The 69,232-nt window shown below is 48.9% G+C and overlaps 3 protein-coding genes, 1 non-coding gene and 1 pseudogene across 14 annotated transcripts; 2 read left to right on the top strand and 3 right to left on the bottom strand.

Annotated features, from left to right (window-relative positions):
- Window positions 1-18,195: 18,195 nt before the first annotated feature.
- RESP18 (regulated endocrine specific protein 18) lies at window positions 18,196-23,797 on the top strand. Its single transcript, XM_069579481.1, has 6 exons — window positions 18,196-18,426; window positions 20,337-20,441; window positions 21,470-21,602; window positions 21,831-21,870; window positions 21,992-22,081; window positions 23,644-23,797. Exons 1-6 carry the CDS (start codon window positions 18,321-18,323, stop codon window positions 23,692-23,694), a joined length of 525 nt encoding a protein of 174 aa, XP_069435582.1. The 5' UTR covers window positions 18,196-18,320; the 3' UTR covers window positions 23,695-23,797.
- A 3,404-nt stretch (window positions 23,798-27,201) lies between these two features.
- LOC138432456 (small ribosomal subunit protein eS8-like) lies at window positions 27,202-28,903 on the bottom strand (annotated as a pseudogene).
- LOC138434878 (small nucleolar RNA SNORD55/SNORD39) lies at window positions 27,953-28,032 on the bottom strand. The gene has a single exon (XR_011254937.1). It is a non-coding gene; the product is annotated as a small nucleolar RNA SNORD55/SNORD39 (small nucleolar RNA).
- Window positions 28,904-37,173: 8,270 nt separating the features above from the next.
- On the top strand, window positions 37,174-56,371 carry PTPRN (protein tyrosine phosphatase receptor type N). 2 transcript variants are annotated; one of them, XM_069579480.1, is made up of 23 exons: window positions 37,174-37,297; window positions 38,736-38,786; window positions 39,052-39,165; window positions 41,839-41,935; window positions 42,936-43,197; window positions 43,280-43,634; window positions 44,059-44,190; window positions 45,402-45,436; window positions 46,112-46,386; window positions 46,601-46,687; window positions 46,998-47,077; window positions 47,273-47,337; window positions 47,990-48,208; window positions 48,622-48,822; window positions 48,923-49,070; window positions 49,222-49,295; window positions 49,504-49,581; window positions 49,704-49,823; window positions 51,041-51,207; window positions 54,421-54,474; window positions 55,152-55,216; window positions 55,429-55,502; window positions 55,712-56,371. In XM_069579480.1, the coding sequence occupies exons 1-23, from the start codon at window positions 37,183-37,185 to the stop codon at window positions 55,781-55,783; spliced, it is 2,940 nt and encodes a 979-aa protein (XP_069435581.1). In that variant the 5' UTR covers window positions 37,174-37,182; the 3' UTR covers window positions 55,784-56,371. The 2 variants fall into 2 exon arrangements, with proteins under 2 accessions (XP_069435581.1, XP_069435580.1); XM_069579479.1 differs by lacking the exon at window positions 46,601-46,687 and having other exon boundaries at window positions 37,183-37,297.
- Window positions 56,372-58,245: 1,874 nt separating this feature from the next.
- Window positions 58,246-65,824, bottom strand: DNAJB2 (DnaJ heat shock protein family (Hsp40) member B2). Of its 10 annotated transcripts, none has more exons than XR_011254044.1 (10): window positions 65,597-65,797; window positions 65,246-65,347; window positions 64,446-64,555; window positions 63,323-63,376; window positions 63,018-63,140; window positions 61,904-61,996; window positions 61,595-61,697; window positions 61,333-61,403; window positions 59,387-60,487; window positions 58,246-59,178 (listed from the first exon to the last, which is right to left on the bottom strand). XR_011254044.1 is itself a non-coding variant. In XM_069574604.1 (10 exons), exons 2-10 carry the CDS (start codon window positions 65,308-65,310, stop codon window positions 59,168-59,170), a joined length of 837 nt encoding a protein of 278 aa, XP_069430705.1. In that variant the 5' UTR covers window positions 65,311-65,347; window positions 65,667-65,809; the 3' UTR covers window positions 58,246-59,167. The 10 variants fall into 10 exon arrangements, 5 of the variants coding, with proteins under 5 accessions (XP_069430705.1, XP_069430704.1, XP_069430708.1 ...); XR_011254045.1 differs by having other exon boundaries at window positions 65,667-65,797; XM_069574604.1 differs by having other exon boundaries at window positions 60,281-60,487; window positions 65,667-65,809.
- Window positions 65,825-69,232: the final 3,408 nt, after the last annotated feature.

Here is a 69,232-nt window from a genome sequence, read left to right as displayed (position 1 = left end):
TGACGTGGTTATTCACACTCTAATAATCTGTTGAGCCTCACGTTTATATTTTACCCATTTTTCTTTATACGTACTTTCACAATCAAAAAGTAAAATACTTACTTAAAAAGGGGGAAAATGCATAACGCCCTCTAAACACCAAAGTTAGCATCAGAAACATTCTAAATTGAAAGAGAAGAGGAGTTGCTTCTAAGAAGTGAAGTGAAAGTCGCTCAGTCGTGTCCGACTCTTTGTGACCCCATGGATTCCATGGAATTCTCCAGGCCAGAACACTGGAAGAGGTAGCCTTTCCCTTCTCCTGGTGGCTCAGACGGTAAAGCGTCTGCCTACAATGCGGGAGACGCGGGTTCGATTCCTGGGTCGGGAAGTTCGCCTGGAGAAGGAAATGGCAATCCACTCCAGCACTCTTGCCTGGAAAATCCTATGGACAGAGGAGCCTGATAGGCTACAGTGCATGGGGTCGCAAAGAGTCGGACATGACTGAGCGACTTCACTTCCCTTCTCCAGGGGATCTCCCCAACCCAGGGATCTTGAACCCAGGTCTTCTGCGTTGTAGGCGATTCTTTACCAACTGAGTTATCAGGGAAGCCTGGATTATTAGAAGTAATGAAACGCCCTCTTTTTCCCTAATAAACCCGCGAAGCTCAAGATCAGCCCTGGACAGAGACGAGAGGAGCCGGGCAATTAGGGTCAGGAAAACCTCCTTCGCCGGCCCTTCTCTCTTGGCTTCCCCCAGGGGGCGCTGCTCTCCACTAAAGTCAGCTTCCAGGGACGAGAGCCAGCCCTTACTTTGTTTCCCTGCTGCTGCTGCTGCTAAGTCGCTTCAGTCGTGTCCGACTCCGTGCGACCCCATAGACGGCAGCCCACCAGGCTCCCCCGTCCCTCGGATTCTCCAGGCAAGAACACTGGAGTGGGTTGCCATTTCCTTCTCCAATGCATGAAAGTGAAAAATGAAAGTGAGGTTGCTCAGTTTTGCTTCCCTAGGGCACCGCTAAAGGAAGACTGAAATATTCTAACAAAAATGAACCAGAAAGCAAGCCTTGGCAGAAGGATCCAAAGGCAGAGAGGACAGTGAATCTGCACACTCTGGAAGCAAGTGAGAGCCTGCTCTCCAGGCTCTGGATGCCTTCAGTCCATGTACTGCCTCAGCAGTAAAAGGCACTCCTCCCCTAGAGCCCCCACTCCTGGCTCCTGCTTTCCTCCACAAGGGTGACATTTCTCAGTTTGCACATGCGTGCCAGCACACCTTTATACACACAAGTGCAACATGTACATGTTTATGCACACCTTCAGACACCTACACATGTACAAACCTCACACACGTACATGAACATAACACACGCACAAGTATACACATACACTGACATGTACACATACCAATGCACATACACAGCCATATGCACACAGAGGCACAACGAATACTCATAGGCACACACATACACATACACAAATGAATACACATACCGTTGTTGTCATCAGTCCCTAGGTCTTGTCTGACTCTTTGCAACTCCATGAACCACAGCATGCTAAGCCCCTCTGTCCTTCACTATCTCCTGGAGTTGGCTCAAACTCATGTCCGTTGAGTTGGTGATACCATCCAACCATCTCATCCTCTGTCACCTCCTTATCCTCTTGACCTCAATCTTTCCCAGCATCAGGGTCTTTTATAATGAGTCAACTCTTTTCATCTTGTGGCCAAAGTATTGCAGCTTCATTCAGCATTAGCATCAGTCCTTCCAATGGATATTCAGGGTTTATTTCCTTTAGGATTGACAGGTTTGATGTCCTTGCTGTCCAAGGGACTCTCAAGAGTCTTCTCCAGCACCACAGTTTGAAAACATCAGTTCTTCGGTGCTCAGTCTTCTTTATGATCCAACTCTCACATATGTACATGACTACTGGAAAAATCATAGCCTTGACTATACGGACCTTTGTCAGCAAAGTAATGTCTCTGCCTTTTAATATGCTGTCTAGGTTTGTCATAGCTTTTCTTCCAAGGAGTAAGTAAGTGTCTCTTCGTGGCGGCAGTCACTGTCCACAGTGATTTTCGAATCAATGAAAATAAAATCTATCACTGTTTCCACTTTTCCCCCATCTATTTGCCATAAAACATGTCTAAATATACTCATCCATCCACATACACATGAAACTTATATACATATATATACAAATCCGCATATATACACAAACACACACAACCCTGTACACAATCCTGCATGCATACACTGCACTTGGTACCCATCTTCCAAGGATCCTACTTCCTATTATTTGGGCCATTGTGCCTTCCTCTTCCACAATGTATTGGGGTTGGTCTGTGTGGCCAATAGTATGCGACAGAATGATAGTATGTGACTTCTGAGGCTAGGTTATAAAAGCATAGTGGCTTCTGCCTGTTCCCTCTTTCTTGGGTCACTCCTAGAGGAAGGCAACTGCTGTGTTGTAAAAATACTCAAGCAGGCAGATGAAGAGGCTGACATGGCTAGAAAGTGAGGCCGCCTGCCAACAGCCAGCACCAAGTTGCCAGCTGGTGAGTGAGCCCCATTGAGAGGGGATCAGGCCCAGTCAGGCCTTCAGGTGAATATAGCCCCGGCTGACATTTGACTATACTTTCATGAGAGACTCTGAGCCAGAAATACCCAGCTAATCTCCTGTCAGATTCTCAGTTCACAGAAACTGTGTGAGACAGGTGTTTATTGTCATAAACTACTAAACTTTGAGGTGATTTTGTTACACAGTAATAGAGCGATAAATAGTGAATGCAGATAAATACACTACACATACACATATATTGGCATATTGTTGTTGCTCTTGTTCAGTCGCCCAGTTGTGTCCAACTCTGTGACTCCATGGACTGCAGCCTGCCAGACTTCCCTGTCCCTCACCAACTCCTGAAGTTTGTCCAAGTTCACGTTCATTGCATCAGTGATGCCGTCCAGCCATCTCATCCTCTGATGCCCTCTTCTCCTTCTGCCTTTGCTCGTTCCCAGCATTAGTGACTTTTCCAATGAATCACCTGTTCGCATCAGATGAGCAAAATACTGGAGCTTCAGCTTCAGTTCTTCCAGTGAATATTCAGAGTTGATCTCCCTTAAGATTGACTGCTTTGATCTCCCTGATGTCCAAGGGACTTTCAGGAGTCTTCTCCAGCATCACAATTCGAAGGCATCAATTCTTTGGCGTTCTCCCTTCTTTATGGTCCAGCTCTCACAACCATACATGACCACTGGGAAGATCATAGCCTTGAATATAAGGACCTTTGTCAGCAGAGTAATGTCTCTGCTTTTCAACTGTCTAGGTTTGTCTTTGCTTTCCTGCCAAGAAGCAATCGTCTTCCGATTTCATGGCTGCAGTCACCATATGCAGGGATTTTAGAGCCCGAGAAGAGGAAATCTGTCACTGCTTCCACCTTTTCTCCTCTGTTTGCCATGCAGCAATGGGGGTGGATGCCATGATCTTGTTTTTTTTAATATTTAGTCTTAAGCCGGCTCTTTCACTCTCCTTCAGCCTCATCAAGAGGCTCTTTGGTTCCTCTTGCTTTCTGCCATTGGAGGGGTGTCATCTGCGTATCTGAGGTGGTTGATGTTTCTCCCACCTATCTTGACTCCAGCTTGGAACTCATCCAGACGGGCATTTCTCATAATGTGTTCAGCATGTAGGTTAAACAAACAGGATGACGGCGGACAGCCCTGACATACTCCTTTCTCGATCTTGAACCAATCAGTTGTTCCATACAAAGTTCTAACTCTTGCTTCTTGACCTGCAAACAGATTTCTCAGGAGACAGGTAAGATGGTCTTTCCTAGAGAGATGGGAATACCAGACCATGTTGGCACATATACATACAGATAAACACAAATATCTCCTCCCACATGCACACAGGTCTCCATATACATGAAAACATGTGTATGGTACACATTTATACACACACACGTGCTCTGAGAAGCCCTTCTTCTTTTGGGGGGGCCTGCGCCGTGTCTTCGTTGCTTTCCGGGGGCTATTCTGTGTTGTAGTGCTCAGGCTTCTCATCTCAGTGGCTTCTCTTGTTGCAGAGCATGCGCTCTAGACATGCAGGCTTCAGTAGTTGTGACTCGCAGGCTCTAGAGCACAGGCTCAGTAGTTGTGATGCATGGGCTTAATTGCTCCGTGGTATGTGGGATCTTCCTTGACCAGGGATCAAACTAGTGTCCCCTACATTGGCAGGCAGATTCTAAACCACTGCACTGCTAGGGGAGTTTCTGAGAAGCCCCTCTTAAAGGGTCTTTGGGCTATTCATCATCCAGATACCCTCCTAATTCTGATCCAACTCTGAGGATCTGCCTCTTTTTCAGGAGATCCCCATCAGATACGATCATGTCCTTGAAGGAAGACCCTGTTCCCTGATGAAGGGGATGGCTTGGGTCTTGCAGACCTCAACACAATGGTAGTATCTCCTGCTGGGATATCCAAGAGGATATCAGTGGCCCATGTGTCACTCACCGCCTCTCAGCCAAACTGACCCACCGACGGGAAGCTCCTAGGAGCCTCCAAAGCTGAGGCCAGCTTCAGTCTAGCTTTAGTGCAGCTCATTCAGGGGCTCCTCTCCCCATCAGCATGAAAGTGAAAGTGTTAGTCACTCAGTTGGGTCTGACTCTTTGTGAGTCCCACGGACTGTAGCCCACCAGACTCCTCTGTTCACAGAATTCTCCAGGCAGGAGTACTGAGTGGATAGCCATTTCCTTCTCCAGGGGATCTTCCCCACCCAGGGATTGAACCCAAGTCTCCTGTGTTGCAGGCAGATACTTTACCATCTGAGCTACCAGGGAAGGAGGCAGTGTCTTCTCCTGGATGAGCTTGGGTCTCTCACTGCTTCTCCCTGATGAGCTGTGAAGCCGAACTCCTGAGTTCTGCTCCTGATTCTCTACCACACCAGGCCTGCCCTTCTTGGTTTCCAGTTTGTTCACCCACTAATGGGACTTGGGATAAGGCCTGAGAATCCCAGCGAGGGTGAAGCTGAAGTGAAGCAGAAATCGACTCACCATGTATTCTTACAAGAGGCTGTTTTCACAGGGTCATTTCAATTCATGTTCACAGTCACCGCCATGAGGTACCCAGTGAACAGATGAGAACACTGAGGCAGAGAAGTTTCATAGGGGTCTCTGGAACCAAAGTCCATTTCATTTATTCAACAAATATTATTGAACATTCATTCACTCAGGTAGGTAGACATTGTGGATGTACCAATGAAACAAACATGTCCTCTGCCCTCTTGGGACTTTCACTCCAATGGAGACATAGAAAAAAACAAACAAGTAAACAGGAATTAGTCATTATAAACAGTGACTCGTGTCTAAGGAAATGAAATAATATTGGATTATAGGGAGAAGAAATATTCAAGGGCTTCTCTGAGAAGGTGTGCTCTACACGGAAACAAAGAGGATGGAAGATGGGGAGGTCACTTTTGAGAAGAGCTCAGGTGTTCAAAGAATGGAGAGGAGGCTGCTGAGGCTGGAACACAGAGTAGGAGAAAAAAGAACTGTCTGGAGAGGAAAGCCAGACTAGACACTGCCGGCCTTGCAGGGTTTAGTGTTTATTGGAAAGTGTAATGGAGAGCCATGGAGGAATAGTAAACCCAGGAGTGACGAGCTTCAGGTTGAATTTTAGAAAGCTCCCCTGGGGCTTATTAAGAGCTTTTAAGGAAGTAAGAGTATACTCACTGAGAACCTACAGTATATCACACCCTATTCTAGGCTCTCGCACCACACTGCAAGTTGTCAGCTACTCCAAGGAACCAGCTAAGACGCAAGTTCAATAACAGGTTTTTAAAAATTAATTAATTTGCTTGTTTATTTATTTGCTCCGGTTCTTAGCAGCAGCACTTCCTGCAGTGAAGATGTTCCTTCTTCACTGCCGCGTGTGGGATCCTTAGTTGCTTCATGGGAACTCTGTTTCCCGCACATAGGATCTAGTTCCCAACTGGGAGCCACCTCCAGACCAACCCCCGCCACGCCTGGCCCAGGGTTTCAGTACTGGGGACAGCAGGGACTGCCCCAGGTTGCCTGCTTTACCTGTAAGCCCTGGGACCTCCACCTCAAAGGCCCAACTCCCCTCCCCAAGCCCCTCCTGTTGCCACCACTTGCATTTTTAATTTTTTCTTTTTTTTTGTAATTACTTTCAATCTATGTCATTGGGCACTGGTTTTCCATTTACAGTGGCAAGGTTTCTTTTTAAAATCATTTTACTTAGATAAAAAACGTGAATCGACTTAAAAGAGAAAGCCAAGAAGATAAGTTTGGGAAAAGTTGTCTTAAGCTATAATGCTTCCTTTTTGTTAAACTAAATTTAAGGGTGACATGTAAATAATAACTTTATGGAGATATAATCTACCCATTTAAATAGTTTTACTATATTCATGGAGTTGTGCAACCATCACTACAATCAATTTTGTAACATCGTCGTCATCCTTTTCTTGAAGGAACCCTTAACTTTTAGCAGTTACTCTCCGTTCTCGTCTCTCAGCCCCCATCCTCCAGCCCTACGCAACTACCAACTGACTTTCTGTCTATTTGGATTTGTTTGGAAATTTGTTTGTTTATGCTGGACATTTCATGTAAACGGAATCCCACAGTATGCAACCTTTTGTGACTGGCTTTTTTTTTTTTTTAAACTTAGCATAATGGTTTCAAGGTTCATCCACGTTGTAGCATGTGTCAGAACTTCATTTCTTTTTATTAATGAATAATATTCCATTATGTGGATATACCACATTTTACTTGTCCATTCATCAGTTGATGGACACTTAGGTTTCCATTTTGGGGCCATGATGAGTAATGCTGCTGTGAACATTCATGTAGAGGTTTCTGTGTGGACATAATGCTCTCATTTCTCCTGTGGGTGTACTTAGGAGGGGGATTGCTGGATAATACAGTAACTCTTTGTGTTTAATCTTTTGATGAAGTACCAGACTGTTTTCCACAGCAGCTGCACCCCTTTACATTCCCACCAGCAATGTATAAAGCTTCCAATTTCTCTATATCCTCACTGGCACTTGTTATTATCTGTCTTTTTGCTTCTTGCCACCTGTTTGGGTGTGAAGTGGTATGTCATCATGGGTATGATTTGCAGTTCCCTGATGGTTAATGATATTAGCATCTTTTCATGAGCATATTAGCCATTTGAATATTTTCTTTGGAGAGATGTCTGTTCAGCTTCTCTCCCTGTTTTAAAACTGGATTGTCTTTTTATTGAGTCTTCACCTTTCTGTATCAGTGTTAGGATCTGCTTGTGAACTGGAGAAGGAGAGAGAGTCAGGAGAGAAAGAAATTTTAAAAATGGCTTCTCCTCTACCCCACATCATCTGCCTGGACTGAAGAGGGTCTGTGTAGTAGAAAGTTCATGCCACACATTGTGTAGTTGGATGTACTGTGGCTTTGAGGAAAAGAACCTGGACTTGCCAGTCCTACCTGTATGAAACCAAGTTCTATGTCTTTATTCTTCCAAGGATTCCAGAACTCTTTCCATCTCTCCTCCCAGGGAGCAGCTTAGTTTCTCCCCCTATCCCTACCCTGTTGTTGTTGTTTTTTCTTGTCTGTCTATTCAGTTTTTGTAGCCATCTGGGGCTCTGCTCATCTGTCCATCCACAGGTGTACAGGCAGTTTGTCCAAAGACTGCTCTTACCTGCAAGTCTGTGCCAAGGGTGAGTGAGACCCAGAGGATGAAGAGACAAAGGATGGATGTGAAGGGAAAGCACAGATGGGGGGAGGGGGAGGCGATCTGGGAGTGACAGTGGAGAATGTGCTTCTCCTGTGCAACCTGGACCTTTGGGAAGGCTTTGGACCACTGTCTCTGCTGATGTCATTCTTGTCCCCTTACAGCGACAGAGCCAGGTGGAAGTGCAGCTGGCCAGACCCCAACAAGAGGTCATCAACCTGACCATCTAATACTGGCACGGTATGCCCCAGTATCTGGTGCCTTAAAGAGAGACCAAAAGAGCTAGAGGAAGGAGGCTGGACCTGTTAGCTACAGAGGTAGGGAGGGAACTGCAAACTTAAGAGTAAAAGCTCCTTTCCTAGGTTTCTCATCATACCCATCCCTGGAGCCTCACCTGCTCAGACCTTGGGCGAGACAGGGTAGTGTTCTCCCAGCCTTCACAGGGCAACGTGGATTCCTTACAGAAGCATGGTAGAGCCAACTAGAAGTCCCTGGAAGAGGCCTGCATCCATCTCTTTGGGACTAGCCCAGTCTGCAGTGCTGTCCAAGTGCTCCAGAGCCAGAAACCATGGAGTTCCCAGCCAGAACCTCTCCCCCACACCATGCACATATCCTGGACTCAGAATTGGGGGCTGGGCAGTTCTGAGGGTATAGCAAATAGAAGACACGAAAGATGGGCGTGGAGAGTGGGGGATGACCCTTCTTGGAAGCAGAGTTTCATGTTGCAGGGTTCAGAAGGGAGCTCTGCTTTGAGTCTGAATTTCTACTACTGATAACCATTGTGTCTAGTGTGTAAGTAATGCTTAGTGTTTTCAAAGCACTCTTTACAACCTCAGCCTCATTTGCTTCTCACAGCATCACTATTAATTTGCCATGTGATCACGTATTACGTGTCAAGCACTGTGCTGAGAAACTTAAATGCATTACTTCCTGTCACTCTCTCAACAACCCCATGAGGTCAGTCATTTCATGGATGAGAAAACTGAAGCTGGGAAAGCTCAAGTTTTCCAGGATCACAGAGCTATTCAGTACTAAGAACAGGGACTCAAACACTGAGGGGGACAGAAGGCAAACTCCTGTACCCCAGCCAGTCTCCAGGGCCCTAAGGTCCCGATGCACTTTGGGGAAGGTAAAATTCTAATCACACTCTGGCTTGGGGGCTGGGCCCATCAGGACTATTCTAAGTGTCAACTCATTCCATCCTTCCACCATGATGTTACTCAGGATGTGAAGACTCAGCAGATGGAGCACAGGCCCGGCTCCCTGCCCCAGAGTCCTACTCAAGGGATGAGCCGGTAGCCTTTCCCACCAAAACCAGCAGGCTAAGGTGTGGGAAGGGCTGTGCCCTGTCTTGTGGACAGAGCGCTGGGAAGGGAATGAGGGTTAGGGCTGCAGGTAGGAGCTGCCAGAAACCCAGTGAACAGAATGAGGAGAAGGTCTGTGTGATTTCAGTCAGGGGATCTGTGAGCCGTTAGTGATGTTTGCGAAGGGAGAGGCTGGGAAAGCCTGACAGCCGTTTGCTGCTGTTCCCCTATGGTGAGGTTCACTCAGGGATTTTGAAATTCTTCATTTGAGCCTCCTGTATTTTCCTTTGAGCTCTTTGACCATTTTATCTTCACCCTTGACTCCGGGTTTCCCTCCTCTCAGACCCCAGGGACCAGGGTGAACTGGGAGCAAGATGAACTCAGAAGTGGTTTTGGATAGAGGTCTTGAACCAAGAGATGACCAACCCCACCCAAGGCCTCACTGCAGGTGAGGGCCTAACCTTGTCAGGAAGGTTGAGCCCACTAGGAGCCCATTTAAAGAGGGAGGCAGGGGGCAAGAGGGGGTGAGTGCTGGTTGATAAGGAAAGACAGGACTCCACTGAGCCTGATGGAGAGCCCTCTGAAAGAGAGGGCCCGAGGATGCGAAAGAATAGCACTTTCAGTACAGACAGTACATCCTGGTTCTGCCGCTGCCAGCCGTGACCTGGGACCCATTGTCTAAACTCTTCACGTCCCTCCCCCTCCCCACTAGAGGGCGCCCCGTGTTCTCCGTCTCACACACCTTCACAGAGATTTCATCAACCGAGGGATGCTGGGGCACTGGGCCTCCAAGAGCCCGGGGCTCTGTAAGATCAAGCATAGGAACAGAGCTTAAAGGGCCTGCAGAAATCTACTTCAGAGCTTTCCTAAATTAAAAAATATAGATACCTATAGGTTCTGCTTTTCTAAGAAAATCTTGAGTATGACATGACCCTAATCCTCCCCTCCTTCCATAAACGTTGTGTGAATATACCAGAAGTTTTTGTCCTTAAATGGGAGAGAAGTACCCAGAGCCCCTTGCATTCAGCCTCCCCCTTGCTCTCCTCTGTGGTGTGGAGGAAGTCCACTGAGCAAGGCTTTCAGACATCTCCCTGGAACCCCTGAGTTCTCTGGAGCCCAGATACCTGCCCATCTAGCAAGTATCCATCCATCTTCGTAGCTGAGAAACTGACAGGGCAAGCATGGGGCTGGGCCAACCCAAGTCCCAGCCTTCCCCCGCGCTGCCACACCCTTCCTCGAAAAGACCGCTCAGAGAGGCTGGGCTGCTTCACACCTCAGATATCTTCACACTAAGGACAGCCTGAGAAGGTGACTATTTAAACTTTGACTTAAAGGACACAAGGCAATAGCCCTTGTGTGTACTGAAAGAATAGCACTTTCAGTAGAGAGTGGAGATTTGGAAGAAAAGTCCCTAAGCCAGGGAGAACTGCAAGTACGGTTGCCCTTAGGTTTGTGATGAAGGTAGGCCTCTTAGGGCAACAGCTTGACATGAGGCCCAGGACTACTCAGGGCTTATAACCCACAGTCAGCATTTGGGTTTTATTCACAATGCAGTGGGAAATTGTCAGGGGATTTCAAAGGAAAGGCATAGGAAAATACAAGCATTTTCTAAAGATACATTGACACTGATGGAAAATAGCTATGAAACAGATAAGAGTAGGGACAAGTAGACCTGTCTGGGGCTAGTGAATTATCCAGGTGGAATCTACTGGTACCTTGGCCGCATTGCTGGGTATCTCCTAGCTGGGCTCCATCCGGAGGCAGCCGGCCCCTCCGCTTTTCAAAGACACTGATCTCCATTCCTGTCACCATGGCAGCCGGGCCTCTTCAGTTTAGATTGGCTGCTGCACCTCATCAGCGGTTCTGTGACGGACCCCGTGGGGCACACTGGTCACCACGGTTCTATCAAGTTGGTAAGCAAGGCGCTGCCAGTCTCCTCTGGGCTCAGGGGATCGACCAGCCCTGTGTCTAATGGAAAGTCCCCAGAAGGAAATGGGATTAGAGATGGGGACAAGGTAAGTGCCTGCAGTCTGACAGTTCCTGAGTCACTAGTCTTAGAGCTTATTCAGATCAAGGCTACTATTGAGACTTGTTCTGAGTTTGCTTGGGGGTGAGGTGGGCGAAGGAGGAAGTGGCAACACCTGCCTTATGGCATTCATTGAAAATCCCTAGTTTCTTCCCATTTTAGGATGTCTTTGAGCTCTTCCCTACTCTGAGTCACAACGTTGCAGCTGATTAAAGCCTCAAGGGAAGATTCCCACCCCCACACTTTCCCTGGTGCTTTCAAGAAGCAGTTTCAGGCTGACCCAGATTTGGATTATTCATGCCAATTTTCAAGCAAACTCTTTCTACAGGTTTGTCTGGAGGCAGAAAGTGGGGTTTAGAATTGACCAGAGTCTCTGAGGTGAGAGGAGGGGATCCAAACACAGGGCATGGGATATGGAGAGCACAGCCCCTGTTTGCTCTGAAGGCCTAGTTTCAGATCACTTCCTCCTCCCACAGACCATTCCTGAGGCGGGTAAAAGGCAAGGTAGAATGGTAGCTGGAACAGCTGCCATCCCCACCCACATCCCTCCTTTTGTGGAAGGAAAGTCTTCCCTCTAGATCCCAAGAAATCACACAGAGAATAACACGGCCAAGGCTTTCCACATTCAGCAGGTTGATACCTATGACCAGTTTGCCCTTGGGAGTGGGGAGATCAGCCCAACCAAACTCTAGCTGTCCCATGCCTCGGGCTTTATAGTTTCTCAAAGCACTTTCATATGCAGTTCATTCGATCCTCACAAACGGGAGCACACTGGAAAGTATCAAGCCCACTGTTTTACTCTGTTCAGGCTTCTATGCCAAAATACCATAAACTTGGTGGCTTATAAACAATGGAAATTTATTTCTCACAGTTCTAGAGGCTGTGAAGACTAAGCTTAAGGCACTGGCATCAGGTGACTGGTAAGGGCCTGCCTCCTGGTTCATAGAGGGCTCCATCTTGTTATAACCTCACATAGTAGAAGGGCAAGGGGTCTTTCTAGGGTCTCTTTTATAAGGGCACTAATTGCATTCATGAGATCCTGACCCTCAGGACCTAATCACCTCCCAAAGGCCTCACTTTCAGATACTATCACCTTTGGGGTTAGGATTTCAGACCATAGAACTCGCCCTCTTATACAGCCCAGAGAAATTGAGAGACACTCCTCTGGTGGTTGTTGCTGTTGTTCAGTCGCTTGGTCACGTCCAACTCTTTGTGACTCCATGGACTGCAGCACTCCAGGCTTCCTTGTCCTTCACTGTCTCCCAGAATTTGCTCAAACTCACGTCCATTGAGTCGATGATGCCATCCAACCATCTCATCCTCTGTTGCCCCCTTCTCCTCTTGACCTCAATCTTTCCCAGCATTACGGTCTTTTCCACTGAGTGGGCTTTGCATCAGGTGACCAAAGTATTGCAGCTTCAGCTTCAGCATCAGTCCTTCCAGTGAATATTCAGGGTTGATTTCCTTTAGGATTGACTGGTTTGATCTCCTTGCAGTCCAAGGGACTCTCTGTAATACAGGCTTAAACATGCCGCCAACCATGTCCTCTCCTCTTATCCTCGCATCTAAGGACATAGCTAAACATAACCCTCAGCCTATTTCTCTATATCTAGTTCTTATTAACTAGGTTGACCCCAATCACCCACCTTGCTTTTTCCCATCATGCATTCACTGTGCCTGGCCACTGCAGTGCATGGTTCCTGCCTCAAGGCAGTTGAAGGCTAGTCAGGGAAGAGAGTCATAGATACAACATATTCATACAATAGCTGTGTAGCTGACCCCGTAGAAGCTCTGTTTGCTGTCCCCTGGCCTATCTCTGTGCTCACATGTAGGTGCAAGTGAGGGGTGTCTTCATGTGCTGACAGCCTCCCACCTCAAGTCATGGGACTCTTCTCATCTAGTGGATTTTCTGGGATGCCTGGGGAAGTTGCTTACCTATGCTCAAGACAGGCTTGAAATATTTGGGGATTAACACCCTCTGGGGCTGCCCTCTACCAATTAAAGACTTAATTTAGTGGATAAATGTTCCAGTATATCCTTCCCTTGGTGGGAGTCGATCTGAAATAAGTTCTACACAGATCTTCAGGGATCCCCAGCAAGGTTCACTCCAGTTGCTGACTGTGATGATTAATTTTCTGTGTCAATTTAACTGGGCTAAGGGATGCCCAGACAGCTAGGAAAACATTGTTTCTAAGTGTGCCTGTGAAAGTGTCTCTGGAAGAGATTAGAATTTGAAATCAGTAGATTGAGTGAAGAATGCCAATGCAGGGAATTCAAGTTCAATTCCCAGTCAGGGAACTAAGATCCCACGTGCCCTGAGACAACTAAGCCTGTGCCTGGTAACTAGAGAGTCCTAGTGTTGCAGCTACTGGGCTTTCATGCTCTAGAGCCCACGCCCTGCAACAAGAGAAGCCTGAGCAGAGCAATGAAGACCCTGTGCAGTCAGAAAAGAGAGAGAGGTGAAGATGACCGACCATGCGGGTAGGCACCATCCAATTCATAGAGGATCTTAATAGAATAAAAAGATGGAGGAAGGGCAAATTTTCTCTCTCTGCTTGAGCTAAGATGTCCATTTTCTCCTGTCCCTGTATGTCATAGTAAAGAATACTAGTTCCTACACAAAGGGCAGAAGAAAGTCACCAGAGGTTTTAAGGAAATGAATAGAATGATGATGTAAAAATTTTAAAAGACTATCCTAGCACAGCTGGAGAATGTACTGAGAGAGGGCAAGAGTAGAACAGATAGATCTGCTAGGAAGTATTGTTTCAGCTCAAGGGATGCTCTGGAGGCTTGGACTGGGCAACTGCACAAGGCTGAGCACTTCTAGCTGGCCATGAACTCTACCCAGAGGAGCTTGAGCCTCAGGGGGAATCCAGACCCGCACACCCACCAAGGGAACAGCTTCTGACTCCTGTCACCATGGCAACTGTGCTTCCTTCGCCCAGATCGGTTGCTAGGGTAACATATCAGCACTGAGTGACTGAGCCCCGTGATAAGAACTGGTTACCATGGTGTAAGGTCTGCAAACAAGAATCTGCTGTTCTCCAGGTGAGGGTCCTTGACTGGGTCTAAAACAAAGGGAAAATCAAGGGGCTGGAGAGAAGATCAAACACAGAAGCCAAGGTGAGGCCAGTTTGTGGGGCAGGTGCTGACTCACTGGTGCCTTAGGGCTTGCGCAAATCAGGACTGTTATTAGAGCCTGTTCTTTATTGGGGAAGGAGGAATTTACATTTTAGAGGGGGAGTGATACAGCACATATACACACAAATTGAGAATCCCAAGTTTCCTACCATTTTAGGGTTTCTTTGAACTATTTCTTTCTCCAAGCAAAACTTTGCAGCTAACTGAAGCATTTCTGTCCTCCCCACCCCGAGCCACCTTGCTATCTACAGGGGCAGTTCTAGGACAGCCTGTTTTTGAAATTTTTAAGTCATATGAAGCGTGTTCTCAGGCCACATTGAAATTAAAAAATAAATAAATAACCAAAAAACCTTTAAAAATCCCCTATAGCAACATCCTTCTAAATAATCCATAGGTCCAAGGAGTCACAAGAAAAATTAGAAAACATTAATCACTGATAGTCAAAACATGAAAAACTAATGCTTAAAGGGAAATGTATAGATCCGCATGCCTTTATTGCAAAGAAGAAAATATTTAAATCAATGATCTAAGCTACCAACTCAAGAAGTTAGGAAACAATAAGTGAAACTCAAAAAAGTAGAAGGAAATAATAATAAAGAATGGATACCAATAAAATGAGCAAACCACAGAGAAAAAGCAATAGGACCAAAAGTCAGTTCTTTAAAATGATCGATAATATTTATCTCTAGCTACACTGATGAATAAAATGACAGAAAAATACAAAGTATCAAAATCAGGAATTTAAAAAGTGAAATCACTTCAAATTTCTACAGCTATTTAAAGGATAATAAAGAAATATGAATATCTTTTATACTAACAAATGTAATAGCTTAAATGTTGTGAATAAATTTTTTGAAAAATTCAAGTTCCCAAAAGAGATGTGAAAAGAATAGAATATCTGAACAGCTAAAGAAATTAAAATTGTAGTAAAACTTATTCACAAAGAAATTCTAACTCCATACACTCAGAAAAATAATATCAATCATAGAGAAACTCTGCTGGAGAGGGTGTGTAGAAGCCTCCTACACTGTTGGTGGAAGTGTAAATTGGAACAGCCTCTAGAGAGGACAGTATGGAGGTTCCTTAAAATATTAAAAATAGAGCTACCATGCATGCACACATGCTAAGCAGCTTCATTCATGTCCAGCTCTGCAACCTTATGGACTGTAGCCTGCCAGGCTCTTCTGTCCATGGGATTCTCCAAGCAAGAATACTGGAGTAGGTTGCTATGTTTTCCTCCAGAGGATCTTCCCGACCCAGGGATTGAACCTGCATCTCAAGTTTACTGCATTAGCAGGCGGTTGTTTTTTGTTTTACCACCAGCGCCACCTGGGAAGCCCAGAGCTACCATATGACCCTGCAGTTCCATTCCTGGGCATAAGAAAACATGATCCAAAATGATACATGCATCCCAGTGTTCATTGCAGCACTGTTCACAATAACCAAGACGTGGAAGCAACCTGCATGTCCATTGACAGAGGAACGGATAGAGAACAGGTGGTGCATACGTACAATGGACTATTAGTCATAAAAAGAATGAAATAATGCCATTTGCGGCAACATGGATAGACCTAGAGATTACCATACTGAGTGAAGTAAGTCGGACAGAGAAGGAGAAATATCGTATGACCCCTCTTATGTGTGGAATCAAAAAAAAAAAAAAAGATACAAATATACTTACTTAAAAAACAGAAAGAGACTCACAGACTTGGAAAACAAACATGGTTGCTGGGGGAAGGGTTGGGGCAGAGGAATAGTTAGGGAGTTTGGGTGGACATATACACACTTCTATATTTAAAATGAATAACCAGCAAGGACCTACGTATACTACATGGGACTCTGCTTAATGTTATGTGGTACCTGAACAGGAGGGAGATTTGGGGGAGAATGTATACATGTATATGTATAGCTGAGTCCTTTCTCTGTTCGCCTGAAACTTTCACAACATTGTTAATCAGCTATACCCCAATACAAAATTTAAAGAATAAAATAATTTGTATCCAGATCATGTCATCTGTCAACAAAGATAGTTTTAATTTTTTTCTTTCAAAAAAAATCGTACTGAAACTCTTTCAGACCATAACAAAAGAGAGAATGCTTTCTGATTGAGTTTATGTGGTCTGCCAAACATTTGGAAGAAAACATAGAAGAAAATCTTTCTGAGTTTGGGGTAAACAAACATTTCCAAGATCAAAAAAAAGCTTTAGCCATAAAAGATAAACTTAATTAATTGGATTTCCTCAAAATCAAACATTTTGCTCTTTAAAAAAAAGCACTATTAAAAAATTAAAATGACATGCTCAGAGTTGGAGAAAATATTCACAAACCATTCATCTGTTAAAGGAGTTGTATCTGGAAGTCCTGGGGATTCCCAGTTGGCTCTGTGATAAAGAATCTGCCCGCCACTGCAGGATGATGCAGGAGACATGGGTTCGATCCCTGGGTTGGGAAGATGTCCCTGGAGAAAGAAATGGCAACACACTCCAATACTCTTGCCTGGAAAATTCCATGGACAGACTAGCCTGGTGGGCTACACAGTCCATGGGGTTGCAGAGCCAGATGTAACTGAGCACACACGCATCTGAAAGTATTAAATACCTGTGTTAATTAGGAAATAGTAAATATTTTTAGACATTGTGTTGATTTCCAAATGCTGGTGTAACAAATTACAGCAAATCAAACTTAGTGCCCCAAAACAATTTTGTTATCTTATATTTCTGGAAGTCGGAAGTCAGAAGTCTAAAATTAAAATGTCTGGACTTCCTGGTGGTCCAGGTGTTAAGATTCTGCCTGCCAATGTAGGGGACACCAGTTCGATGCTTGGTCTGGGAAGATTCCACATGCCACGGGGCAATGAAGCCCATGTGCCACAACTACTGAAGTCCACACGCCTAGAGCCCATGCTCCACAGCAAGAGAGGCTGCCGCTGTGAGAAAACTGAGCACTGCAACGAGAAAGCACCCCCCACTCTCTGCAACGAGGAAAAGCCCACGAGAAGTAGTCAAGACCCAGCAGAGCCACAGATAAATAAATAAATATTTTTAAAGATAAAATAAATAAAATGTCAGCAGGTCTCTGCTCCTTCTGGAGGTTTAAAGGGAGAAAACACACTCTTACCTTTTCAGCTTCTAGAGGCTGTTTGCATTCCTTGACTTGTGGCCCCTTCCTTGAATCACTCCAACCCCTAGCTTCCAATGTTATATCTTCCACTACTTACTCTAACCCTCCTGCTTCTCTCTGTGAAGACCTTTGTGATGATATTGCACACACTCAGAAAATCCAGCATATTCTCCCCATTTGAAGTGAACCATTAATTCTAAAAGATGTATATTGAATTATTTAGGAGTGAAATGTCATGGTGTCCGTAAATTACTCTTAAATACTTCAGAAGCAATTAAGTCTGGGTGATAAGAATATTCATATTTCATGTTTATTCATTTGAGTTTTCTCATTTTTAATATTTGAAAACTTTCATAATAAAATTTTAAGCTCAATGAAAAAGATATTCAAATGTCTAGAGCTTAGGAAGCTCACATATTAGCTTGTAACTAAGAAAGTGTGGAAGCTGTGGATCAGTTAGTTACTTCAGTAGTTAGTTATTGCAATAGCTCTGTTAAATTGGGTACAGTGATTTGAACCAGGATGATGGCAGTGGATGTGGAGAAGATAGTTGTGCATATACTTAGCAGGTCAAACCCATGATGGTTGGAGATTTTAAGGTAGGTAAGGGTGAAGTAAGTATCAGGAAAATCAAAATAGACTAGATTCATTGAATGCCAGCTGTCCAGTTGCTGTACCTATTTAACCCTCACAACAAATCTATGAGGCAGGTGCATTTCACACCAGCATTTTACATGAAAGCCCTCTCTCCAACCTTGGGACTGGGAGTAGAAGCAGTAGTCTTTGGGATCTGTTTAATTAAGAGAGCAGTGGGCTCCTAGGAGTAGGTTTGGGTGGCTGTGGGGCTGGTAGGAGAAGTAGGGGCTCGGTAGGCGTAGGCAGGGGCAGGGCCCTCCAGCGATTGGCCCAGCTGCCAAGGGAGGGTTGTGCAGATTCAGTCTGGCTAGCCAGCGGGTGGGAATCGACAGTCCTGCGCAGTCCCTCCGGCAGCTGTCTGCCACCTCTGCGACTTAGGTGGGGAACCAGCGCAGCTAGCCCGGGAAGATGCAGCGCCCGCTGTGGCTCGGGGGCTTCCGGGGGCTCTGGCTGCTCGTCTGCTTCCTGCTGCTGAACAGCCGCCTGGGGGGCTCCAGCGACGTTAGTGGTCACGGTCAGGAGGAAACCTGGGGTGGTGTGCGGGCAGGGCCAGAGAGCGGTTCTGAGTGAAGTGGGTCTGGGGACTCAAGGTTAGGAACTTCGGAGGAAAACAATGTGTTTGGGGAGTAAGAAAAGAAAAGTGCGCGGAAGGACGCGCAGGCTTGGAGTGGGGCTCGGTGTATGGGATCTGGACCTAAGAGAAGCCGATTCAGGGGAAGATTGGGGATTAGGAAGAAGGACGTAAAAACACAGGGGCACAGGGAAGTAAAACTGGCAAGTGCGGCCACAAGAGAAGCAAGACTTGCCGAGGAGCGGGGGAAGAGATGCCTATGGCTCAGGGATAGTCAGGGGCCAGGCTCTCTGGACAGTAGCAGCAGGGACCCCGGGTATCGGGCCCTGGGAGAAGACTGGGCCGAGGGATGAACCAAGGCTTCTTTGTAAGCCCCTGGAGCCTGGTGTTTCCGATCCAGGTTCCGGGAAGAATGGGAGGGCTAGGCTGGGGGAAAAGAGGATGAGGCAGAAAAGGTCCATCTTCTTCCTCCCCCTGCACTGCGCCATCCGAGTAGACCATCGCTGACTCACATTTGAGCAGCCGGAGACCGACTGCGCAGACTCGAGGATTCCAGCACCCGGAGCTTCGGGCAGACGCCGCAAACTCCTAGGCTGGCGCCAGCTCTGCTCGCCCGATTCTTGGGTTTAGAGGCCATTGCAAAGGACTCACGAAAACCTGTAGGAGGAGGCCATGAGGGTGAGGGTGGGGAGAGGGTAGGACCCTCAAGCTTCTTAGGGATGCCTAGCTCTCTTTAGAGCTCGGAGCCTCCTCCATACCAGGATGTGGCCACCGCTCAGCACCGCGGACAGCGCCAGGTGCCCCCGTAGGTTTGACTGAGGGTGTCCGGATCACCACTTTTCCTGCCACTTCTGGGAGCGCTGCCCCAGAGTATGATCCCTCCTTCCAGAAGTTATTTTCCTTCTCAGTATGACGTTTTCCTCCTTCTCAAAGCCAGGGAAATAATAGAATCCATTTAAATGGGGAGGAGAATTTCCTTTCCATAATGACTCACGGTAATTCCACCATCAGAAACAAACACTCCCTCCCAAAAAAAAAAAACCACGAAGAAACAAACAAACAAAGAAACCATACTCCAACCCTACCCCATCTACTTGGAATGAAAAAAGTGTGTATAGCATTAGGGATTATCTCTGTTCCCCTTGCCGTCCCTTATGCCCAGTGGCAAATTTTAGCCTTCAGGACAAGGATCCAGACACTCAAAACCTATGCATACCAATACTTTCTTCCTGTAAAGATTTCAGGACTCCTCTCCAATCCTCATGCATGTGTGCTCATGCGTGCTCACACCTCAGTTGTGTCCAACTCTTTGCGACCCCATGGGTTATAGCCCACCAGGCTCCTCTGTCCATGGAATTATGCAGGCAAGAATACTGGAGTAGGTTGCCATTTCCTCCTCCAGGGCATCTTCCTGACCCAGGGATGGAATGATTCTTTACCACTGAGCCACACTCCAGTCCCCTTCAATCCCCTCCAGGCTTTAAAGCCTTCCCTAAATGCAGTTCCCCTGCTTTTCATGCCCTACCTGTTCACCTGATTATCCATTTATGTGTGTGGCTTTTTGAGTATCTGCTTACCTCACCCTCCATGAGCTGCTCATTGCCTTTAAGCTTGGCTCTTATCTGGAAGGTGGCACCAAAAGTGAACGAGGTGGCAAGGGTTAACAAACAAGGAAGGTGGTGATGGGGGGAGGGGAAAATAAAAAGGAGGACCTGGAAGGAGGAGGGGGTCAGGTGAGGGGGACAGGGACCACTGAACCCAGGGGTGATAGTGGAAGGAAGCTGCTTTATTTCAACTGGAATTTGGAAGGCTTCTAGTCAAGCTCCTTTCTCACACCACTTTTTTGCCCTCAGATGGTCAGAGTCAAGTGGGAGTGGGGCAGCTCTGGCCCCTCCCAGGATTTACCAGCCCGGTCTTCAAGCACTTGCAAGTTTTACTCCAGCACATTATGCCCCACGGTGAGTAAGAGCTAGAGAAGAAAGGCTGGGGCTTTGTCACATGCAGAGGTATAGTGAAGGGCTTTTGATCTGGCTTTCTCCCCCTAATGTCTCTACTTGACTCTTTCTGTCATGTTCACCTCATGGAGAATGGGGACAGACCAGAATGGGGATGGACCTGGAAGGGCAGGCTGTTTGCCCTCAAACCCCTGGAAGGGCCCAGCACAGGCTTCTAGAAGAAGCCCCTGGAAAAGGTCAGCATCTAACTCCTTGAGACTACCCCCAACTCCAGGCACTAGCAGATTTTTTCCAGAACCAGGAATCCTTGAATTTTCAGCCAGGAAAACATACGTACACACACACACTTAAGCCTCTGAGTAGGAAGCCTAATAGATTGTATGACAAACACAGAAGAGGAAGGAAGGGAGTGGGAAGTCCTTTGAAGACATATGGTTGACCCTTTCTTAGAAAGGAGTTTCATGAATAAGGGAAGAGTCAGATAGGAAATCTGGCCAGAATTCATATTACTACTATCACTACTGATGTCTAATATGTGTATAATGCCTTAGCACAGTCATTCTCAACATGCATCCTCAGACCAATAGTATCAGCATCACCAGGAAACTTGTTCAAAATGCTAATTCATGACCTTCACCCCAGACCTCCTGAATCAGGAACTCTAGAAGGGAAGAACAGCAATCTGTGCTTTAACAAGCCTTGCAGAAGATTCCGAAGTACCCTGAAGTTTGGGGATCACTCACTGTCTTAGAGTTTTCACGGCACTCTTCACATCCCTAATCTCATTCAATCCTCACAATTGTATCAAATGAGTTAGCGAAAAGAGTACTGTCTAATCCTAGCGGAATATTTATTACATGCCAGGCACTGTGCTAAGCAAATTTTATGTGCCATCTCATTTAATTCTCTCCACAAACTGTGATTCTTTGTCTTACTTTGAGGGAAAGGGGGAGTGTTTGCTTCACCCCGGTCCCTGGTGGGCCAGTCAGAGCATCCCAGGTATTAATTCACCACATCCTTTCACCCTGCAGGTTTGTTCTGGAAGGATGACATGACCCAGGATGTGATGACCCAGAAGATGGGTCACACCAGCAAACTCCATCCTGAGGATCCATGTGTGAGGAGTGGGCCAGCAGCCTTCCCCACCAAAACCCCGGGGGTGAGGTCTGTGAAGCCTATGGTCAGCCCATGCTGTCTAGTGCAGAGATGGAGCAGGGAGGGAATGGGTATTCAAACTGCAGGAAAGAGCTGCCAGGAGTACTCTGTGAATGATTCAGAGGTCCTGTCTGGGATCTGCAGGAGAAAATTCCATGAGCCATTAGTGACCTGCAAAGGCAGAGGAGAGGGGTTCTAGCAAGCCTAGGTCCCATTTGTCATCCTCATCTCTTCTAGGGGCAAGCAAGAGGAGAAACTTCGACTCCTGTTCCCCAAGGTGAGACCCATGTGTCTTCTTAAGACTTCTAAAGCCCTGACTTTGAATCCTATCTCTTTTTCTCTGGGGCCCTGACACCCTTTTCTGCCTCCTTCTTGACTCCTGGCTTCCCTCCTCACAGAGCCCAATGGTCAAGGTGAACAAGGATCAATGCTTTACCTCCAAAGTGGTTTCAAAGGCTCTGAAACATGAGGTGGCCAACCCAGTCAAGGTGAGGGGCTCTCGCTTTTTCAGGGGAGGTTGGAATTGCCAAGGACATGTTTAAGGGAAGGAGGCAGGTGTGAAGGAGAGAATGGGTATTGGGCTGTGAACAGAGAAGCTGAAGAAAATATCTCTCCCAGTTGAAGGGTACCCCCACTTTCCTGCCTTTCTCCGGCTACTTGTGAGCATCCATGTAAGAGATTGGGGGCATGATGCAGGTTCTGGGCATCTCTAAGGACCATCGCATACAATCATGCATCGGTATTGGGTTTAAAATAGACATGGGAAATTGCAGAGTTTTCAATATTGAGTAAAAGGTCCTCCTTTTTTCCACACACTCCCTTGTATACAGGAAGTGATAGCAAAGCTTCTTCGGATGAACAGGAGAGAGTCCAGAAGCCTTCAGCAATTCCTGACTTTGCTCTACTTTTTACCCTGGGCAAGTCACCCAGGCAAGGCTCTGGGTTACCTCCTTAGGAGGCTTGAACTCTTCAGAATCCAGGTTGAAAACACCCATCTAGCCCTCCCATCTATCTTTACATTTGAGACTTTGAGGCCTAGGTTGGTCCAGCGACTTACTCCGGGCTGCATAGGAGGTTCTTGGCAGACCCAAGACTGGACCAAGGTCTCCTGATTCTTAATCCTTTCCATTGCACAGCTCTTGCCCTTCTTTCTGCTCAGACACTGCAGTGGGGGTGGGGCTGCCCCAGACATCAGACTTCTCCACATTGACAGAAGTCTTTTTTTTTTTTTTTGGACTAAGACCTAAATTATAAGAAGGTGGTAGCCAACAGAAGATATGAAGAAAGGGCCTCCCAGGAAGAGGACAACACAATGAACATGTCTGGAGACAAGGATACTATGGCATGTCTGAGGAACAGATAGGAAAGTCAGTGGTAGAAGATTAGGTTGGAGAAGTAGGTCCAGGGTTGATCACACACTGGCTCATAGATCTTGGTGAAAGTTTGGATTTTATTCTAAGTGTAGTGGCAAGTTGACTGGGAGATTCTGAGGAGGGGGATATTATAATGTGGTATGATATTAAGAGGTCACTCTAGTGATATCGGGGATGAATTATAAGGAGAGTGAGAGTGAACAGTGAGATCTGTAAGGAGCTGATCAACCCGGTCTAGGGGAGACAAGGGTGTTGGCTGTGGAGCTGGCTCTCCAGAGGCAGTCTGCACCTCTGGGGAATTCTAGTCCCTCATGCTCTCCTAGGAAACCACTTCCCACTCATAGGATGGCAGCTGGGCTTCCAAAGCCTGGATTGTTTGCTGGGTCCACACACCCAGAGCTGAGTGACAGACCCACCTTGAAGAACAGGTTGTTGGAGAGCTTTTGTGAAAGCAGATAAGGTGCTGCTGTTCTTCTCTAGCCCAAGCCCAAGGGAAAATCACGGGACAAGAGCTCTATGAATTCTGTGTGGGAGTAAAGGTGACAGGCCCTCAATTGATGGGCTGAGTCACTGCGGGCTGACTCAAATCAGGCTGTTAGAGGCATCTGGGGGAGGAGTAGGTGAGAGAGGGGCCACCTCCCCACGTGCTGATTCCGATCCTTTGTTTCTGGTTTCAGGGCTTCTTTGAGTCGCCCCCCACTGTGGGCCACAACCTTGTCGCCGACTGAGACCTCATGTGAAGCCTCTTTGCCCCAGTGCCCTCCATTGCCCTCCAGAGGGGCAGTTCCAGGGTGATCAAAACCTGGATCAATAAAGTGATTTTGATGCGAACACTGTGACTTTCCTTGAGGCAGGATGGGTCAGGTTTGGATGTGAGAGAGGTGGGGCTGGAACAGTGACTGGGGTGAGGAAAGCACAGCTCCCCAGTGCTGCTGCAGAGTGCTTCTGTCTTGTTTTCCTTCCAGTGACCATTCCTGAAGTGAGGATAGTATGGGTGGGACCACAGCTGGAATGGCAGCCTTCTTTACACATATCCAGCCATGCTGTGTGGTCCAGTTGCTCATCCTTCCATGTCATTGGAAGAGACCCCGATGCTGGGAAAGATTGAAGGGGCACGAGGAGAAGGGGCCGACAGAGGTTGAGATGGTTGGATGGCATCACCAACCTGGACGGGCCTGGACTCTGCTGTTTTATGAGGGTCTCTACCTCCAGTATTATAGCCCCTGCCAGGGCTGCCCCACTCTTTGTGCTCCCCAAAATCAACACACGGGAGCTCTATGTCAACGTGCACACATGTTAAATGATATTTTGCTGACTCTTCCCAGTTTGCTCCTGGTAGCTTGTTGTTCAGTTTCTCAGTCATGTCTGACTCTTTTCAACCCCATGGACTGCAGCACTCCAGTCTTCCCTGTCCATCACCAACTCCCAGAGCTTGCTCAAAGTCATGTCTATTGAGTTGGTGATGCCATCCAACCATCTCAACCTCTGTCAGCCCCTTCTCCTCCTGCCTTCAATCTTTCCCAGCATCAGGGTCTTTTCCAATGAGTCGGCTCTTCACATCAGGTGGTCAAAGTTTTGGAGCTTCAGCCTCAGCATCAGTCCCTCCAAGGAATATTCAGGACTGATTTCCTTTAGGACTGACTGGTTGGATCTCCTTGCAGTCCAAGGAACTCTCAAGTCTTCTCCAACACCACAGTTCAAAAGCACCAGTTCTTCAGTGCTCAGCCTTCTTTATGGTCCAGCTCTCACACCCATACATGACTACTGGAAAAACCATAGCTTTGACTAGACTGCTCTTTGTCTGCAAAGTAATGGTAGCTTAAAAATCTTACAAGGGAGTGAGTGATCTGATCATTCATACTCAGCCCAGACAAACACCAATTCTGGTCCTATTTGCAAAGCTTTATACTTTCAAGGTACTCTCAAACTCATTTGACATTCCCAGATGTAAGCACATGGGCAGATAACAAGATTTTGTTCCTCTGAAGAACTGGGATTTGGCCACACATCTCATCCAATTAAGCAACCCAGAGAAGTTAAGTGACTAGTTCTTGATGACACAGAGTCAGGGTCATGCTGCTATTTTTTTCCCTCTCCGCCTCTACTTGGTGTGTTCAGGAAATGTTTCTAAACCCAACACTAGACCAGTCACATTCATTTATACCTAGTTCTCATTAAACTGGGCAACTCCTGCACTTACCCACATATCCCCCTTATTCATTCCCTTTTTATTTCTAAGAAGGAAAATGGGGAGAAAAAGATGGGTATTTTTTAAAAGGAAGGTAAGTTTAGTTCTTATTGCAGAGGAGCAGGTTATATGATATGGATGATATAATTTGATAGAAAATGGGAAGCCATTGAAGGTCTGTTGAGCAAGGGAGTGACACCATGAAAGCTGAGCTTAAGAAGAACAATCTCATATTTCTGTGTAAGGATGGACTAGAGACTGGGAAATGGGTGGAAACATGCCAGAAAGACTGCTGAAATACTGTGGCATGCCACATAAGGACCTGAATTTGAGTCAGAGGACATATAAGAGAGATAGTTTGAAGGATAAATTAATAAGCCTTGGCGACTCTTATGGGTTGAATCCTGTCCCCCCTAAAACTCATATGTTGAAGTACTAATCTCTTGTACCTCAGAACATGACGTTATTTGAAAATAAGAATGTTATAGATGTAAGTAATTTAAGATGAGATCATTAGGGTGGACCCTAGTCCAGTATGATCAGCTTCCTTACAAAAAAGGGAATTGGAGACAGACATGCATAGAGGGGAGATGACATGAAGAGATACAGTGAGAAGATGGCCACCAATAAGCCAAAGAGAGGGGCCCTGAATAGATCCTTACAGCCCAAGAAGGAACCAACTCTCGTAACATGTTGATTCTAGACTTCTAGCCTCCAGAACTGTGAGACAATAAATTTCTATCATTTAAGTCCCCAGTTTGTGGTACTTTGTTTGAGGAGCCATAGGAAACTAATTCAAGTGACTTTTGTTTTTGTTAGAGATGTTCTGTCTCAGTGAATAATGGACATCTGGATGGCTGGTCAGGGAAGAAAAATGGATGTTCTCTTAGAGCGTAAAGCTAGCCTACTCAAGGACATCAAAATGGCAGTGCTCTCCTAAGTCATTACTTATTGCCTGCATGTCTGATTATTTTCATCAACATATAAGTATACTACAATATCTCCTTTATTCAGTTCAGTTTAGTTGCTCAGCTGTGTCCAACTCTGCGACCTCATGGACTGTAGCATGCCAGGCTTCCCTGTTCTTCACAAACTCCTAGAGCTTGCTCAAACTCATGTCCATCAATTCAGTGATGCCACCCAACCATCTCATCCTCTGCCATCCCCTTCTCCTCCTGCCTTCAATCTTTCCCAGCATCAGGGTCTTTTCCAATAAGTCGGTTCTTCACATCAGGTGGCCAAAATATTACAGCTTCAGCATCAGTCCTTCCAATGAATATTTGCAACTGATTTCCTTTAGGATTGATTAGTGTGATCTCCTTGCAGTCCAAGGGACTCTCAAGAGTCTTCTCCAACTCCACAGTTCAAAAGCATCAGTTCTTCCGTGCTCAGCTTTCTTTATAGTCCAACTCTCACATCCATACATGACTACTGGAAAAACCATAACTTTGACTAGATGGACCTTTGCCAGCAAAATAATGTCTCTGCTTTTTAATATGCTGTCTAGGTTGGTCATAGCTTTTCTTCCAAGGAGCAAGTGTCTTTTAATTTCATGGCTGCAGTCACTATCTGCAGTGATTTTGGAGCCCAAGAAGATAAAGTCTGTCACTGTTTCTTTGTACCCCCATCTATTTGCCATGAAGTGATGAGACCAGATGCCATGATCTTAGTTTTCTGAATGCTGAAATTTAAGCCAGCTTTTACACTGTCTTCTTTCACTTTTATCAAGAGGTTCTTTAGTTCTTCACTTTCTGCCATAAGGGTGGTGTCATCTGCATATCTGAGGGTATTGATATATTTCTCCACAATCTTGATTCCAGCTTGTGCTTCATCCAGTCTGGCATTTTGCATGATATACTCTGCATATAAGTTAAATAAACAAGGTGACAATATACAACCTTGATGGACTCCTTTCCCAATTCAGAACCAGTCTGTTGTTCCATGTCGGGTTCTAATTGTTGCTTCTTGACCTGCATACAGATTTATCAGGAGGCAGGTAAGGTGGTCTGGTATTCCTATCTCTGTCTATTTTTTTTTTTTTCTGGCATAGAACAGTAAACACCTTTATTAGATGAGCTAAGACAGGAGGGAAGAGGGTTTATTTGCCTTTCTGGGCCTTGATCTTCCTCAGATAGAACTCGAGCTCTTTTCCCTCTAGCACATAGCCCTGTGCTCGGCCCCACTGGCCTGGTCTTGAAGCGATGCATGCAAGAAGCTTGCCCTGCTGGAACTGCTCCTCTAGAAGACTGCTGATTTTCGCGTTCTTTTTCCTCTCATCGTATTTTTTCTGAATTTTCTTTGATCGTTTCTTGTTTAAAATCTCTTCCTCCTCAGGAGTCAGCTTGGCCCCCTTCTTGCGGCACTTCAGGGGCAGTGCATAGTGGGACTCGTACCACTGTCGGTAGGGTATGCTGTCGATAAGCACAATACAGTTCTTCACCAGGGTCTTGGTACGGACCATTTCGTTGTTGGATGCATTATAGACAACATCGATTATTCTTGTCTTGCGTGTACAACACTCCGAGCGCCAGGAGAAGTTTCCCACGTCCAGCCTCAAGGCCCGGTACTTCTTGTTGCCTCCCCGGCCACCGACTGTGTGTATGCGACGGGGCCATTCTTTGTGTTGGCAGCGGGACGTCCCAGCTCATACTTCCGCTTCTTATGGTAGGGCTTTCTCTTGCTCCCGGTCTTCCGGCGCTTGTGCCAGTTGTCCCGAGAGATGCCTGCGTGTGGGGGTGGGAGCCTGAGGCACGGAGTCCGAAGCCGAGGCCGCTAGCCCAACGCCCCACGCCGGCGGTTGCACGCTCAGCTCTCCAAGGTTAGCTCCCCCACAGCGCAGTCGGGAGGTCACAGCATTTCCAAGGTGTCATCATGCACGTGCGACGCAGCCCAGACCCTTCCCGTCCCTACCCCGGCAGTCATGATGGTGCCGCTCGCGGCCCCGATCCTGCGACTCCAGGAATGGCCCTGGAACGGGTCCGGTGGCCCAAGCCCAAGCACTACCGTCCTCGTGGGGGTTCCTGTCCAGGGGCCCTGGAGCCCTCGCTGCCAGCTGGGCCCCAAAGCAGGATGGCGCCGGATTCTGGTATTCCTATCTCTTTAAGAATATTCCATAGTTTGTTGTGATCTACACAGTCAAAGACTTTAGTATAATCAGTGAAGCAGAAGTAGATATTTTTCTGGAATTCTCTTGCTTTTTCTATGATCCAACAGATGTTGGCAATATGTCCTAAATTTATTTATTTTTTCTCAATTTCTGCTTCTTTTGGTAATAGTTCACTAGATAATTCACACTATCCGAACTGCTGACAATTTGTCTTAATCTGGTTCCTCCTCAAATCAAAGCCTGAAGTAAGGGTTTACCTGAGGATCATGTAAATTAGGATTAGATTTCAAGATGAAGACTGAGAGAATGCTAAGGCTGAAATGTGGGGACTCTCTTAGGCATCAAGTATAGTACACCTCAGAACTGTCCTCTGAGATAGAGAAAAGGAGAGTATCCTATATGCCCAATCTCCATTAGATCAAAGGTTTCACTGTAAGGTTCTAAACTCTTCATACATTCAGGTTTTTGTTGCATGAGAATGTCTGAGCAGATTCCCATGGATACCTAAAACTGTGGTAACAGAGAGGACCCAGGCCAAAAACAAAAGATCTGCACTGTTTTTGCTGGTGGGTCAAGTGGTATCAACTTACATCTCTATGTAGGTGGTGACTGCAGTGATGGCTAGAGTTAAAAGGTAACCCATGATGATGCAAAATGGAGCAATAAATGGTGTCTGATATACCTTAAAAGCTGGCTGGAAAATTATCCAAAATCTTCTTAACAGCATTAAGAAACTAGCAAAAGACCGAAAATATGATAAACTCGGGTCAAGATCCAGGAAAGGAACAGAATCCAGAGGTGGTAAACCCAATGTTCACAGTTGCTTTGGCCTGGGGAAATTCTGCATTTTAAGAAGCAGACAAAAAGCTGATTTAGATAGCCTGTGGAGCTAGAGGAGCAGGTATCAGTGTCCAAGCCCTTGAAAGGAAGAACTGCTCTCTGTTTTGATCTGGGACCAAGAAGCAAACTTTAGGAATAAGGAGAAAATGAAGTCAATCTACCCTTACTCAGATCGCATTGTGTATTATACCAGATCATGCGAAGAGTTGACTCATTGGAAAAGACTCTGATGCTGGGAGGGATTGGGGGCAGTAGGAGAAGGGGACGACCGAGGATGGGATGGCTGGATGGCATCACGGACTCGATGGACATGAGTCTGAGTGAACTCCAGGAGATGGTGATGGACAGGGAGGCCTGGCGTGCTGCGATTCATGGGGTCGCAAAGAGTCGGACACGACTGAGCAACTGAACTGAACTGAACTGAACTATACCAGATCACTAGTGCTTTTAGGCACCTGTAGAAGTAAATTAAAATCCTCTAAGACTTGAATTATTTCTACAAATAACTTTTCAAATGCCATACTCTGCACGATAGATAGGGCTCAGTGCTAAAGAATCCACCTGCAATGCAAGACAGCTGGGTTCATCCCTGGGTTGGGAAGATCCCCTGGAAGAGGGTATGACAACCCACTCCAGCGTTCTGGAAAATCCCAAGGACAGAGGAACCTGGCGAGCTACAATCCACGGGGTCGCAGAGCTAGACACATGAAGTGACTTAGCATCGCCCAGCACAATAGATAACAGAGACAGATCCACCGCAATACAATGTTTCCAAAGCAAAGCAACTGTGCTTTATCATGTTTAAGTATATAAATGCCAAATTGTAATTTTTGACAAGGATCAAGAAATCACAGAAAGTAATATTGGAAATTCTTTTTTTAATGAATCAAACAAGTCAAAATACATGAGGCAAAAACTGATAAAACTGAAAGGAGAAATAGAAGAATTACCTTTTATAACTGAAGACCTCAATACTCCTCTGTCAGAAATTGATAGATCAAGCAAGCAGAAGATCAGTAAGGATATAAATGACCTGAACAGAACAATTATTTGATTTGATCTAATTAACATTTTGGCAAAGGAAATGGCAATCCACTCCAGTATTCTTGCCTGGCAAATTCCATGTCCATGGGGTCAAAAAGAGTTGGACATGGCTGAGTGACTATCACTTTCACTCTAACATGTAGGATATACCATCCAACAGCAGCAGCATATGCATTCTTCTCAAGCTCATGTGGACTGTCCATCAATACAGATCACCATAAAACAGACCTTAACAAATTTAAAAGACTAGAAATCATAAGATACATTCTTTGACCACAATGGACTTAAACTAAAAATCAATAACAAAAAGATAGCTTAAAAATCCCCAAATATCTGGAAAACACCTTTCTAGACAATCCATGGGCCAAAGAAGAAATCTCAAGAAAAATTTTAAAATATTTTGAAATAAATGAAAATGTAATTTATCACAATTTGTGACATGAAGTGAAAGCAGTACTTAGAAGGAAATTTATAGCATTGCATGCACACGTTAGAAAATAAGAATGATCTAAAATCAATAAATTAAATTCACACTTTGAGAAACCAGAGAAAGAAGAGCAATTGAAGTTTAAAGCAAGCAGAAGAAAACACATAAAAATTAGAGCAGAAATCAAAAAACTGAAAACAAGAAAATAATAAGCAGAAATCAATAAAACTCAAAATTGGTTCTTTGAAAAGAAAGAGAATTAAATAAAAATTCTAAAACTTAAAAATGTGAGAACCCAAATTTTGAATTAATTGAATAGATTTAATAATGGATTAGAGACAGCTGAAACAGAACTGGTGTACCAGAAGATAGGTCACAAGAAACTTGGTCCTTCCCTCCAAAAAATAAAAGAGGCAAAGGGTGGAAAATGCAGAAAGAAAGGGTAAGAAACAAAGAGGATTCAGTGAAGAGGTCCACTATTCATTTACTTGAAATCCCAGAAAAAGAAGAGAGAGAATAGGACATAAGCAATATTTTTAAAGATTATGGTTGAAAATTTTCCAAAACTGTTAGAAGATATCAACCCACTGATACAAGATTGGCAACAAATCTCAAGCAAACTATTAAAAAATAAAAAACTAAAACTAAAGCAAAAAATATGATGAAACTGCAGGAAAGCAAAGACAAAGGAAAAAAATTTTAAAGCAGTTGCGAATTTGGTGGAGGAGAGGATTACTTTCAAAAGAGCAACATTGAGTCTGATAATTGACTCTAAGACAGCAGCAATAAAAGCCAGAAGACAGAGGAATGATATCTTAAGTGTGTTGAAAGAAAATAACAGTCATCTTAGAATTCTATAACTAGCAAAATTATCCTTCAAAAGGAAAGAGCTCCACTTCTGTCTGGGTTGCAGGAAACTCGAAAGATAAAGACTCTCATTCTAACAACAAAAAGATAGCTGGCTTAACCATAGAATCTTTTTTTTTTTTTTTTTTTTTGAGCACATCACAGGAAATGTCTGGTGTACACAATAAGACTTCCAGGGTGTTGGAAATGTTCAATTTCCTGACCTGGATTACATGGGTGTTCATTTTGTAATGATTTATTGAGCTGTTCCCTTTTGCTTTATGCATTTTTCTGTTTTTTATGTTTCACAATTTACAAAGTTTTTAGAAAGGAAATATATGGGGTAAAGTGATAAAGATAGCATGGGCAATTGTGGATGGTGTAGAGAAGACTTTCCTGAGTATATTTTATTATGGTAGTTTGATCTTTAAACAATGCAAATATTTTACATATTCAAAAAATAAAAGTGTAAAAATAAAAAGCAAATCCTAATACTGAAAACAAACAAACCAAACTATATATCAGATTGGTAAAAAAAAAAATGACTAAACAAACAAAAGAATTATTTCAAATGACTTTAGAACACAGTATTTTGATGGCATGGGAAATAGATGGGGAAACAGTGGAAACAGTGTCAGACTTTATTTTTGGGAGCTCCAAAATCACTGGAGAAGGTGACTGCAGCCATGAAATTAAAAGATGCTTACTCCTTGGAAGGAAAGTTATGACCAACCTAGACAGCATATTCAAAAGCAGAGACATTACTTTGCCAACAAAGGTCCGTCTAGTCAAGGCTATGGTTTTTCCAGTGGTCATGTATGGATGTGAAAGTTGGACTGTGAAGAAAGCTGAGCACCAAAGAATTGATGCTTTTGAACTGTTGGTGTTGGAGAAGCCTCTTGAGAGTCCCTTGGACTGCAAGGAGATCCAACCAGTCCATTCTAAAGGAGATCAGTCCTGGGTGTTGTTTGGAAGGAATGATGCTAAAGCTGAAACCCCAGTACTTTGGCCACCTCATGCAAAGAGTTGACTCACTGGAAAAGACACTGATGCTGGGAAGGATCAGGGGCAGGAGAAGAAAGGGACGACAGAGGATGAGATGGCTGGATGGCATCACCAACTCGGACGTGAGTTTGAGTGAACTCTGGGAGTTGGTGATGGACAGGGAGGCCTGGCATGCTGCAATTCATGGGGTCTCAAAGAGTCAGACACAACTGAGCGACTGAACTGAACTGAACTGAACCCTAGGGGTTATAAGGACAAAATAAACTACCCAAAGTCTTAGGTATATTCACTGTTTTATTAGGAGAGTAATATTTATATTATTTGCAAATTATTGTGTGCATATTGTAGGATCAAACATATAAATGATGGTGCTGGTGTTGTTAGAAACCAAATTTTTCAGTATAATAAAGTGATACAGGTATAAAATTAAGAGGTCAGTAAAAATCACAGCTAAATTTTAATTGGAAATAGTGTGAGTGAGGTGTGTGTATATGTGTGAGTGTATCTTTATATCCTAAGTCTATGCACTGAAAGGACCTAGAAGCAACATCAATCATCTCAGCAGTCATTATGACCCCTGGGACCCAGACTGTGGTCCCTAAAATCAGTTTTTACTAAAAGCTACCAAATCTCTGGAGGGATGGCTGCTTCCATGTCTAGGCCAAGGAATGAAAAAGATTAACACATCTTCAATTCATCTCAGTCGCTCAGTCATGTCCAATTCTGCCATCCCCTGAACTGCAGCACGCCAAGCCTCCCTGTCCATCACCAACTCCCGGAGTCCACCCAAACCCATGTCCATCAGTCGGTGATACCATCCAACTATCTCATCCTCTGTTGTCCCCTTCTCCTCCTGCCCTCAATCTTTCCCAGCATCAAGGTCTTTTCAAATGAGTCAGCTCGGGTGGCAAATAAGTTTCTAAACAGTAATATAAAAATTGTCTACAAATATATTATTCTATAATACAAAGCAAGGAAAGGAGCTTTAAGTGATTAATGGGATGTTTCAAAAGGAAACAAGAGCCAGTTTAAAAAGGCTTTCACTTACCTACTTCAGGACAATTTTTATGTTACTGTGATTGACTGATACACACTGAATATATAAAAATCTATACTTCCATAGTAATGCTCAAATAAGAAAAGTGATAACAAATGTTTAGAAACTTATTTGCCACCCTTAACAGTAACTGTTATACCAACTCATTACTCTGCAAATGAATAGTTAAAGAGAAGAAACTACCTTCTGAATTCTGAATTCTTCTTTATGAAATAAGATCAGCTAAAGGAAATAAGATCTGGTCCCATCAGTTCATGGGAAATAGATGAGGAAACAGTGTCAGACTTTATTTTGGGGGGCGCCAAAATCACTGCAGATGGTGATTACAGCCATGAAATTAAAAGACGCTTACTCTTTGGAAGGAAAGTTATGACCAACCTAGATAGCATATTCAAAAGCAGAGACATTACTTTGCAACAAAGATCCGTCTAGTCAAGGCTATGGTTTTTCCAACGGTCATGTATGGATGTGAGGGTTGGACTGTGAAGAAAGCTGAGAACCGAAGAATTGATGCTTTTGAACTGTGGTGTTGGATAAGCCTCTTGAGAGTCCCTTGGACTGCAAGGAGATCCAACCAGTCCATTCTAAAGGAGATCAGTCTTGGGTGTTCTTTGGAAGGAATGATGCTAAAGCTGAAACCCCAGTACTTTGGCCACCTCATGCGAAGAGTTGACTCGTTGGAAAAGACCCTGATGCTGAGACGGATTGGGGGCAGGAGAAGGGGACGACAGAGGATAAGATGGCTGGATGGCATCACCGACTCGACGGACGTGAGTTTGAGTGAACTCTGGGAGTTGGTGATGGACAGGGAGGCCTGGCATGCTGCAATTCATGGGGTCACAAAGAGTCGGACACGATGGAGTGACTGAATTGAACTGAACTGAAAAGAATGCTAGAAAATCATGATTTTAGTCAAGGATCATCAATGAATAGTAAAACCATTAGGTGAAAAGTTGATGGGGGACTAGATATTCTCACAGCGTCAAAATATCTTTCGATGGATTGCATCCATACTGGTCACAAGAGGAAAATGTAACTTTACCGTAGAGATCTGGCTGTCTCTACCTTAAATCAGTGATCACTTTTAGCATCACTAATAGTGAGACAGCCAGACACTATGCGCTTCCTGAAATAACACAATTGGAATCATATGGCACCACCTGTGAATTTTTTGTTTTAAAATATTTTTACCTGATCCAATCAAGACTTAATTCTTATTTTTCAGGAAATACAGGGGCTACACAGTATACATACAGGGGAAATACAGAGAAACATGTCGTGAGGAAACAGTCAGACAAATCCAGAAGGTGAGGAGTTAGAAAACCTGACTTGATCTCTTCCACAAGAAACTGTCAAAAATGGGGGGTGGGGTGGTGAGGAAAGCACTGTTTATGCTAATTTAAAAAGAATTAAGAAATATAACCAAATACAATGGTAGTCTTTGATTGACTGCTATTTTGAACAAAACAGCAGAAAAAGGGCATTTTTGGAAACAGTTTGAGACATTTCAATATGAACTGAGTATGAAATGCTATTCAGAACTTATTGTAAATTTTGTTAGGTCATAACAGCAATTTGGTGGTATAGGAAAATATACTTATTTCTTGGAGATGCATATTGAAACATTTAGAAGGGAACTTGGGCTTCCCTGGTAGCTCAGCTGGTAAAGAATTCACCTGCAATGCAGGAGACCCCGGTTTGATTCCTGGGTTGGGAAGACCCCCTGGAAGAAGGATAGACTACCCATTCCAGTATTGTTGGGCTTCCCTGGTGGCTCAGGTCGTAAAGAATCTGCCTGCAATGTGGGAGACCTGGGTTCAGTCCCTGGGTTGGGAAGATCCCGTGGAGAAAGGCATGCAACCAACTCCAGTATTCTTGCCTGGAGAATCCCATGGATAGAAGAGGCTGGCAGGCTACAGTCCATGGGGTCACAAAGAGTCAGAACACAACTGAGCAACTTTCACTTTACAATGTCTATTGCTTACTTTTAATTATAAAAAGAAGTAAATATAGCAAAATAATAACTGTTAAGTCTAGGGGATGGGTATATGAGTATTTACTATGCACCATTATCTTTTTTATCTTTTTATTTTTTTTCCTTTGTATTTTGGAAAAGTTACTGAAAAGCAGGAGAGTAAAGTGATCACTTTTTAACTTTAGAAAGCTCGCTCCCAAGCTTATTGGGTGACAAGAATGGAAGCAAAAGTCTAGTCAGATGATTGCTGCAATAGCCAGTACTCTTGCCTGGAAAATCCCATGGACGGAGGAGCCTGGTGGGCTGCAGTCTGGGGGGTTGCAAAGAGTCGGACACGACTGAGAGACTTCCCTTTCATTTTCACTTTCATGCATTGGAGAAGGAAATGGCAACCCACTCCAGTGTTCTTGCCTGGAGAATACCAGGGACGGGGGAGCCTGGTGGGCTGCTGTCTATGGGGTCACACAGAGTCGGACATGACTGAAGCAACTTAGCAGCAGCAGCAGCAGCAATAGTCATGAAAGAGTACAGTGGCTGGGATAAGACCATGAGCATGGAGAGAAGTGGGATGATGGGAGATATATTTTTCAGGCGGGAACCATAAGATTTTAATGGACCAGCCATGGAAGGGGGTGAAAGAAAGGCGAGGCAAGGCTAACAAAAAAAGCCAGTACCTATCCAGTGTTTAGTACAATGGCTGTTCTAAGTCAGCCACGTGAGTGTAATTCTCTCAGGCTTCACAGACACCTGGTACTACTGACACCTTCATTTCACAGATCAGGAAACTTGGCAATAGAGAGGTTAAACATCTTGCCCAAACTTATACCCCTAGTAGGTGGCATTTCTAAAACTGGAGTCCAAGCACATATGTGTAACCATTCCTGCTCTTAAGCATGACAGTCAGTCAGTCAGTCAGTTCAGTCGCTTAGTCGTATCCCACTCTTTGCAACCCCATGGACTGTAGCACGCCAGGCTTCCCTGTCCATCACCAACTCCCGGAGCATACTCAAACTCATGTCCATCACATCGGTGATGCCATCCAACCATCTCATCCTCTGTCATCCCCTTCTCCTCCCACCTTCAATGTTTCCCAGCGTCAGGGTCTTTTCCAGTGAGTCAGTTCTTTGCATCAGGTGGCCAAAGTATTGGAGTTTCAGTCTCAGCATCAGTCCTTCCAATGAATATGCACAACTGATTTCCTTTAAGATTGACTGGTTGGATCTCCTTGCAGTCCAAGGGACTCTCAAGAGTCTTCTCCAACACCACAGTTCAAAAGCATCAATTCTTTGGTGCTCAGTTTTATAGTCCAGCTCTCACATGCATACATGACTACTGGAAAAACCATAGCTTTAACTAGATGGACCTTTGTTGATCAAGTAATGTCCCTGCCTTTTAATATGCCGTCTAGGTTGGTCATAGCTCTTCTTCCAAGGAGCAAGCGTCTTTTATTCTAAAGAGGCACCTACTGTTGGGTGTAGGAGGGCTGGGGTGAGTAGGAGCCCCACGAAGACTGCGCTTTTACGCCACGAATGACGCAAATCGACGCCAGAGCCGGGGGTGGGGATGTCGTCACCAGCCGCCTGGGGTTGGCAGAGTTGCGGAGAGAGGGGCGTGTAGACCCCGCCTCGGTGGGTGGGGAGTGTCAGGCCCCGCCTCGGCCCCGCTGGCAGGCTCTGGCCGGCGTCGCTGCGGCTCTGGCTGCCCGGCTGGAGAGCCGAGCCGGGAAGGATGCGGCTCCCGGGGCGGCCTGGGGGTCCCGGGGGATCGGGGGGTCTCCGGGTGCTACTCTGTCTGCTGTTGCTGGGCAGCCGCCCGGGAGGCTGCAACGCCATTAGTGCCCACGGTCAGGAGGAAATGGGGGGTGGGGGAGGGTGCCGAGAGCAGAACTCGGTGGGGTGTGCTGCGGGTGTGGAGGGGAGGGAATGGGAAGTATCACGAAGTCGGAACCTCGGCTGGAAGGTGTGTGTGGAGTGGGGAGGGGGAGGCCCGGTGAGCGGAGAGAGAAGAGAGGGCGTCTGCGAGGAAAGGGGCGTAGGCCTGGAGGTGGGGCTGGGAACCCGGGGGCGGGACCTAAGAGAAGAGGGCTCAGGGCAAGTTCGGGGTTTGGGGAGAAGAAAAGGGGGTGCGTGTGGACAGAGAGACCTAGAGACGGGATACGAGAGAAGGACGTGTCCCCGAGGCGCCAAAAAGTGGCGGCGCTGAGGGGTGGAGAAGGGGAAGGAAAGAGAGAACCCTGGTTTCCAGGCAGTAGAAGTCGGGCCCACGAGCTCCGGGGTCCCAGATTTCCGTAGAGGATCAGGCCAAAGGAGGGGCCAGGGTTTCTCTCCTAGTCTGGAGAGGCCAATCGCTGTAATCTGATCTCCGATGAGAAGCAGACGGCTGGGGAAGGGGGCAAAGAGGGTGAAGAGGGAGGGGTCGTCTCCCGCCCCCTCCCCACAGCCAGACCTGGTGCTGACTCACATCTGAGCGGACGGAGACAGTCAGCGCTGACTCATGGGCAGGGGGAGGGTGGGGGCCAGGGGCGCGTGGGGGAAGGGGCGCAAGCTCGCAATCTGACGCCCTCCTCCCCCATCGGGCTTGAAGGCCAGGGCAAGGTACTTCCTGTGGCGCTGCGGGTTGGTTAGGGTGGAAGATGAAGGCTGGAATGGCGGAGAGGTCAGGTCTTTTGAAGGCTCCTCACCCGGTCGCCCTTCCCTCCCCTATAACTGCTTCCAGGCAAACCCTCAGAGGCGCCGGGCTCAGAGCTTCAGCACCGCGAACAGCGCCAACAGCTCTAGGGCCACGGACTTAGAGGGACAGTGTGGGGAGCACTGCCTTAGAGCCATCCCACCCTTTCCCATGCGAAGCGGAAGTGTGCTAGGGTTCCCATCTCTTCTGAGTCCCAGGCCATCATAAGATACTTTTGGAGATATGGGAAGGAAAGTCCCTTTTCCCTCTGAATTTGAACATAAACTACCCCGCAGTAATTCTATCAGAGTAGAAGTTTATCATTCTCCACCATCACCATCCCCATGCACCTGAAGGGCTTCTTCTCCCCATTACTTAGTTAAACAAACTGAGGCTTTTAGGGAAAGAATCAAAACTTGCAGATCTTTGAAATCCAAACCCAGATCCCCCTCTTAAGAAGAGGAGGCCTCTTCCCTCCTCTCCTCCCAGCTTAAAGCCTTCCTTAGAATGAAAGACTGGATCCCATCTGCTTCCCCCTTCCCTAGCCTCTTCATCCATCTGACCACTGTATGCCTGGGGGTATCTGAGCCTCTCTGCTCACCTGTTCTCTACAGGCTGTCTGTTTGACCGCAGACTCTGCTCTCATCTTGAAGTCTGTATTCAAGGTGAGTGAAACCAAACATAGGACTTACAAGTCTGTGGGGGTGGGCAGGGTACACAATGAGAAAGTAGTGTGTGTGTGGGTGGGGGCGGGGGGGGTGCCTGGAAGTCAGAAGGGGAATTGCACTTGGAGAGAAAGGGGGATGACCTGGAGGAGCAAAGCCCTCTGAAGCCAAGAGAGGAGATAGAGACAGAGCTCTCTATTTGCAGCCTGAACTTTGGAAGGCCTCTTGTCCAAGCCCCCTGCTAACACCACTTTTGTGCTCTTAGATGGTTTGTTTGGACAGTGCCAGGTGGGAGTGGGGCAAGCCCGGCCCCTTTTGCAAGTCACATCCCCAGTTCTTCAACGCTTACAAGGTGTGCTCCGGCAGCTCATGTCCCAAGGTGAGGTCTAGAGGCACTGGAGGAGAGAGGCTGTAACTTGGTTAGATGAAATGGGGAAGGGAGGGACCGTCTGACTCTAGGTTTTCTCTCATGGAACATTCCTATCACACCCACTGTGGAGCCTCAACTTCCCAGAACTTACTGGAGACAGGAGTGGGAGTAGAACCCTAGAGACATGCTGTTCACACTTAGACTCTCTGGAGGAATCCAGAGGAGGCTTCTGGAAGAAGCCACTGGAAGAGGCCAGCATTCATCTCTTTGAGATCAGCCCACTCTCTGGAACTGACTGAGTATTCCAGAGCTGTGAATCCTGGGGTCCTCAGCCAGGAGAACACCCCACTCATTCAATTCATTCATTCAAACAAATTCATTCATTTATTGGGTACTTTATGCGGCAAACAGTTTAAGGTGCTTAAGATTTATCAAGGGGTGAAATGAAGGTGTCTGCCTTCTGGGGTTTATATTCAGGAGATGAAGGGAGGTGCTACATTATATAAATTAGAAAATATATGTTAGAAGGGGATAAGTGCCATGGAAAAAAAACAATTACAGCAGGATAAAGGGATCAGAAATGGTGAGGTAGGAAGCCATACTATTAAAATGAGTGGTCAAGATAGATCTTAGTGAGGCTAGGAAATTTGAATAAATACATCAAGGAGGTGGGGATATTTTCCAGAAGGTTATCTTAGGAAAGAGTATTTTGGTTGGCCAAGGATCTGGAACAAAAGCCCTAAGCATGAGTTTGAGGAGCACCATGGAAAACACCTCTACAGAAGGCTGTAGAGGAGTGATGGAGAGGCAGAGCAGAAGACGCAGTCAGGTAGGTAATGATGTTCTAAGATTTTATAGGAGAATGTGTGGACTCTGACTATACTCTGAGTAAAAGAGGAAACCATCACAAGTTTTGAGCATAGGGGTGCTTGATATTACTTCTACTTTAAAAGGATCACTCTTGCTGCTGTGTTGAGAATAGAATGTAGGGAATCAATGGTACAAACAGAAACACTAAACATTAAAGAATTAACTATGCAGAAGTATAAACTTGGGGAAGGGGGGCTCAGTTTTGATTATACTGAGTTCAAGATGTCCACTCAATTAGAATAGAAAGTTGAGTGTATAAAATTGGGGTTTGAAAGAGAGAGAGAAGTCTGAAGTAGAGATATAAATTTGGAATTCTTTGGTGTATAGATGGTAATTAAACCCATGATATGGATGAAATAGTCAAGGGATTGAGTCAATATGAAGAAAAACCCTAAAGAATTCTATTAAGAGGACCAGGAGAAGGAGTGGAATCAACAAGGGAGGCTAAGAAGGGAGAGCTAATGGGGTAGAAGGAGAAACAGGAGTGTTTGGTATCCTAGAAGCTAAGTGAGAGTGTATCAAGCGGGAAGGAGTGATCAACAGTGTCAAATGATGGTGGTAGCTTGAGTAAGATGAGATCTGAGAACTGACCCTAGGTTTAGATATGCAGAAGCCACTGGTGATCTTGATGATAGTTTTGGTAGACTAGTTGGGGGTCGGGGAAATCCTGAATAGAGTGAGTAAGAGGGAATGGGAGGAAAGGAAGTGGATACAGCCAGCAGAGATAACACTTTCAAAGAGTCTTGCTACAAATAAATGGGGTGACAGTTGGAGGGGAATGTGGGGTTCAAGCAGTATTTTTATTATAACATGGGAAAAATTGCATTGTGTTTGTGTGTGAATGGGAATAATTCAGTAAACAACAGGAGAAAATGATGATACAAGAAAAAGGGGAGAATTGTGGGGAAGATGTTCTTGAGTAGGTAGCAGGGGATGAAATCTAGTGCCCAAATGGAGGATTGTCCTTTTATAGAAACACAGATAGTTCATCCAGTGTTAATAGGCAAAAAAGCAGGTATAGATCCCATGATATGAGTTAAAAGCAGTATGAGTATTAATCCAGAAGCAAGCAAAAAGGAATGGGAGTAGGTGGGACTGGAGAGTGGGAGGTTATCCTTTTAGAATAGATGACTGACTTTTCCTGCAAGCAGATTTCATGGAGGGAAATGGTCAAACAGGAGATCTGCCTTCAGGATAAGATGATGTTGATGAAGGCTTAAAACAGGTATATAATGCTTTGGAGGTTTCCAAGCATTTTCAAGTCCCTGATTGCATTTAATCTTTACTATAGATCCATAAAGTATATGTTATTCCCACTTAAACCACCACCACCACCACAAATAAAGAAAACTACAGTTCAGGATCAATAAAAATAAGATGAATAATAATATTGATAATGATGATAATACTCATGATGTGTCAGGTACTATTCCAACTGTTTATATTGTGTTTTAATATCACAAAAATTTTAGGAGGTATAAACCCCTATTTTCCAGATGAGCTCACTAAGGCTCACAGAGGTTCAGCTAAGGACATACAGTTAGTAAGTGGCAGAGGATTTAAACCCAGTCTCACTGGAGGCAGTCTCACTTCCAGATTTGCACCTGGGGATGGGGTTGGGGGGCAGAAGGGACAACTCAGATCACCTGCCAGGTCTCTGGACCCCCTCCACTGCTCCTGGACTCTGCCCAGTTCAGTACACTGCAAGGTAGAGGGTACGGTTTTGATCTGCACTGGCCCCTGTTACTGAGCCCTCAGACTGTCCCAAGCCTGAGGGACAATCTCCATCTCAATCTTTTCTCTCCCTGGAAGGACTGTCCTGGCATGATGACCTCACCCAGTATGTGATCTCCCAGGAGATGGAGCGTATCCCCAGGCTTCGCCCCCCAGAGCCTCATCCAAGGGACAGGTAGAAATCATTTGTCATCAACTCTAGCATTGCAAGGCTTGTGCATCTGTGGTCCTCCTGATGGAGAGAGGAAAGTATGTACAGAGACCAGCAGACCGGGGCATGGGGGAAAGAGGCTCTGGAGTGGTCATTTGATATGCCCACATGCCCAACATGAGCTGAGCTCATCCCTGGGGATCTAGCAAAACAAGAGCATTCAAAACTGGGGGATTTTTTTTTTTTTTTTGCCGGATAAAGTCTTTTCTTAAAATTGTTATCATAGCATAGTTGATTCACAATGTTAAAGACTGCTTTGAAACATTTGGACATTTGGTATTTTAAAAGAAGCATCAAGGCGGTCATCATGGAACAGTTTAGAATTTTGTCAGACTGAGGCTGATTAATGTTCAATTTTATTACTGCATGGTAGAGGTACCATCTTCCTATTGCGGTTAGGGGCTCTGAAGGCATCATTCAGGCCCTGTAAAGCAAAGGAAAGTAAATGAGTGCTTGGGGCTCAGAGAATGATACCAGCTGAAGAAGGCAGAGTGGGGTATGGCGGGACATGGCATTGAATGTCTGAATGTGTACTTGGGGACATGCACACAGGGGCAACGGGGCAAGTTGCAGCCACAGTTCATCTAGAACAGTTCCCAGCTTCCTTCCCCTGCTCCCCACTCTCCCCTTTTCTGTCCTTAGCCTCATGCTTCATCAGCTCTGCTGCTGTGTTTCAGGGACCCAGGCACCCTTACCAGGGAGGTGATGACCTCTACCCAGGTGTAGACCTCTGGCCCTTCTCCATGCTACTCTCCTCTCCTGAGGCTACCTCATCTCTTGAGAGATCAGGTTTACTTTAGGCTAAGCCTGCCTGGCCCCCAGCATCTCTGCCTCATAAATTCTGTACACCGTTGCCCCATACAACCAACACATGCCCGCACACATATGTGCACACATACACACGCACGCACACACACGCACGCGCACACACACGCACACACACACACTTTGGTTTCCTCCTCAGATCTGGCTTGGTGCCCAGGAGACCTGGTCCCGCTGGGGAGCTGCTTTTACAGGGCATCCCCACTGGCTCCGCCCCAGCTCCGCAGCATCGGCTTCCTCGACCTTCAGTAGGTGGGGGAGGAGCTGGGGCGGGCTCCCCCCTGTCCCCTTTGCAGGCTGAGCTGCTGCCCCCTCTCTTGGAGCATCTGCTGCTGCCTGCACAGCCCCCGCATCCTGCCCTGAGTTATGAACCTGCCCTGCTGCAGCCCTACCTGTTCCATCAGGTGAGCTCTAGACACTGGCCCCCTCCCAGCCCCAATCCCCATGCTGACATCTGCTCTTACCCCAATCTCTGGTTTCCCACAGTTTGGCTCCCGCGATGGCTCCCGGGGCTCAGAGAGCGCCCCAGGCATGGTCAGTGTTGACCCCCTGCCCAAGGCTGAAGCCCCTGCCTTCCTCAGCCGAACTGCTTCCAAGAGCATGTTTGGGGCTCACCCTGGCCACTCCTATGGGGACCCTCCAGGGCCTCCACCTGCTCAGCTTTTCCAGGAGTCAGAGCTGTTCTACCTGGCCCAGGAGTCACAAGTGCCCAGCAGGGCCAGGGCACCAAGGCTGCCAGAGCCAGGAGGCAGCAGCCGGGCAGGGGACTCCTCGGAGGGCTATGAGGAGGAAGGACTAGAGGGTCGTGAGGAGAAGCCTCCCGCCCCAGCAGAGCAGCCAGGTAACCATGGCCTCAGCATCCACTCCACGCCTATGGGGCTGCTTTCTGGGGGGGCAGAGATGAGGGGGTCTGTCCTGACTATGCACGCACTTGTTAATTTGTCCTTAAAGTCATCTGTACACTCAACTAATGCCTACTGACTGCCTGCTCTCTGCCAGGCATAAGTAGGCACTGGGATACAGTAGTGGGTGGAGCTGACATGTCTTCTCCAGCTAGGGAATTGAGGAGTCCCTACTGGGCCTGAAGTTTGGTCTTGGCATCCGAAGGGCTTTCCCCCAAAGTGTGGACATGGACGGGAAGGGGAGGGCATCAGTGTCCTGGTGTTTGAGAAGTTCCTAAATGTGGCGGTCCCCTCTCACCTGCAAACTCATCCCGTAAGTTCATCCCTGCACTAGTCCTGAGCTCCATGTTTGGTTCCCAGCAGATGCAACTCTGCAGAGAGTGGCCGCTGTGCTGGCAGGCTATGGCGTGGAGCTGCGTCAGCTGACCCCGGAGCAGCTGTCTACCCTCTCGACCCTGCTGCAGCTGCTGCCCAAGGGTGCTGGACGAAATCTGGGTGAGTGTCAGGGCAGAGAGACTGCCAGCCCCACAGAGGCCTCTTGCCCCACTTCTCAAGGCCAAAAGAAACAGTCTAGAGGGCAAGGGCCAAGCTCAGGGGAGGGAGTTGGTTTGAGACACGGAGTCATTGACAGCCACAGTCAGGAAGCAAGGGGTGAGGTGGTGAGCTGAAGAGTTAGAGCAGGAAAGGACTGGGAGATGGAAGTAATGGGAAAAGAAGCCAATGAAGGTGTGAGCTGGGGATCTGGAGGCACTGGAAAGGCTAGGCAGAAGATGCTGAAGACCTAAGGTCATTGCCAAGAAGCCACTAATTGACAGGTAAGAGGACTGCGCAAAGAATAGCTTTGAGGGATGTGGCCAAAAATAGGGAGGAGTTGATCAAACAATGGTTGCTCAGAAGGTAAAGAGTCTGCCTGCAATGTGGGAGACCCAGGTTCCATCCCTGGGTCGGGAAGATCCCCTGGAGAAGGAAATGGCAATCCCACTCCAGTATTCTTGCCTGGAAAATCCCACGGGTGGAGGAGCCTGGTGGGCTACTGTCCGTGGGGTCGTAAAGAATCAGATACGACTGAAGTGACTGAGCATGCATGCATGAAGCAGAAGGGACTTCCCAGGTGGCGCTAGTGGTAAAGAACCTGCTACCAATGCAGGAGACATAAGAGACATGGGTTTGATCTCTGGTTGGGAAGATCTCCTAGAGGAGGGCATGGCATCCTGCTCCAGAATCCCGTGGATAGAGGAGCCTGGCGGGATACAGTTCATGGGGTCACAAAGAGGCGAATACCACTGAAGTAACTGAGCCCATGGTGCAGAAGCCCAGAAGCAAGGGGCTTCCCAGGCGGTACAGTGGTAAAGAATCCACCTGCCAATGGGGGAGAAACAAAAGAAGTGGGTTCATCCCTGGGTCAGGAAGATATCCTGGAGAAGGGCATGGAAATCCAGTCCAGTATTCTTGCTTGGAGAATCCCATGGACAGAGGAGCCTGGTAGGCTACAGTCCCTGCAGTCACAAAGAGTCAGACACGACTGAGGGATTAACACACACAGAGGCATGTTAGGATGAACTCAACAACAGCCTTGGTTACTGACTGCGGGGAGAACCCATAGCAGATGTCTCAGACTCAGAGCTACCAGCCCTTTCTCCTGCCTGCGTTGTGTGGACCTTGGCCTTGGCCCTTTGCCCAGAGTCTTGTTTTTCCTGTCCCTACAGGAGGGGTTGTAAACGTTGGAGCTGACATCAAGAAAGTGAGTTTGCAACACCTCCCAGACCCCTAAGGCAGCAAAAACCCTTAGCTGAAATCTAAATCTCAGGCTCAGGACGCAGAATCTGTATTCTCTGACCCTTCAACAGAGGCCCAGAGGCTGCAAGTCATTGTTTAAAGTCTCACCTCAGGCTGAAGGCAGAGCTGGGACCAGAAGTGAGAATTCTTGATTCAGTGCTTTTTTTCACTACAGTCGTGTCAGACCATGGTTTTGAAATGAGATCCTTAGGCGAAGGGAGGGAAGGGAGTAGGCAGACTCCTGATTGCCCTACGGCTTGAGGCGCTCTGTCTGTTTCACACGTTGGATTTCTAAGATTCTGTGGCTAAACAAAAGTCAAAAAAGCACTGCCTGTCTGTTCATCATCTCCCCTAACACCAGCTTTCCTCACTCTGGAGTTTCTCCCCACTCCAGCCCCATCCTGTCGATTATTACTCATCATGAATAGTCACTCATTCAGCGCTTTATTCATTCATTCATTCATCCACTTGGCTCACTTTCCTGGATGCCCTCTCGGTACCCAATGCTGACCTGGGTCTGGGGATAGAAAGAGAATCAAGTCATAAGCACCCCTATGGGAGCTCAGGGTCCAGATTGTAGACCCCCTTTCCTAACCCCTTCACTGTTAGAGACCTTACCTCTAGCCTCTATTCTAAACAGACAATGGAGGAGCAGGTTCAGGGCGTAGACCCAGCAGAGCCTCCGCCCCCGATGCCCTCCCTGCCTGGATCCCCCACGGGCGGTTCCACCTCCACTAGAGCCCAGAAGGAGCTGAGCGCCGGATCCTCTGAGTCCCCCAAAGCTGCCAGTGCCCCCGCCACACCAGTCCTGGTAGAGAAGAAAAGCCCGCTGGGCCAGAGCCAGCCCACTGTGACGGGGCAGCCCTCTGCTCGACCATCAGCAGAGGAATACGGCTACATTGTCACCGACCAGAAGTAAGGGCTCCCGCGTGGGGCAGCCTCTTGGTCCCTTGGCGGTTGGGCTGGCCTGCCTTGGGAGGCAGAGAACAGAATTGCAGATGTGAAGTAGATAGGGGTGGAGGGGGGACTGCTCTGCACCCCTGGATGTCTTGGCACCTTTGGAGGGTGTTTCAAGAAAGTGGCCAAGAGGGTCCCCACTTTCCTTCCTCTACCGGCTCTGCAACTCCAGGCCCCTGAGTCTGGCTGCAGGAGTAAGGCTGCTGGAGATCCTGGCTGAGCACGTGCACATGTCCTCGGGCAGCTTCATCAACATCAGGTGGGGCTCTATCTGGCTGGGGTGGCAGGTAGCTTGAAGGGAGTGGGGCCTGAGGGGCTCGGGGAAGGAGGGGAAGACATACTCCAGGTTAAGGGGCCGAGGTCAGGTCAAAGATGTTTCCAGCTGCATTGAAGTTACAGCCACACTTCTCCCTGTTGCTGGCTTGTCCAATATCTTCCCTCCTGAAATACCCACTATGGCATGGGTTTCAGCCCCATCCTCTAACAGGGAGAGAGGACCAGAGCGGATCTCTCATTTTGAATCTGGGATCTGTGATGGGTGAGGCAGTAATATACCTCCTATTCGGCAGTGTCGTGGGACCAGCCCTTACCTTCCGCATCCGGCACAATGAACAGAACCTGTCTTTGGCTGATGTGACCCAGCAAGCCGGTAAATACTTCTTGGCTCCAGCCCTAGTTGTATATATCCAGACCGGTGGCTGATGCTCTCCTTGAAATATTCCCAGACCCAGGAATATTCCCAGACCCAGGCCATGTGGGCCCGGCCTGCCACGGGGCATTGCATGGCATGGGGTGGAGACCATCTGGGGGGCTGGAGAGGGTCTGACCTCTGTCCTCCCTGCAGGGTTGGTGAAGTCTGAACTGGAAGCACAGACAGGGCTCCAGATCTTGCAGACAGGAGTGGGACAGGTATGAGATAACTGAAGAATCAGTCAAAGTCCCCGCTGGCTGATGCTGCCCACCAGAAATGAAGGCAGTCTTGGCAGAACAGGAGCTGAAATACACCACCTTTGCTGAAGCAGCCCTCCTCCATGCAGTTTTCTTTCCGACCAGCAGATGGCCCCAGTGGCTCCAGCTCCCTGCAGGATCAGCCTTCTCTAGGCAGCCAGCTCACCTGGAAGAACTACCTGAGATGGCCCAGCTGTCCATAGATATGCTAGAGCAAAGTCTCAAATTCCAGGGGAAAACATTACACAGAAAGGACTTTGAACTCAAAATATGCTTCTATTATGCATCCAACACTGATGCCTCATGTTCTACTGTTTGAATTCCTGGGTCTCTATACTTCTCTACATCCATTTTTTAATGTAAAAACTCCTAGGGAGAGTCACCCACTAAGTCTCTGGCAGTACAGTGTGGTTGAGTTGGTCCCATGGGGATTGAGAAAGAAGGATCTTGAGTCTGTGTGAGTCCCTCTGCCTGTACCACCATGTCCCTGCCTCTCAGCTTTTCCCCAGGAGATATACTAGCAGGGAGTGGGGTGTGGGACAAGGGTGAGGAGCAGCTCCTAAGTCTCCCCCCACCACCACTGCCCACCTTGATTCTAACCTTGTTCCCACAGAGGGAGGAGGCAGCCGCCATCCTGCCCCGACCGGCCCACAGCACTTCTCCCGTGCGGTCCGTGCTCCTTACTCTGGTGGCCCTGGCAGGTGTGGCTGGGCTGCTTGTGGCCCTGGCAGTGGCTCTGTGTGTGCGGCAGCATGCACGACAGCGGGACAAGGAGCGCCTGGCTGCCCTGGGACCCGAGGGGGCCCATGGTGACACTACCTTTGAGTACCAGGTGTGCAGCCCCAGAAGCTTGTTGATGAAAGGGAATGGAAGGGGCTCAGGAGTCTGGGTCTCATGTAAGATGAGGGCAGGGAGTTGGGTATCCAGGCACGGGCTGGAGAAGCCCCAGAAGGGGTGTCGTGGAGGCATTTTGAATGGATGGGAATTGAGGACAGGTGGTTCCTGTTCCCCAGTGGTTCCCCAGTACCACCATTTAGGGGGTTCTGGATTCTGCTCTGTACTATCTGAGGTTGTCATGGGCCACACCCAAGCAGAACAGCCCTGGAAGGGATGAGACCCAGGGAAGAAGACCCCACCCCAGAGGAGCAATCCAGGACCATCCTAAGGACTCTGTTGAATTGAGTCCAGAACTCTGTTGAAAAGGCTTCAGGAGAACATGGATCCTGCCCTGTCTTTCTTCTGCAGGATCTATGCCGCCAGCATATGGCTACAAAGTCCCTGTTCAACCGGGCGGAGGGTCCACCTGAGCCTTCTCGGGTGAGCAGCGTGTCCTCACAGTTCAGCGATGCCGCCCAGGCCAGCCCCAGCTCCCACAGCAGCACCCCGTCCTGGTGTGAGGAGCCCGCCCAAGCCAACATGGACATCTCCACGGGACACATGATTCTGGTCAGGATGGGGCATGGGCCCAGAGGCTGGGAGGGGTCCAAGTGGTGGGAGGGGCAAGGCTGGCAGTGGGGGCCGGCGCCAGGCTGTGGTGTCCCTGCAGGCCTACATGGAGGACCACCTTCGGAACAGGGACCGCCTGGCCAAGGAGTGGCAGGCCCTGTGTGCCTACCAAGCGGAGCCCAACACCTGTGCCACTGCCCAGGGCGAGGGCAACATCAAAAAGAACCGCCACCCTGACTTCCTTCCCTGTGAGTTAGTCTTGCTGGCCCAGCCTTCTGTCTGTTGGGAGTCCAGAGGGCTTGGGGTAGGGGCTGGGCTCCTGGCTCAGGCTGAGTGGCAGAAGTGCTAGGACCCCAGTGACCGGAGGGGTTTCTGGGGTGGGGTGTGGGGTCTGTGCAGATGACCATGCTCGCATCAAGCTGAAGGTGGAGAGCAGCCCTTCTCGGAGCGATTACATCAATGCCAGCCCCATTGTGAGTGGCTCCTATCTCCTCCCCATTTTCATCCTGCCCCCATAGACTCCATTTCCTCCTCCACAAGGCCCTGGAATTGTGGGCCTGATATCCGGCATGGAAACGGGAATTCTGAGGGTCCCCCAGACCCTGGCCTGCTCCCTTTGACCAGACCTCTCCATAATGGCATTTCCTATTCTGGTTCATGATGTATTTTCCCTGCCCCCAGATTGAGCACGACCCTCGGATGCCAGCCTACATAGCCACACAGGGCCCGCTGTCGCATACCATTGCAGACTTCTGGCAGGTGGGCTTTTGGAGGGAGGGTGTCTCCAGGGACTGGGGTCCCTTGTGGGCAGCCAGGGCCAACCAGGTCCCAGGGAGGTTAGAGTGGAGCTTTCCTGGGTGCTAGACATCGTCTGTCCCTAGATGGTGTGGGAGAGTGGCTGCACTGTCATCGTCATGCTGACCCCGCTGGTGGAGGATGGTGTCAAGCAGTGTGATCGCTACTGGCCGGACGAGGGCTCCTCCCTCTACCACGTATATGAGGTCAGCAAACCCCATGGCCAGGAGACAATGGGGGTGGGGACAGTGGGCGGTGCACAGTTCATGCATGTGCAACTGTATGTGTATATAAACATCCATGTGTCACACATATTCACACATGCTGTGCCGTGGTGTTCTTACTCACTCAGTCATGTCCAACTCTTTGAGACCCCATGGACTGTAGCCTGCCAGGCTCCTCTGTCCTGGGGATTTTCCAGGCAAGAATAGTGGAGTGGGTTGCCATGCGCTTCTCCAGGGGAATCTTCCTAACCCAAGAATTGAATCCAGGTCTCCTGAGTTGCAGGTGGATTCTTTATTGTCTGAGCCACCAGGAAAGCATTCACATACATACATATATGCATATACATGTGTGTATGTGTGTGTCCAGTCTAGGGCTGAAAAGCGCTTGTAGGGACCTGTGATGAAAGGTACAGATATAAAACTATAAAGCCACTGAAACTAAGGTAAGAAGCTAAGAGCCAGGAGTACAGTTTTGAGACAGGGAAGATAAGTATACTCGAAGACCAAGACTTAATCCTACTTTTATTGAGTCTAGTTTAGATCTGAGTTTCCTGGAGGCCAAAGCAAAGAAAAAAATGCTGCCAATCACACATGTTGCTTATGAAAAAATAGAAAAACACTGAGGGGTCTGGGCAGAGACAAAGTAGAGGAAGGAGAAACATTCCTGACCAATGGGAAGTGACCCCCTCCCCCATAAAACAGATGTTATTTGCACAATAGAAGCTTCTTATCTCTAAATGAGCTCTGGATAACAAATTTTCAGCATTAGATGAGCATACAATACTTTTTCTTTTTAAGCTTTAAAAATTGGTCCTGCTTGGGGTTAAAGAAAAAAATCAAATGAAAATACAAAATTTTATTAAAGTTTATGGTGTGTGTGTAGCACAGACACTGTGCTAGTCTTTGCGCAAAAGAGGAAGGAGAAACTGATTGCAGGAAACACACAGGACTTCCCGGAGGGCCCAATGGTTAAGAATCCGAGCTGCCACTGCAGGGGGCACGGGTTCGATCCCTAGTCGGGGAGCTAGGCTCCCACTGTGTCTAGATGGAGAAGCCGCCAGTTGTCCTGAGCAGTCCATAAGTGACACAGATGGCTAGGGTTCCTGGGGACAGTTGAGTGAGCTTCTTGACTGTCCTGGGAGGCCGGGAGGATTTGGAGAGGCCCTGCCGCGCTCAGGCCTGCGCCCCCACTCTCGCAGGTGAACCTGGTGTCGGAGCACATCTGGTGCGAGGATTTCCTAGTGCGGAGCTTCTACCTGAAGAACGTGCAGACCCAGGAGACGCGCACGCTCACGCAGTTCCACTTCCTCAGCTGGCCGGCAGAGGGCACCCCGGCCTCCACCCGGCCCCTCCTGGACTTCCGCAGGTAAGCGGGCACCCCTGGGCGGTGGGGCGGCCCGAAGAAGGCTCCCAGAAGCCCGGGAGAGAGCAGCCCAGGAGCAAGGGGGCCGGGAGCCGGGCTCTGGAGCCTCCCCGCAGCCCATCAGCTCCTCCTGGGGCCCCTGGTCAGGAGAGGCAGGCCCTCTCGCCCGACCTGGAGCCTCAGCTTCTGGTCCGCTGGTGCCCCCTTCTAGACACCCCCAAACCAGGACTGACTCTGACCTCCTGGCATCCCCTTCTGGACACCACCCCCCAAACCAGGACTGACGCCCTGTCTAGCTGTGCCCATCCGTCCACTGCTGTGGTCCAGCTCCTGACTGCTCGCTCTCTCTGCTGTCTGGCTGCCTCTTCCCTCTCTCTTGGCCTCTTTTTCTATCTCCCACTCTTCCTCCATAACCTTCTTCTCCCTCCACCCCCCTATACCCTGAAAGGCTCATCTTGTTTGTAGCCGCCTCCCTCTCTCCTCTCTTCCTCCTTGGTCCTTGCTGTCTATTTCCTCCTGTCCTGTTTCCTGGTGCCCAGTCTCTATGTCTGCTGTCCCCTTGCTTTCTCTCACTAACCCTTGCCTTCCCTCTTCTTTACCCTCTGTGTCTCTTTGCCTCTATTTTTATTTCTTTCCCTCTTTCCCTCCCTTCCTTCCCACTTTTCTCGCCTCCACCCTCCCTCTCCCCCTCAGCTCTCTCCCATGGTTCTCACTCCCCCACTCCATCGACAGTTCCCCCCTCTGCACCCCTCCCTGTTCGGTCTCTCAGCTGTTTCCTCCACCTCCCTCCCATCTCTGCCTATTTACTCTGCCTCTCTTTGTCTCTCTCTCCGCTCCTCTCTCTCTTTCTCTACATGTCTCTGTCTCTCCGTTGCTGTCTGTCTCCCCTCTCTGTCTCCTCCCTCTTCTCTCTCTCTCACGGCTGCCAGCGTCATTTTTGTGATCTGCAGCTAGTATTCTCACTCCAGTTGCATAGTCACAAAAGTGATCACTGGCAGGTGTGGCCGCTGCATGGATGGGACATGAGGACGTGTGGCCCAGGGACCACCCTGAAGGGCGCTGGGAGAGCTGGGGCTGGGGAGATTCAGGGAAGGGACAAATGCTATCAAAGGGAGTTGGGGGGATCTCTGGACTCTTGGGGACTCATGGAACCAGGTGGGGGCTGGGACAGGAAACCAACAGGGGGACTTGCCCTCTTCAGATGCTAAAACCATGAGGCCTCCAGAGTCCCCTGCCTTCCCTCCACAGATTGGTGGCTGAGAAGCCTGCTGCCATGGCAGGGACCTCACCCACACTGCAGCTTCCTTCTGCTTCTCTGCCCCTTGCCAGGCCAGTCTGAGGTCTCTAGGTGCTGGGCAGAAAGCAGAGGAACAGAACTGGGGTGGGAACCTGGGGGTAGTTTCTGACCCTCAGGACAATGGTTTCTAACTGGGGTCCATGCAACCTGAGGTACCGGCTTCTTGAAGGTGCCATCAGGGGTATCAGGGGTATTTTTTGTTTTCCATATTTAAAAATCTTTATAAAATGAGTGCATGGACCTATTTTAAGACTGCACAGGTAAGCGAAAAGGTTATGTTTCTTTGCTTCAGGCTGGAATTATGTAAACTCAATTGGCTTAGACACCCAGAACAAATTAATTGCTGCTTAATAAATACTGTTTTGGTGAAGGTCCATCAGAGGGAAGGCAAAATAAATTTTGAAGTCTTAGAAAATAACTCTGATCAAGTTCCTTGACCTCCATCTGTTTTCTTACCTGTGAAATGAGATTGATGACCCATACCTTAAGGGATTGTTACAAAAGTCAATAGCATGAAATCTATAAAATCTACTTTAAGTGCCAGGTACATAGCAAAAGTAAAAGTGAAAGTCGCTCAGTCATATCCGACTCTTTGTGACCCCCTGGACTATACAGTCCATGGGATTCTCCAGGCCAGAATACTGGAATGGGTAGCCTTTCCCTTCTACAAGGAATCTTCCCAACTCAGGGATAGAATCCAGGTCTCCTGCATTGCAGGTGGATTCTTTACCAGCTGAGCTACCAAGGAAGCCCCAGCACATAGCAAAGGCTCTGTTAATTCTAAGTACTATTTGTTGTCATTATTATTAACTGATTGGGAGCCACCGTGACAACTTCTGTTCAACCCCAGCCCTGATCTACCAGCCGATACGCTAAGGAATCATGTGGACTTCTAGAAAACCATTCAAAGTCACCTGGCCCCAGTAAGTCTGGGGGTACCAGACTGGGGAACCACTAAGTTCTAAGCTCCTCTGAAATGCTCTAATAACCCTTCAAAAGGTTCTCCCTCGCCCTTGTCCTTTGGGAGTATCAGGAGTCTGCAAGTGACTCTCAAATCAGGAATGTGATAAGGGACAAGGGCAGGTTAGACTGGGCCATGAGAGAGGGAGAACCCACCCGCTCCTTGCTGAGCTGTGGTCCAAGAAGCAGAGTCTGAGGTCCAGGTGGACCCACAGTCTGACTATGACCCAATCACAGAGCACCTGTGCTTACCTGCTGGGGTAAGACTTACCCAGGGAGACAGTGGACGGCAGCATATTCAGAGCTGAGGGGTTGTCATCCCCTCGCCAGAGGAACTCTACGCCCAGGGCTGCAACCAGACCTTACTGCTGGTGAGGACCACAGGAGCCCGGGTGGGGAGGGGAACACCCGGGGCAGAGCAATAGTGTGCTCTGACAGCCTTGAATTCACCAGAACACCTATCCTCCCTGAACTTCAGGCGGGGGAGACTGTTAATATTATGACATATTATCTTTAATAGTGCCATCATTTAATGAGCACCTGCTGTGTGCCAGATTTATCACTTAGTCCTTTATATGGATTATCTCATAATCCATGTAATAAGAACGCTAAGAAGGAGGTTACTATTACTATCATCCCCGTTTTACAGGTAAGAAAACTGAGGCTTGAAAGGTTTTTATTAGTTGATCTGATTTATCAGGTTTTATCTGATAAATCAGACCAACTGATTTATCAGTTGTTCCAGGTGCATAGCCTAGGCCCGTAGTGACAAGGCAAGCCCAGTGCCCCCCACACCATCTCTCGTTCTTGGCCTCCAGCCACGACTCCTCTGTCCAGCCCTCTTCCCTCCTCAGCCCTGGGCAGGTGGAGAGAAAAGGAAGACAGGCCCACAGGTGTGTGTCTCAGCTCCCCTTCCCCTCTGCTGGTGCCCCTGGCCTCATGCCCATTTCTTGTTGCAGGAAGGTGAACAAGTGCTACCGGGGCCGCTCCTGCCCCATCATTGTGCACTGCAGGTGCGTACGGGATTGGAGGGGGGTGGGGGCGGGCCAGGCCCAAGCCAGAGGGCCCTGAAGGGGGCAGCTTCGCGGTTCCCACCCCTTCTCTGGCCTGCCCTCCATGTGCATCTCCCGAGCACGCTGTTTGCCTCTCCCCTTGATACCAGCAAACAACAGCCCATGGGCCAAATTCAGCATACCATCTATTTTCTTAATGGCCCATGAGCTAAGAATAATGTTCCCATTTCTAAATAGTTGAAGGAAAAAAAAGAACACACGACAGAGGCTATATGTGGCCCACAAAGTTGAAAATATTTACCATCTTGCCATTTACATAAGACGTTGGCTGAAGGAAAGCCTGGCCAGTGGCTGGAAATGGCTATTCCCATTCCTTTTCACTGCCTCCACCTCAGGGTGGAGCCAGGGCTCTCCTTTTCAGTTGGCTCTCTGCCCAAGAGACACCCCATGAGTCCCAGGCTCCGCACTCAAGGCCCAGTTCCCAGGACCCAGGAGCCATGACCCCATCCCTCATCCTCGGCTCACTCACGCCCTCCAACCCCACAGCTAACCCTAACTCCACCAGCTAACCTAACTCCGCTGGCTCCACCAGCGTCTCCACCCCAAGCCTCCATGTCCCCTCCCCTCCCCGTTCTTGCTGGGTCCCCAGCTCAGCCTGTCACCCTCTCCTCCTGCAGTGACGGTGCAGGCAGGACAGGGACTTACATCCTCATCGACATGGTACTGAACCGCATGGCGAAAGGTGAGGCCCCTCCCCAACGTCCCCAGCCCAGCCCCAGATTAGAGTCTCCCCAGCCCCTGGGGTCACAGGAGTTCGTGGAGGGCAGGTCACCACACCCCCAGGCTTTATCCAGTCCTCTGAGCCGCCCATCCCAAGATGCCCTAGCCTTTCTGGGTCCTACCCTCCTCTGGACACCCTCTGAGCATCTCTGTCCCCACACCCCTCCCCACCAGGAGTGAAGGAGATTGACATCGCTGCCACCCTGGAGCATGTCCGTGACCAGCGGCCTGGCCTTGTTCGCTCTAAGGTGACTGTTTCTCTCTATACCCACCCTAGCCATGACCTTTCCCCAGGGAAAGTGGCAGGGGCCTGCCTCTCCTGCCTGCCTGCCTCCAAATCTCCCCCAGAAGGGCTCCCTCCTCCCCCAAGTGACCACCCTAAAGCCCCCCCAACCCATCCCAGGGCAGGAGCAGAGCCAGGCCTCCCCATGACCTTTCTCCCTCTACCCTGCCCCAGGACCAGTTTGAGTTTGCCCTGACAGCTGTGGCGGAGGAGGTAAATGCCATCCTCAAGGCCTTGCCCCAGTGAGACCCCTGGGGCCCCTCGATGGGCAGCCCAGCCTCCACCCCCTCCTTGCCTGCGTGAGCATCTATCTGTGCACTCGCTCTCACTGCCACACCCGCCAACTCAGCCCCTCCTGGGCATGTCCAGCCCTTCCAAGAGGAGCGTGTAAGGAAGGGGAAGCAAGATGGGGCATACAGGAACCCCCGGTGTCCCCTGGGGAAGCTGGCAGCCGATCAGAAGGAGAGGAAAGTCATGGGCACCAAATTCTACCCACAATCTCCTCCTGTCCAAGTTCCCTGACCCCCATTTCCCGCCACTCTAGATGCTCCCAATATATCCGTGTGGACGCCCTCTGCCCTCCAGTGTGGCTAGAATGGGGCAGAGGGGCCACCATGCCCAGATCGTCCTGCTCCCCTAGCCCCTGCTGCCCGCTGTCCTGCCTCCACGACCCACACTGTGGCCCTTGCCCCTCCTGCCCCCTCCCGCCCCCTCCCCTCACCCTTCTGCCACGTGCCACTCAACTTGCTCCCCCTGGCACAAGAGAACATTTCTGGAAAAATCTACTTTTGTATCAATGTGAATAAAGTTAGTGTGTCGTGTGTGCAGCTGCAACCCAGACCTCCTATGCGTTTCTCTGCTCTGCTTCCAAGCTTCAGCCCCAGTCTCAGCCTGGAGCAGGCCCTGCTGCATTTCAGGAGATGCAGACAATTATAGGAGAGCTGGGCGGTGAAGTCAGGCTCTCCAAGGCTTGCATGGAAGCAAATGACAATCAGGCAGTAGTTTTTTATGCTGTATTTCCTACATGTCTGATAGCCTCCAAGGTGCTTGACAACCATTAACTGGTTTAATCTTCAGGACATGCTACCAATTATTAGCCCCATTTTACAGACAGAGAGACTGCACAGAACTTGCCTGAGGTACCACGACTAGTTAAGTGGTGGAATTGGGATTCCAACACAGGCACGCTTGGCCTCTTTGCTGCATCCCCTCTTAGTTCTAGGGCAGCAGCTTCGCACCTTTTGGCCTCAGGAATAATATACATCACGCAGGACGGAGGTTAGGACTAAATGAGGTGATACAGGCCAAGTGCTCACCACAGCTTAAGCAGAATTAGCTAAACTTTGGTAAAGACTCACAGATAGGCCTGTGAGATGTCACAACATTCATTCACCTGGGGGCAAAGGGCACTTTCTCCCCATTCCCCCAGAATGCCCCCACTCTGTATGGCCTGAGGAGACTCCATCCGCGTGTTCCTTGGACAACAGTGGTATACATAGAAATGAGGCAAGAAGAGCCTTGAGCCTGGAGCTACTCAGGAATTAATTAGGGCTGCCTCACCTTGCCAAGGCTCAGAAAGTGAAAGTGTTGGTCACTCAGTCCTTTCCAGCTCTTTGCGCCCCCATGGACTGTAGCCCACCACGCTCCTCTGTCCATGGGATTTTCCAGGCAAGAATACTGGAGTGGGTCGCCATTTCCTTCTCCAGGGGAGCTTCCTGACCCAGGGATCAAACCCGTGTCTCCTGCATTGCAGGCAAGATTCTTTACCATCTGAGCCTCCAGGGAAGTCCAAGGCTCAGGCCCCCATATCAAAGATGGACAAGTACCACCTGTCCTGCTCAGAGAATGAAGGGACAGTGTGTGGACCTCTGGCCCCCCACCCCTCATCTGTGCTCTGCTGCAGCTCAACACCACTGTTGGTCATTGTAAAGGCTGGAAGTGGGCAGAAACTTCCAACAGATTCTCTCTCTCTCTCAAGACAGAGGCTTGAAATTCCTTTCAGGGCATGCTGCTTCCTTGTTTTGAGGAAAATACAATATAGGTCCTTTGGCTATTGAGGATGAAGCCCAGTGCTTACCCCCGAATGGAAGAGAGAGTTGGAGGCGAACCACACTGCCCTGCAAGATGATGGAAAAGTGCTTGTCCCGTGGCTGGGAGGGCCTCTCTGCAGGTGTCTGAAGAGACAGGATGGGGGAGGTACCTAGTTTTCACCTCCCTTGTCCCTGGACCCTGCTTGGGGCAGACTTATGCTACTCCATGTGAGAGAGGCAGGCTTCTGACCCTGGGTGCTAGCCTTAAGCTAAGAGGACCTGTGGAGGTGATGCTCAGTCTCTGGGCCTCAGGAGGAGGTTTTTAGAGGTGTTTCACCAAGTTTCTGGCTTTCTGTTGGCCTCAGGTTTCAGTCCAGTCAGATCTGGTCCTAGCTGCGCTTGCAGACCCTGCAGTAGTTGGGTGGTGGGGTCCTGCATTTGGAGAATAGCTGCCTGTGAAAGCCCAGTGCAGGGGGCCCCCAGAGGTGAGGCATGTGAGCACAGCCTGGGATTCCACACCATATTAGGGGAGGGCCGCCTGGTCAAAGAGGGGACTTCTGCTGTCAGCTGGGAAGGCTTGCGACCTCTGGATGTCTGAGAAATAAAGGGAGGTGTGTCACCCGCTGGCCCCACAGGGTTGGCTGGCGGGAAGGAAGCACACAGGACACAGCACACCACTAAGCTCTCGAAACTCAGCTTTATTGACTTCCAGTGTTTCCCTCTTGGTCTGAGCTCAGCCCAGCTGGCTTTGATAGGTCACTGAGACTCAATGGCACAGGGGCTGGCAACACCCCAGCTCCACCACTTCCCTCCCCGGCCACCGGGCTCCCCAGGGAGGGAGGAGGAGAGGCAGTTTCTGTGGTGTTGGAGAGAAAGAATGGGCAGCAGGGTCAGAGGCCAAAGGAGCCATACAAGCAGCGGCATGCCCGGAGCACCCATCACATGCTGATTCCAGCCACACACACACACACTCACACACCCCAGAGCGCTAGGGTGGCCTCCCACCTTCCAAGCTCTCACCAGCCCATGCCCATCAGCCCTCTTGAGACCACGCCCTGCTCAGCCAATCCGCCCTGGCTCATTCTCAGACCCCAGGACTGCCCACAGGAAAATAACCTCTCCCAGATGCCTCGGGGCCTTGATTTGTACACTCTAACCCCAGCGCTAGCAAGAGGTATCAGGGGAAACGAAGCTCACATTCCCCCTTCATCCACATTCTTGCCACCCCTGCCAGGGACAAATCAAATGACAAGATGTCCCCATCTCACGACGAGTTAACAGGCCGACCAGAGCTGGAACTACATATCCCAAGATGCACAGCTCCGTTAACTGCGCACCACTTCCTCCAAGCATCATCTAACAGAAAGGAGGCGAGGTGCGTTGCATTCTGGGACTTGTAGTCCCCAGGAAACAGCACCAAACACCCTGGGAAGCATTTACAGGCTAAGCCTACCTCCCACCCGGCACCCGCCCACCACCCAGGCCCAGCTCTATGCTCAGCACGGGTGAGCGAGAGGGATGGAGGGTCCCCTCCCAGTGCACAGGGTTGGGCGCTGTCCTGTTGGAACTGTGCAGCAACTCTGGGTCCCGGACATCCAGCTCAGAACACATCTGGGGAGAGAGCGGGGGTGGGGTGACAGGAGAGAGGATCAGCCGCAAGCCGTGGAGGGCAGAGCTAAGCATGCAGCCCTGGGCTAGCCCTGTGGCCTCTCCCTGAGCCCTGATGCATGGTGCGGGAGGATGGGATGCGGTCCCTCCTAGACCTCCCTCCTGGGGCACCCTGGCCCTATCCCCCCTCTCCAGGGTTAGCCGGCCTCACCTCTGGCTAGTCCGGAGGCTGGGGGCAGGCTGAGGCAGCAAGAGGAAGGGAGGAGGAGTAGGCTCCGGTTCTGAATCTGGACGGGCCGAGAGGCTCCCGCCCCACCAAGCTAGCCTCCCCGGAAGACCTTATGGCCCTACGGGCCACAGCATCTTCCTCGCCACAAAGAGGCTTTCTGGGGAAAAGGAAGAAGGGAGTCCCAGCCAGGCAGGAGGCAGTGAAAGCAAGCGATGTAGCCCGCGGGGAATTGCAGAGAGAAGAGTGCGAGGGAGGAGAAGCAGCACCAGGAGGGAAGCAACAGAGACGTCAGAGCTCAACACTGCGCACGGAAACCGGGGTGGGGGTGTCTGCAGCCGACCAGGAGAGCTGTGGCTGCCCACTCTGGCTCAGAGAACCTCAGGCCAAGTCCTCCTTCCTTGACATCATTCAGCAACACAGGTGGCAGAAGGCCTGGGCATGAAAGGCCCAACCCAAGCCACTAATGCCCCTTAGAAACTCCCCGTCTAATAAGAATTAAGTTCATCCTGGCTCCTCAGGCCCTCCCGCTTCCCTGAGGTCCCCCCACGCTGGACTTCACCAGGGACCTATCAGCCGTGGGCTGAGCACAGCAAATCCACGCTGGAGGGAGGGGTGGACCTGGGGAGGGAGCACCGAGGTGGAGAGGGGCTCCTGCAACTCAGGCCATGCCCTTCTCTGACCAGGACTCCCAGTCCCCCCGAATCGGGTGGGCTGGGCCTGGTGATCAGAGGATGAGGCAGCGAGTGGCCTTCTCCTCCGGAGAGGGGCTGGGCTTGGCTGTGTCACCCCTCGCACCCTCATGGGGCTCCCGCACGCCTGGATCGTGGTTCTGGGCCTTGGGCTGCCCCTGCCGTCGTCGCTGTGCCCCCCGCCCACCTGCCGGTTTCTTCCCAGATGCCTCCATCTCTGACAGGCTGTAGGCCATGGCAAGCTGCAGGTCCTCATCCTCCTCAGAGAGGCTGCCATCGAGGGGTCGTGACACAGGGGTCTGCCGGACCTGCGTGGCCCCTGACCTGGAGGTGACAGACTGCTGCTGCTCACGACGGCTCAGTTCCAAGCCCAGGGCCAGGTCGTCTGGGATACCTGCAGGAGTCACGGCCACCATGAGGCCCTTTGATCCAGGCCTCGGGAAGCCTGCCAGGCGGCCTCATGCACTCTGGCCACTCTCAGCCCCTCCTTTGGAAGTGGGGGTGCATGCATTTTGAAACCTACATGCTTATGAGCATGGCCAGTTATTCAGCTTCAGCAGGTACAAACTGTCTCTTTGGACAAATTACTCAATCTCCCTAAGCCTCCCTTTCCTCATACATAAAATGGGAATGACAAGAGTGCCTACACTGTCAAATGGTTCCAGTGATTAAATAAGACAGCTTACGAAGTGCCCTTATTAGCACACAGAGCTCCAAGAGTCAGCGGGCACCAAAGGGTGGCCATCCTGTACCGTGTGGCATTGTGGGAAGAAGAGGTCAGCCCCAGGAACCCTGCATCCTGGAGTATCATTCCTGGCTTCACCCTTCACTAAGTAGGTCAAAGCCTTGGGCGTGGGGCTACCCAGGAGTCAGGACCGTTTAGCTATGCTCAGGCTCTGTCTCTGCAAATCAAAAGTAGGGCGAGTGCAAACTGCCCTGCTTTCCCCTGGTTCTTATAAGAATACTGGGGATATGGTGGTGTGTGTGCAAGGGCTTTGATACTAGTCATGTGCTCTGCAAACTCCAGGCATCCCAACTCATGACAATGGTGGCTAGCGGGCCCTTTGAGAGCCCATGATTCTGTGTCCCGGCACCCCCACCCCTTCCCCCAGATCACCATCTCCGATCCTGCCAGTCTGGCCTCCCTGGCCCATGGAAGTTCAGTGAGGAGTAGGTTGGGGAGGGGGCTCTGGGGCCTCGGGCTTCCTGCCAGGGATCGGTGGCTGGGCCCTTCCTCACCATTGATCGTGACAGACTTCAGCTGCCCATCCTCCTCCACTTCTACCCGCTCCTGCCCGTTCTCCATAATCCTGTGGAAGACAGCATCGTTCACTGGGCAGGCGGGCCTGAATCCTGTGGGAGTCTGTCCGGGCTCCGCGCTGCACTGGACAAGACATACTGGGCTCTGCCCTCAGGGAGCTGCCTCTCGAGTCGTCTGCAGGGCCCCCCCCACTGCCACTTCACCCTGCAGCCCTGGCATGGTCCCAGAAGAAGCCCTCACCTGCGTGTGGTGATGCGGCGTCCTTGGATAAAGGTGGTGGACGTAGAGACGGAGCGAAAAGCACCAGCCCCAGGACTGAAGGAGAAAGACGAGGAGGAGAAATCTGGCATCGGGATAAGGGGGGTGGGGGAGGAGGGGGCATTAGACAGAGGCTGCACCCGGCAGGCAGGCTGTGCTCACAAAGGGCCGGGAACCTCTGTGAGGCAGGGCTCTGGAGACATGAGAGAAAAGGCGTGGGAGAACAACGAGCTGAGGTGAGGGGCTCCAGGACTCCAAACGTTTGCAGGCATGGGAAAGAATGGCACTTACCAGAGTGCCCAGGGAAGGAGGAAGAGAAGGTGAAGAAAGGGCCCGAGTGTCGGGAACCCCGGTTCTGAAGCTCTGAGAAGGGGCCCAGGTCATCTGCAATGAGTAAGCAGATGAACCATCATCTGGTGAAAAGATCCTCCCCTGCCCCCCAGAATGTGTGAACCCTGCTCTTATTATTATTTTTTTAAATATTTATTTGTCTGCACTGGGTGTAAGTTATGGCATGTGGGATCTAGTTCCCTGACCAGGGATTGAACCCCAGTCCCCTGCATTGGGAGCACTGAGTCTTAAGCCACTGGACCACCAAAGAAGACCCTGCTGCTGCTGCTGCTGCTGCTAAGTCACTTCAGTCGTGTCTGACTCTGTGTGACCCGATAGAGGGCAGCCCACCAGGCTCCCCCATCCCTGGGATTCACCAGGCAGGAGTACTGGAGTGGGGTGCCATTTCCTTCTCCAAAAGAAGACCCTGAACCCTGCTTAATCTTAGTCTTGAAATAGAAGCTGCTAAGCAACTGGTTACATTTCAGCTTGGACTGATTTATAAATCAAATTCATTTTTAGTATTATATATGATAAAGTTCCCTGGTCAATTGCGGCCACTGTAAATAAAGGAAGACGGGCAGAAGGAACATCTCCTTCAGTTTTAGGCATAAGCCTGGTGTGATGTCAGGCAGACACAGCTACAAGTCTCCGCTCTGCCATCTGCTGTGTGACTCTAAGCAAGTTGTTTGAATGTGCCTGTTCTCTCATCTCTAAGTGGGGATAAAGTTATCCATTCAAACAGGTAGCGCCTGTTGTTGTTTGTAACGGCATTATCACTGGTCCCATGATGTTCTGAGTCTTGCTTTCACGGCTGTCACTGTGGAGGTTTAACAATGAATTACTGTTGTGATCATTTACGTAAGGCGAGTCTCTGAAGTGTCACTATAGGGTCACGTGGGTTCTGGCATGTGTGAGGTTCTGTCCCAGCACTCACTTGGATCCACCCCCACAAAGTCTTCTGTCGGTGGAATTCTGTTTCCCTCTCAGCCTCCTGCCTAAGGCCTCCCGGCTGATGGAGGGCAGGCCTGGAGGGAGAAGCCCAGCTCGTCAGATGCCCACCAAGTCCACTCACCAAAGAGCTCTGCAAAAGGGTCTCCGCTCCCGAAGAACTCCCGGAAGACCTCTTCTGGGCTGCGGAAGGTGAAGGTGAAGCCAGGCCCGCCACTACCAGCTTCCGCGCGAGATGGGCCGGTTCCTGGAGGAAAGGCAGCATGGGGAGGGGGCTCAGGGCAGGCACCTTGACCTGAGTGAGGGGACCCCACCCGAGGCTCGGAGACTCCAGGAGCCTGGAGTGAGAGCAAAAATCCACTGCAGAAGACTGGCCTCCCTGCTCCTCCCTGACCCACTTCTGTCCCGGGGTGTCCCCACTCCACTTACCTGCCCCAGTCAGCCCTTCCCGGCCATAGAGGTCGTAGATTTCACGCTTACGCTCTGAAAAGAGAGACTGGATCGTTTTTCCCTCCCTCTGGGATGACGGCCACCACTCCCCCAACTTCCAGGCTAGGCCCCTCTGAAGACTGTCCAGAGACTGACACTTGGGGGGCAGGAGGGTGAACAGGGGACATGAACATGGCCATGGTTTTAGCAGCAGCTCAGCCCTTCACACAAGGGATCCTTCCCATCTGTATAATGGACACAATAACAACACCGACCTTATAGCTGCAAGGGTTAAATGAGATAATCCACCTAAACTGCCTAGCACAGTCCCTGACACTCACTGCTTCATAAATGTTAACTAATGATTACTGTGTTATCATTAATCAGGGCTTTAACCTAAATGTCACAGAGAGACCTTCCGTGATTACCTACAAAAGTTGGTGCCTGTGATTCCCTATTCCCTATCACATCACCCTATTATTCCTTTAGCGTAACCTTGTCTCTGCATTTACTTGGTTAACGTCCATCCTTCCTGACCAGACTGTGACAAACCCATCAGGGCAAGGACATAGCCTGTTTGTCCTTCACTGTTCCTCTGCCCAACAAGAGCCTGGCACCTTAAGCACTCAGTGAATATTTTTTGAATTAATGAATGAGAGACCTGGAGTCATATTCCTTGAGCAAGTTACTCACTTCTCTCAGCCTCAGTTTTCCTGTCTGACAAATGGGATGATAAATCCTGTCTTGAAGAATGGCTATGAAGACTCATGGAGATTACACCCCCTAAGGCCTGGCTCAGAGAAGGCTCAGCATACCTTGGTTCCCTGCCTTGCTTCCTTCCCCTTATCAGGACCTATGCCGCAACTATCAGACCCTGGGGAACAGACACTGAGACAGGGGATAAGGGGAAAAATAAAAGGGTGCTTGGCACACAGTAGGTGCTCCTCTGAATTGAAACAAAGAATTCCAGAGTCCCTGTGAGAGAGGAGCACTTAATTGCCAGGTTGAAAGAGGCATGGAGGCGACGAGGGTGGTGGCAGCATGGCTTTGGGAAGCAATGTGATGGGCATGAAGTTGGAGTGACAGGTGCTGGCCTGCCCTGACCCCTGACCCTGGCCCTTACTGTCGGACAGCACTTCATACGCCTCGGCCACCTCCTTGAACTTCTTCTCGGCAAACTCTTTATTATCTGGGTTCTTGTCTGGGTGCCACTGTAATGCCTTCTTCCTATACCTGCAGGAAGTGGGTTCAGAGGGGAGGGTCAGGGAACAAAGGCAGGCACTTCCCACCAGGAAACACAGTGACCCATTTCCTGTTAGTCCACCATAGCCCTTCCACCACTCAGATCCGGGTCAGTCCCAGCCGCTAGGGCTGCCTCTGCAGCAGTGTTTTAGTGGAGTCCCTCTCTCTCCCCTCTGCAGCCAGTGCTAGGACTACATACTGTATCAGCAGATGATAACCTGAGAGGGAGAAAGTCCCAGCCCTAACCCCTCCTTGGGGCTAGCTGGGTCTGGGGTTGCAAAGGACGGTAGGTACATGTGTCCATGAAGGGTACGGGGGCCGCTGGTCCCTCCTGGCTCAGTGCTTGAGCATGTCTGCACTGCATGCTCAGAAATCCCACACTTAAGAGGCTGGGGGATGGGGTAGGAGTGAAGACTGAGGGAAAGAAAGGATGGGTGGGTGCACTGGAAAAAGAGCCCACACTGCAGCTCGTAAACAGATCTTCTCGCTCCACATTTTCCCCTATTCATCCAGGGGTTTCCTTCCTCCCTGCAGGGGTCACTCTCTGAGGAAGCCTCCCACCCCACCACAGTCTTTTCTAAGGACCTGGCTCTCTCCGCACTGCCTCTGAAGGGCCCCGGGGTGGTGGTGGCGGGGTGGGGTGGGGTGAGTGGCTTTCTGATGCACGGCGGAGGCACTTACGCCTTTTTGATGTCATCAGCGGACGCACTTCGCGGTACGTCTAGGATCTCGTAGTAGGATGCCATGGCAACTCGTTAGTCGTCAGGCGGGTCTCCTTGGGGGCTGCGGGGTAGAGAAGGTAGAGTCAGACCCGAAAGAACCGAGAGCTCCTCCCTGGGGCTGGAGACCCCCGCAGGGGGCAGCAGAGCCCGCTGGCTCTCCTCGCGGCCGGTGACTAGACTCCCTCCGGCAGCCTTATCGGCCCTGGCAGGCGGGTGCCACCGGCTATCTCGGGACTCAGAGTCGGGGCGCCCTATCGCAGCCAGCAAACGCCAAGGGCCCCGCAGCCTGACCGGGGCCCCCCGCCCGCACCTCCTCCGCCAGGAGTCCCTGGCCTCCTGCAGCGCCCCGCCCCTGCCCCCCTCCGGGAACCGTCTGGCACCGGCTGCCCGGCTCGCGGCTGCTGCGTAGGACGCGGCCGGCCCAGCTGTGCGCGCAAGCGTGCGTCAGCGGCACGGAAACTACTAGAGACCCAGAGGAGGCCGGCTCGGCCTGTCACCTCGGGGGTGGACTGGGGGGCGTGCTGCTGCAGGGGCTGCCGGGAGATGGAGGCGGAGCCGGCTATTTTGGGCTTGCACCAGGACAACGTCATCCCCAGATGGGACCTGGGAGACAGCGGCAGGTTCCATTCAAGCGTGACGCATTCGCCAATAAACAAGCCGCCCAGCCCCTGGCCCCTCTGTGGCCTTCCTACAGACAGGCTCGGTGACCCGGGGAAAATCGCCACCTCAAGGGCTCACAGACTCCCCTCGCGGCCTAAATCCTCCTCTTTCTTTCAGATCCCTGCTCCAGCCCCATCGTCAAAAGAGGCCGCCTGATTTCCCTGAGTAGGTCAGACCTGCCTCTCACAGCTGTTCTTGGCATATTTCCTCACACTGGTCACAGATACAGATTAGCATTTGTTTATTTGACTGACATTCACCTCCCCCACTAGAATGTCAATTTCGGAGGGCAGAGATTATGTCCTTTTTTTTCTCTCTCTCACTAGAGTATTAAGGACAGTTAGTGGGATTCAAAAATAATCCGTTGGATGATTAAATAATGAACAGATGGGAACATGTTGTTATGACACATTTGACACATTTGGGGTGGGGGGCAGAGAGGCAATTCCCCAGATTCGAGGTTTTTCTTTCCAAACTGATCCTGAATAGACCTCTTCCACTTTAAAGTGATTTCTAGCCCATGGCCTCATGGGAAATTGAGAGAACCTTCTAGAACTGGCTTCCACTTGCTATCCAGGCCAATCCACAAACATTAATTGAGCATCTTGTATATTGTAGATGCTGTCAGGATGTAAAAAGAAGACTGTGGCCCAGTCCCTAACTTCACAGAGCTCCAACCTAAGATACCAGCCCAGCAGTATAGACCACTGGGAAACCTCAAGGCTTTGGAAACAGACAGACCTGGGTTTGCAACCTGGTGCTACAGGTTGTGACAGGAAAACTTCTAAGGACTCGTTTTTTCCTCCCTAAATACAGGTAATGCCTAGGGCTCTTTGAAAGTCACATGAGGTATAGTGAATAGGTGGTACAAGTGGGAAAGAATCCACCTTCAAATGCAGGAGACACAAGAGATGCAGGTTTGATCCCTTGGTTGGGAAGATCCTCTGGAGTAGGAAATGGCAACCCACTCCAGTATTCTTGCCTGGAAAATTCCATAGACAGAGGAGCTGGCAGGTTATACAGTCCATGGGGTCGCAAAGAGTCAGACACTACTAAGCACACAGCACAGGCTCTTAATACAAAAACTCTGGCATCATTACCAGCTGAACAATAATGGCTATGTGAATCCAGTATTTTAAGCTGGGTGACCCAGAAATGCTTTCATCAAAGAGAAGGGCTTGAGCCAGACATGAAAGCAGAGCCTGGAGTGCATTTGTCCGGTTTTCCTGGCTGCTCAGTCTCTGAGCCTCCTACCTACCTACACCTGGCGAATTCCCACTGTGTAGGCTTTGATGGGAAGCAGGCCACTACCTGCCACAAGACCCGAAACTTGCTCTCCCAGACTCCCTGGCTCCAAGGGTGCAGGCAAAAGCCAGACATTCTGCCAGTCGGGAGGGCCAACTGGGAATCTGGAATCTGGAACAAGTCACAGAGAGGCAGGGGCAGTTGAGAATTCATTTCTACAGCGGTGGCGGCAGAGCCAGCAGTGGCCTCTAGTGTCGGGAGGAGGGAATGTCAACCTCAATGCCTGGGTGGGAGGAGGCCTCTCTGCAGTGAATGGAGGGGACAGGGGTCTTTTAGGCAGTCTGTCCCATGCCCTGACCTTGACTGTGGTACGGACTGCCCAACTTCCCTTGATGGCTACCTGTTTGCAGAGTCTTGTTTGGCAGCCCTTATACTGATTCTGTATGCTACCCAGTATCTCTCAGTTGTGTGTGTGTGTGTGTGTGTGTGTGTGTTGGGTGAGGGTGGGATTGGGTGGATGATTTCCTGTTTGTTTGTTTTTTCATTTTGCCAGAGTTTCTACTGTTTCCAGTCTTGACTGACCTTGGTATAAGAGGAAGGAATCGATTAGGTTCAGTCAGTTCAGTCACTCAGTCATGTCCAACTCTTTGCAACCCCATGGACTGCAGCATGCCAGGCTTCCCTGTCCATCACCAACTCCCAGAGCTTGCTCAAACTCAAGTCCATCGAGTTGGTGATGCCATCCAACCATCTCATCCTCTGTCGTCCCCATCTCCTCCTGCTTTTTAAAAATCTTTCCCAGCATCAGAATCTTTTCAAATAGGTCAGTTCTTCACATCAGGTGGCCAAAGTATTGTAGTTTCAGCTTCAGCATCAGTCCTTCCAGTGAATATTCAGGACTGATTTCCGTTAGGATTGACTAGTTTGATCTCCTTGCAGTCCAAGGGACTCGCAAGAGTCTTCTCCACAGTTCAAAGGCATCAGTTCTTCGGTGCTCAGCTTTCTTTAGAGTCCAACTCTCACATCCATACATGACTACTGGAAAAACTATAGTTGTGACTAGACGGACCTTTGTTGGCAAAGTAATGTCCCTGCTTTTTAACATGCTGTCTAGGTTTGTCATAGCTTTTCTTGATTAGTTTAGGTCACTCCAAAGTCTTCCAAATCTCTTTCTTTTTACTTCTTTTATCTCAACAGAGTTTTGTCTAGCACTTACCATGTATGTGGTATTAAGACTAGGAATATAAAGAGATTTAAGTTTCAGTCCCTGTACTGAGGGAAATGAAAACCTTGTTGGGGCAGAGGCCAATGACAGCTGAGGAGAATTATGTGGAACACAAGTAGCAAGCAAAGGGTTAATTTCCTTTGTTCACAAAGGATTCCAACAAACTTATGAGCAAAGATGAGCAATGTAATTTTTAAATGGGCAAAGGGCACAGAAAGGACGGTTCACAGAAGAGAAAGTACTGGCTTTTAAATATGGAAAGCTGTTCAATCTCATTCATAGTAAGAGAACTATAAAGGAAAGCTGCAAGAAAATACTTTCACTTCTCAGATGATTGATGCAGATCAAAAGGTGTGTGTAATATGGGCAAGGCTGTGAGCACAGGTGGTCTCATACATTGGTAGTGGGAGGGGTAATTTGGATAACTTTTAAAGAGAGCAGTGTGAGGTATATTTCAAAATTAAAGATGTGTGCCCTTTGACCCAGCAATACCAATTATAGTAATCTGTAGTTGTACATATATGCAAAAAAGTATGTGCAAGTGTTGCAGCATTCTTTTCAATAGCAAAGAATTAGAAATAACCTAAATACTACCACCATTAATAGCAGACTGGTTAAGTAAGTAATGATACAATGCACTATGGAATACTATATTGTCACCAAAAGAATGAGGCATATCTATATGTAATGCTATGTTATTGTTAAGTGAAAAAACAAGATGTAGAGCAAAGTATATTTAAATGTGTACACACATTAGTATACATTAGTGTGCACACTTCAGCAGTCTGGAAGGAAATACTATAATAACAAAAAACA

This window comes from Ovis canadensis, chromosome 2 (genome assembly GCF_042477335.2).
Source record: "Ovis canadensis isolate MfBH-ARS-UI-01 breed Bighorn chromosome 2, ARS-UI_OviCan_v2, whole genome shotgun sequence".
NCBI lineage: Eukaryota > Metazoa > Chordata > Mammalia > Artiodactyla > Bovidae > Ovis > Ovis canadensis.
This window is presented reverse-complemented; position numbering and strand designations above follow the sequence as displayed.

Coding starts and splice junctions, on each gene's coding strand:
- RESP18 (XM_069579481.1), top strand. CDS start 18,321: ATGCAGCGCCCGCTGTGGCTCGGGGGCTTCCGGGGGCTCTGGCTGCTC. Junction 21,871..21,991: donor TTCGACTCCTGTTCCCCAAG/GTGAGACCCATG, acceptor CCCTCCTCACAG/AGCCCAATGGTCAAGGTGAA. Junction 22,082..23,643: donor AGGTGGCCAACCCAGTCAAG/GTGAGGGGCTCT, acceptor TTCTGGTTTCAG/GGCTTCTTTGAGTCGCCCCC.
- PTPRN (XM_069579480.1), top strand. CDS start 37,183: ATGCGGCTCCCGGGGCGGCCTGGGGGTCCCGGGGGATCGGGGGGTCTC. Junction 37,298..38,735: donor CAACGCCATTAGTGCCCACG/GTCAGGAGGAAA, acceptor TGTTCTCTACAG/GCTGTCTGTTTGACCGCAGA. Junction 49,824..51,040: donor CCCTCTACCACGTATATGAG/GTCAGCAAACCC, acceptor CCACTCTCGCAG/GTGAACCTGGTGTCGGAGCA.
- DNAJB2 (XM_069574604.1), bottom strand. CDS start 65,310: ATGGCATCCTACTACGAGATCCTAGACGTACCGCGAAGTGCGTCCGCT. Junction 63,377..64,445: donor GTATGAAGTGCTGTCCGACA/GTAAGGGCCAGG, acceptor CTCTCTTTTCAG/AGCGTAAGCGTGAAATCTAC. Junction 61,698..61,903: donor CTCCTTCCCTGGGCACTCTG/GTAAGTGCCATT, acceptor TCCCGATGCCAG/ATTTCTCCTCCTCGTCTTTC.